Here is a 72,089-nt window from a genome sequence, read left to right as displayed (position 1 = left end):
GTTGTAATGGCTATTCCAAGCTGTCACATTGTGGGTCTTAGAAGAGTCAGTGGGTAGCTGAGGTAGATTCCCAGTTTCTTCAATATAATCATGAGTGGCACAGAAATTATGTGGGTAACTAATGTTCTTTTTTCAATTTATTTTTTAATTTATGGAATAAAACAAGCATTTCTATAATATAGTATAATAAAAAAGATGACTGTACATGAAACTGCAAATCCATTAGGTTCAACTTGTCATTCCTTTTAAATATATAATAAAGTTATCAAGTAAATTTCTTTCTTTTCTTTTCTTCTTTCCCCACCCTCGAGATGGCTACTATTAGACACAAATAGGTATATATATATATATATGTATATATGTAAAATTATTCTTCTATTTGTCAGTTCTTTCTCTAGATGCAGATAGTGTCTTTCTTTTTTAGGTCCTTTATAGTTAATTTGGGTATTTATAATAGTCAAAATGACATACAATCAAAGCTTTTTTTAAATCTTTTTTAATATTTTATTTTTTCCCAATTACATGTAAAAATAATATCAACATTCATTTTTTTTTAAATTTTGAGTTCCAAATTATCTCCCTCCCTCCCCTAACCCCCTCATTGAAAAGGCAAACACTTTGACATAGGTTATACATGTGTAGTCATGCAAAATACATTTCTATGTAAGTCATTCTGTGAAAAAAAAACGCAGATAAAACAAAAAAAAAATAAAGAAAAAGTAGCTTTGATCTGCATTCAGCCTTTACCAGTTCTTTCTTTGAAGATGGAAAGCACTTTTCATCATAAGTCCCACAAAATTGTCTTGGTTCAGTACTGCTGAGAATAGCCAAGTTATTTATAGTAGATCATCATACAATATTGCTATTACTATGTTCAGTGTTCTCCTGGTTCTGCTCATTTCACTTTGTATCAGTTCAAGTAAGTCTTTCCATGTTTTTCTGAGAGCATCCTGCTCATCTCTTCTTAAGGCACAATAGTATTCCATCGCAATCACATACAACAACTTATTCAGCCATTTCCCAATTGATAGACATCTCCTCAATTTCCAATTCTTTGCCACCACTAAAAGAGGTGCTATAAATATTTTTGTACACATAGGTCCTTTCCCTTTTTATCATCTTTTTGGGATACAGACCTAGTAGTGGTATTGGATGGCTAATTTTCAAGCTCTCTTGATTCTGCCATACTGACCTGACATTTAATAGAAGGATTAACATACTTTAATCAAGTCCTTTCCAAGAAAGTATTAGTGATCCAGTAGGACAAAATCAGCCACCTGCAGAGTGAACACTAAGCTTTAATTTTGATGTTCCTTGGTGACTAGATTAGGGAAGTATATGCATTATTCCTTTTACTTTACTTAGCCCATCCTTCCTTAACTTAACAGCTTTTAAGCAAGGCATTCATTTTCCTGACTTGAGGAGCAATTGTCAAGAATTGAGAATCATGGAAATTTAAACTGAGAAGAAGTCATCTAGTTCAACACATACCTAAGTGAGAATTCCTTCTACTCCATTCATTCACTCATTCATACAGCCGGCAACAAAAGCTCCTTCTATGTACCAGATATTTTGATAGTTGCCAGGGATGCTAAGACAAAACAAAAACAAAAACAAAAACAAAAACAAAACCAAGCAAAACAAATTACTTGCCCTTAAAATGTTTACTTTCTATTTTCCCCGACAAGTGAGGGATTCAATTTTCATTTTAAAATCTCAAAGAAGAAAGAATCTGCTGCCACTTATGTCTGAATGGTTGTAAATTATGGATTTTTTTCTTTTCACATTTGCTTCTCTGTAGGTTGTACTTTTTACTCCTAGTTCAGTCCTCTGAAACCAACCATAGCTAATCTAATTTGTCTTCCATGCAATAGCACTTTAAATGTTGTTGTTCAGTCATTTTTCAGTCATGTCTGACTCTTCTTGACTCTACTGGGGCTTTTCCTGGCAATGATACTGGAATGGTTTGCCATTTCCTTCTCTAGCTCATTTTACAGAGGATTAAAGAAACTAAGGCAAACAGGGCTAAGTGACTTACCAGGATCACACAGCTAGTAAGTGTCTGAAGTCAGATTTGAACTCAGAAATATGAGTCTTCTTGACTCAATTCAACAACCAGGCCTAGTGCTCTGTCCACTGCCATCTCACTGTCCCAACAGCCCTTCAAATACTTGAAGATATTCAGCATGATTTTTTGAAGTCTTTTTTTTTTTCTCTAAGTAAATCTTTAGTTCCTTCAGTTAATTCTTCTATGGCATGGTCTCAAGGCCCTACATTGTCCTGGTCCTTGCTAATATATGCCACTCAAAACTCTACACAATACTCTAGATATATTGTGTCCAGAGTAGAGGACAAAAGAAAAAGGTATGACCCTCTTAAATAGGATACCTTTAACACACTTTGTAGTCCTTTGTGAAGATGATCTTTATTTTAAAAAAAATAGTACAATTCAACAAGCATTTAAGAAGTTTTACACAGAGTACATATTGTTTTCTCATCACCTTCATTTCCTAATAGATCCCTAACTCCCCTGCTCCACTCTTAGAAGCTCATATCTTATAAAAAAGGAAAAGAAGGAAAGAAAAAACAGTTCAGCAAAACTATCCAATACGTCAACTAAGTTCAACATTGTGTGCAGGGTTTCACACCTATAGTCACCTATCTCTGCAAAGAAAGCAGAAAGTTCCATTTTCATATCTCTCCTTCAGGCCAACTTTCATCATAATTTTACAGCATTCAGTTTTGAATTGTTTGTTATTAATGCTCTTTCCAGTTGCCTTGTTTTAGTCATCGCATATATTATTTGTCTGATTCCACTTATTTTATTTTGCTCCAGATTAATATATCTCCCTGTGCTTCTGTATATTCTTCATACCCATAGTTGCCCAGCATCGTATGCCCTCATCAAAGAAGGTGCTGTGTTTTATGAGCAAAGCAGAATTGCAGCAGCTCAAAAGAAATCTTTAGATGCGCATATTTAGACAATCCACCCCAAATGTTGACATGGACTATTTGCGCCTGATCTGTGATAGAGCATTCTGAGCTCATATTGGTCTGATCAGCCACCATCAAACACACTATAACTTGACTCTAACATAGTGATGTCATTTTGTTCCTCTTCGAGAAGGAAGGGCAACAACCAACTACCAACCAATTTCTTTTTTTCAGTTTTTTTTTCAATTTCATTAATTTATTTATTTTTAGTTTTCAACATTCACTTCCACAAGATTTTGAGTTCCAAATTTTCTCCTTCCCCCCATCCCAAGATGGAGTGCATTCTGAATACCCCTTTTCCTAATCTGCCCTTCCTTCTATCCCCCCCCCTTCTCTTATCCCCTTCCCCTTCTATTTTCCTGTAGGGCAGGATAGATTTCTATACCTCATTGCCTGTATATCTTATTTCCCAGTTGCATGTGAAAACAATTTTTAACATTTGTTTTTAAAACTTTGGGTTCCAAATTTTCTCCTTTCCTCCCTCCCCATCCACCCTCATTGAGAAGACAAGCAACTCAATACAGGTTATACATGTGTAATTGTGAAAAACTAACTATATTTCCCTTCATCCTAAACTAACCCCTGTTTATTCTATTCTCTCTTTTGACCCAGTCCCTCATTAGAAGTATTTGTTTCTGATTATTTCTTCCCCCAATCTACCCTCCCCATCTATCCACCAACCAATTTCTTATAGCACATAAGAGGCAGCATGGTCTTTAGTGGATGATTTGACCAAGGAAAAACTGGTTTCACATCCTACCTATGACACACACACTGGTTCTGTGATCCTTCAAAAGTTACTTTAACATCTCAGTGATCATTGCCATTTTCCGCAACTGCTTAAAAGGCACTGACCTGCATTGGTAAAAAGATTTTACTCCCCCAGTTACATCTATGTACCACAATTTGTTCAGTCATTCCCCGAATGATGACATCTACTCTGTTTCTAATTCTTTCCTAATACAAAAAGGACTGCTGCAAGTAATTTGGTGCATAGAAGACTTTTCTATCTTTGACTTCCCTGACATGTAACCCTAGTAGTCAGATTTCTGGGTCAAAGGGTATGGACATTTTTGTTAATTAGCATAATTCCAAATTGCTTTCCAGAGTGGTTGGACCAATTTGTACCTTCACCAACAATTTATTTGTATGCCTGTCTTTACACAACCCCTCCAACACTGATTGCTCCCATCTTTTATTGTCTTTGTCAGCTCATTAGGTATGAATTAAAGAGATTATGAATTAAAAGCTTTGGTAACGAGCTTGGGTAAAAGTTGGGTAAAATTAAAAGCTGATTGTTTCAAAAAATAATTTATTAAGAACTTACTGTATATAGAGCACTATGCTAGGGCATTTTTTTACATGGTCACAGGAATAAAAACATTCTTCTTTAAGAGCATATCCTTAGGACATGTTTTGACTTAAGCATCTATTGAGTACTTACTATATTCAGGGGGCAGCTAGGTGGTGCAATGGATAGAGTGCTGGACCTGAAGTCAAGAAGACTCATCTTCCTGACTAGCCTCAGACACTAGCTGGGACCCTGCACAAGTCACTTAATCCTGATTTCCTCCATTTCTTTATCTGTAAAATGAGCTGGAGAAGGAAATGGCAAACCACTCCAGCGTCTCTGCCAAAAACCCACTAAAATGGGATGACAAAATACCATATGCAGAGTAACATGGTTAGGTGATAAGCATGATACTGATTGGCTGCTAATACACTTTCAAATTTTGCTTTGGTTCATAAAGATATCACTGCAGTTTAACTCATGTTCATTTTGGTTAGGACCATGCCTAGAATCATCAATCATGACCAGTCATTCAAAAAGAAACAAGTCCTTATGTCCCATTACAGTAGCCAGCCTTGTCCTTTATCTCAAGCATCTGCTGATGAAAATCAATAGGACATTGAATATGTAACAGCTTTTCTAACCCTTGAGGTATCACTTCTGGCAAGGTCAATGTTTCAGAACAGAATAGGGACAACCTGTTCTGGTTTATGCCACCCTTGGGTTTAAGTTTCCAGGGCTGCCAATCTTTCATCAACTCCGTACCCTCTTTGGGATTTACTCTGTGGCAGTCACACTTACATAGGTTTTAGTGAGGAAGAGTCTACAAATGTTTTAAAAAATAAAAATTAAGAAAGGATTAGAAAAATAAATGTGTTTGAAAATGTTATTTCTACTGTAGCAAAAGGAGTTAGCAATAACAATTATACATTTAGTGGGAACAACACTGCAGAGAAAAGCTTTGCTCCCCATATTTTATACTTGTGATGTAAAAGAGTCACACCTTGACAAGATGCAGCCAGCAAACAGTACTGACAAACTATTGATCCACTATGAAACTAAAGACCCTTTGGCTTAGTTTCTCTGGATCATTAGTTTCTTTCCAACTCCACACTCTGCCACCTAGAGGATACCACCTCACTTCCCTTCTAACTCTTCATTATGTATTATCTTCTCCCTTTAGAATAGTAGATAGAGCATTAGACTTGGAATCAGGAAGACTCATCTTCATGAGTTCAAATCTGGCCTCAGACACTTACTAGCTGCATGACCCTGGGCAAGTCACTTAACTCTATTTGCCTTGGTTCCTCATCTGTAAAATGAACTGCAGAAAGAAATGGACAACCACTCCAGTATCTCTGCCAAGGAAACCCCAAAATGGAGGCATAGAGTCAGAATGAATCAACTGAACAACTAACAAAACCTTGAGTGCAGTAACTGTCTTGGTTGCTTGTACCCCAAGTATTTAACACAGGGCCTTAGCCCTTTGGAACAGAAAGCACTTAGTAAAAGCTTTGTCAATCAACCTAAATACTTAGTTATTATTCAAAGGGATGCTTAGTCATGGGCGGTGGGGTAGAAAGACATTTCTAGCTTGTGTCTTAACATTTCTCTCTTCTTCTAGAAAAATATAAATTTACCAGAAAGCTGGGTTTCTTGTCACTCTAGCAAGATGTCAAAAGCTGGTGAAGGAAAAAAAAATACATGCTTATGGAAGGCTTTGAATATTGTCTCAACCTACCCTGAATTGGGTGTCATAATGGTAAGAGAAATGGACAAAAAGTCAGGAAATCTGGGTGGTAGTCCTAGCGTTTCCAATACCTGACTGTGTGACTTTAAGCAATAGAAATAACAGCTGCCATTCATAGGGCACCTTAGTGTTTACAAAGTGATTTATGTATATTATTTCATTTATTATTCACAATAACATCATGGATTAATAGGGTGTTACAGAAGTTATCCTTATTTTTCAGATGAAGAAACAGAGGGTCAGGCAGATTAAACAACTTTTCCATGGTCTCACAGCTGGTAAATGTTAAGAGGCAGTACATGAACCAAGGTGTAATTGTTAGAGGGTTCCCTAATATCAAACTAAAATTTACCCCATTGTAGCTGCAATATGTTTTGTTCCTATTTCTACCTTCTGGGTTCAAAGAAAACAAATATGAAGTTAGGCAGTCTTGTTTCTTAAGCAGTCATCTATTGCTATACTTTACAACTTAAAAAAAAAAAAAAAGCTTATCATTCCACTCCATTCATCCTAAAGATTTCTGTGTTTGTCTCTGTCCCAACCTCCTCCCAACCCACTATGGATCTGTGCGCATTAGTAGAGAAAACTTCCTCTACCAGTGATTTCACAAATACAGAGAGCTCCTATCAATGCAATGCCTGCTCTGTATCTCATTGTTGTTGTTGTTGAGTCATGTATCTTACAGTCTTAGGGTTTATCTAAGGCACCAAGAAGCGTGGTCAGTTGTTCTAGACAGCACAGTATCTATCAAGAGCAGATTTAAACTTCTATTTTCTTCACTCTAAGCTCCAGGTCTCTATTTATTACACATTACCTCTGGTTTGATTTTACTGTGTTTTTTTTTAAACACAACATTATTCAAGTAGTAGTTTTTTTAATCCTAGATTTTAAAATTTAGTTTATTTCTGATCCCTTCAGAGCTGGATGTTTGGTCTCTTTTCAGAGTCCCCTACCACATACACACACACACACGCGCGCGCGCACACACACACACACATACATATATAATCACATTTATAACACATAGGCACACATGTGTGCATATGTTTATGTATGTGCATATATGTCATACATGCATATATATAGAGATATATACATCTATAAATGTATTTATATATATCATTTCCCCTCTTATTGTATAATGTGGTATGTCTGTGTGTATAGATGCATATATATGCTCATATGCATGTATGACTATATGTTTATATGTATTGTATATGTAGTCTGTATATGTGCATGTATATATGTGTGTGCATATATATTATATACATACACACACATTTCCATGTGTGTACATACATATATCACAATGCATGTATATAGTCACAAAAGGAGAATTTGGAGACCCTCTCACTAAGAACTTAGAATGATCAAAGCAGACTGTAACGATCAGTCGACTTGCTCAATATGCTGTTTCATGCATGAGCCAGGTCTTTGTTCAAAGGCAGCCATATTAGCACAAGCATCAATTTTTTAGGATCTGAAGCTTCTAGGGTTTTTTGAAGATATCTGGAAAGTGTCAGTGAAGGAAAGCACACTTTTCAGAAACTGTGCACCTTGTGACAGGGCCTTCAGGAGTCAAGTAAATTGTCATCAAAAGCTTCAATTCTGCCTTATATAGTGAGGACCTTTCCCCTGAGAAGACCTGCTGTCTTAGGGCTTGCAAATGGAAACAATTAACCTGCTTTTAAGACAGCAAATTAACTCAATTTGCAGAAATTGATTTATTCACACATTTGTTATACAACTTTCTTTTTCCTTTGATGTCTTCCATACCAAAAGCATACATTTTAGATTTCACAACTGGGTAATTTTTTTCTTTCATGTGCTTTTTTCTTTCTTTCGTCTGCTTTGCTCTTATCTAAGTTAGGACTTAGGGACAATTAAGAAGTGAGAAAGGAACAAATTGTAAACTTGTTAAGACAGTGTGGTGTAAGGGAAAGAACACTGGACAGATTCGGGAGAGACTTAGGTTCAAATACTGTCTCTGATACTTACTAGCCATGTAATGAAGACTAGGTACCTATGCCCTCTCTTCCTCTAGGCAATATGGATATTGATGAGGTTTCAGACTAATTTGCATATTATAAATTGAGAAAAATTATTTTCTTATTATATTAATAACCAATGATATATACAGGACTCAAAGATCCCTTTCTTGCTTTCTTATTCAAAGCCCAGTCTGTCAAGGACATTTCTGACCTTCCCCAAAAATTTACCCCACCCAGACCATCTTATCTAGGTGGAATTCTTACTATAAACTCACCACCATTCAACTCAATTAGGACTGGATAGAGAATGGATTCTTTTGTATAGATTGCTGGAAGCAGAATAATCTAAGAATGCTGACATGATTAAATTCATGTCCCTAAGACCCTCATTAAAAAAAGCCCACCTCACGTTATAATATTCATTCTATCATTAGTCATTAACCAATCAATTTTCACCCTCAGGGACACCCCTTTTCCCAAAGGTTTTTAAACATTCCATGTTGTCCAAGGGGAAGTCTTTTCGTTATTGAGAGAACAATGACTATCAATTTATTAATTATATGCAAACCTAATTAATAAATTGATTATTAATTACCCAGAAACTCTGTTTTCACTTGTCATAAAATACACAATTACTCAATAACAGGACCAAAGAAGATGTTGGGTCAACTTGTGGTCCACCCTCCAATTTCAAAAGGAACCACTATTCAGTCAAATAAAAACTTAGCTTGATTTTGATCATTGAGCAAGTTGTTTTCCTGCCATTTAACTGATGAGGAAACTGAGGCCCAAGATATTTAAGTGACTTCCTCCATGGAAGAAAACATTGTAAATGCCTTCACTGAAATTCTAAATCTGTAAACATCATTATTATCATCTAGGAACATTGCCAAGAGTCTACTATCTGTAGGACACATTTTTGAGGCCTGGGAGATATGAACAAGTCTAATATCTGATCTTTTCCATCAAATAACTTGCCATTCACCTGGGAAATGGGATGGAAAAGAAAAAAAAGGTAAATAACAACTCAAAACTCCCCTCATTAAGTGACAAATAAATGAAACCGACATAAAGTACAATAGAAATTCAAAGATAGCAACAAGGGATAGATGGAGTAGTTGGAAAATTACTGCATAGGTTTTTTCATTGACTTTAGAGCTTGAAGGTACCTTAGGAGTCTGTTAATCCAATTTCTTTATTTTATTGGCAAAAAAATGCTGAGGCCCAAAAAGGTCAAGGGATTTGTCTAAACTCAGAGACAGTGAGAAGCAGAAGTAAGCAGAAATAAAAAGCAAAGAGAAAAGAAACTAGGGGCTCATTTCATTTTTAATAGCACTATTAAAATGGAAGATACAGTATAAATAAATTTCATCAAAACAATTTGCATTTGACAAAATCTCTTTCGCAACCTATGTGACCTTGGGCAGGTGATTTGAATGATTTGAATCACTCTTAGTCAAGTGACTAAGGGACTTGAGTCTCCAGGTGGGCCTCAGTTTCTTCATCTGTAAAATAAAGAAGTTGAACTAGATCAAGGACTCAACCTAGGATCTATGAAATAATTGTCTTTGTTTTTACTGTTTTGATAACAGTATTTTAATACAATTGGTTTCTTTTGTAATCCTATGTATTTTATTTTATACATTTTGAAGCATTATTCTTTGAAGAGGTCCATAGGTGTCACAAGACTGCCAAAGGGGACCATGACACACAAAAAGGTTGAGAGACACAGCACTAGGCAGGCTCTAAGGATCCTCCCAACTCTAGATCGATGATCCTCTCCTTGTGAATACAATGTAAAACTCATGCGGGCTAGAGGACAACATAGTTAAATGGGTTTATAATTAGATGAATGTCTAGATAAAAAAAGTATTCATTAATGGACTGATGTCAGCTTGACTTTCTGTCTCTAGTGGAGTGTCAGAGGGATCTGTTACTGGAGATATGCTGCTCAACAATTTTAACAGAAGAAAGGATGTGCTTGCTACTGTTGCTGAGAGCACAAAGATGAGAAAGACAGTTAAGTCTGTCATAGAATTTGTGACTAAAGAGTACTTCAGAGGTTATCTAGTCCAATCCACTCATTCTACAGACCTGTAGAGGTCGAGTGACTTGCCTAAGGACGTACAGGTTAGATGTTGAATGACAAAATACAAAAAGATCTTATTTGTGTATAAGTACTACCCCTCCATATCTCGCATATATACTATATAACATAAATTCATTGAAGGCAAGGACTGCATCATTTTTGTTTTGGTATTATTCCCATTACCTGACATAGTACATGGCACATAGTAGGTACTCCATCCTTCACGAAAGGAATTGAATAGAAACTTGACTTCTACTACAGTGAGGACTGACATGTAACAAAATTAAATTTAATAGGAATGATTAGAAAATTTTATAATGGGTTTAACAATCAATTGCCACATGGGAGACATGTCCAAAGAATAGTTTTGGTAAAAAAAAAAAAAAAGAAATGAGGTGTTTCAGTAGACTTTTTGATGTTGTTCAGTTGTCTCAATCGTGTCTGACTCTTCATGACCCTGTTTGGAGTTTTCTTCGCAAAGATAATGGAATGGTTTGGCATTTCCTTCTCCATACAGACAAGGAAACAGAGGCAAACAGGGTTCAGTGACTTGATGAGGGTCACACAGCTAGTAAGTACCTGAGGTCAACTTTGAACTCAGGTCTTCCTGACTCTAGATCCTGTACTGCACCACTTAGCTGCCCTTTTTAGTGGACTACAAGCTTGATATAAGTCAACAATATGACACAGCAGCCATAAAAGAATTTTTTTTAAAAAAGTTTGACCAACTGGATTGATTGCAGTTTAATTCTGCAAACACTTACTAAATAGCTACATTATGATAGGTAGTGGAAATACAAAGACAAAATTAAAACCAATCACTGACTTCATTCTCCTGAGCATGGAACAGGATCTGGAACAGTGATAGCTCCACTGTATTCAGTCCTCCTCAGAGGAAATCTGGAGAATTATGTCCTGTTTTGGGTACTTAATTTTAGGAAGGATATTGACAAGTGAGGTCCTCATAGGAACTAATTAATTTAAAAGTATTTCTTAAATAAAATATTATGGACCAATGACTCTGGCAAGCATGAGGATATGAATACACAAGTAAAGACAGTCCCTGCTCTCAAGGAGCTCATAGTCTAATACAGGAAGACAACAGACATAGAGAAGTGGTGGCCAGGGAGGTTCATTTTGATCCATGATGTTACAAGGATAGTAAGCAGGGCTGTAAGACTATAGATTGACATATCCTTCAAAGAGGCATTGCGGAATTCATTTGATCATGATTTCAGAACTGGAAGGGGTAGAGGTAAGTCATCAATCAGGATAGCCCCATGGCAGAATGCTTAAAACCACCCAGATGTGGTCTCTGTTCAAGGTGGCAAGATCGTTGGTGAGATATTTGGTGAGAAAATAATCAGGCACTTGGGGAACAAAATGAATCATGGCTGGAGCCTTCCTGAAATAGTGGGGCAGATGGAGAATAATGACCAATTAGGGTAGCAAATAAAGAAGATATGCAACATACGGATTGGTTGAAGGAATTGGGGATGTTTATTCTAGAGAAGAAAAGGCTTTGGTGAGGTATGGGACATACATAGCAGTATTCAAATATTTAAAGAACTGAATATTATGCAATGTTGTTGAAGAACAGGTACTAGTCAGTAGCTATATTAGATAACAGCTGCTATGTCATACTTAGAAATAATCCTATTCCAAGATCATGTGTCAAAAACAATACTTTTTTGAGAATGAGTTCCAATTTTTAAGCAGATTTCATTTCCTATGCATTCTTTGGTTAATTAGAACAATCTGTCTTTCATGTTTATCCTTTAAATGGTTGTCAAGATAGATCCTAGTACCTTTCCAGCTCTAGTTCACACTACTCCACTCTATGTACTTTATATTTCAACCAAAATGGTGTGACAGCTGTTTTCCATTTTCATCTTGCCCTCTCCCACCTCCATGTATTTGTACTAGTTTTTCTAGTCTCCCTGGAATACAATCTCTTTATATATCTTCATCTGTTGGAATCTCTCTTCCTTCAAGGCCAAGGTTTGGTGCCAAATTCTCCATGAAACCTTTCCAGATTACCCCCTCCCTCACTGAAAAGAATCCTCATACGGATTCCCTTTTCATATTTTTCTGGGCACTTTTGCTTTGCTCGCTTTGGCCTTTATTGAAGTCTTTCTGTATCCTACTCATAGGGGTACTTGTGTCTCCTATGTTAGACTGTAAGCTCTTTGTTGGAAGCTACAGGGCCATTTTCACCTTCGTATCTCTTAACACCTAACCTAATGTCGTGTATATATGCTAAATGTTTGTTGAACTAAATTATATATGCTATGTTCTCAGTTCTTTTGCCTCCTGGTTCAGAAATATATAGTCAACATGGCAACAAAAATGTCTCTTTAACTAATCACCAAGGTCCAAATGTGTGAGGAGAAAGGAGGGCCCCTGTGCCGTTAAAAATATTCCTCTTGTCAAAGAAGGCCTTTCCAGGGAAATATCAGCTTTCCCTCAGATACAGCAAAAGTCTGAACAGGATTCTGTTTTGGCTGTCATTCTATCTTTGGCTTTACAGATGGAACTAGAAACCAAACCTGCCAAAATGTCAATTTCCTGTTGGCTTACCTGCATGTTTTTCCCCCAACCTTCCACTGCATCCCAGTACCACTTTAGTTGTCAAGAGGTCTTCTATATGTTTAGTCAAATGTACAATTTCAGATAACAAAAAGTAAAACAGCCCTCTCAAAAAGAATACTCAGAGAACTGGCTCATTCCTTGATACTTACAATGATATGAAAAGTTTTCTGTTGTGTCACTCGTTAGGGATGTTTTTGTTGTTATCTATTTTTTTAATCATTTTGGTCCAAACCTGTGAATTCCGTCAGTCTTGCTGCTAGGCAAACTCTTTCCACTGGTATAGATTAAAGCTTCATCTTCTACTTAAAGTCTTAGAATTGTCTGGGACATTAAAAAGTTGACTAAAGATTGCCCAGAGTCACACATTTAATATGAGCCACAGTCAAGACTTGAACCCACATCTTCTGAACTGCTGTGGCAGCTCCTTTATCTACTTCACAATCCTATATCTCATAGGTATGATGAATGATCCTTAAGAAGAGGGCATCCAGACCTTATTGATGTTAATGTCTGTACCTGCCCCATCCGTTTTGTACATGTCTTTAGGTGTCTTCTAAATCAAATTTTTTTTATCTAAAGGATTTGGCAAGTACATCCCTTACACATCAAAAGTAAGTATATCCCAGTCATTCAGGTGCCATGGTAGCAGTTTGGTCTAACCAAACACCAGCTCCAATATTCAAGTACAAATCCAATTTATCTCAGTCTCTGGTGGCCAGTAGTCCCATAATTGAACATAATTTGTCACAATTGGCAGCCTTAGCTCAAGAGATTTAGGACTGAGCTCATAGAAGCATTTAAAGAGCTCCTTCCACACTCCAGCTAGAAAATATATAACAATGTAACAAAAACCTATTAAATGACAATGTTCTTTTTTCTACATTTCCTTATCCACCTTCAGCCTTGCCAAGATATTGGCATTTGAATAGAATTTTGATCCCTCACAGAGAGACTTGTTATTTCCTCCTGCCTTCTACAATGTCACACTCCTGAAACTCAGTATTTATTTATGCTGTACCTTTCACCTAAAGCAATTTTCCCCCAAAGGATTTGAAAACTTTCCAGTGTGTGCACAAGCTAAAAGAAATAAGTCATATCACCTGTTTTTGACAACAATCTTGCTTCTTACCCCAAAATGCCAGTTACTACATCCATTTCCTGATTGTGACATTATCCAATGTGACAAAGCAGCAAAAGTGGATGGATCAGAATAAGAGGACAGCTCTTGTAGACATACAATGTGACTTTCCTAACAATTAGAGAAGCAGGAACAGATGATGTCTATTAAAATGTCATCACAAATGGGGTCAAGAATAAGGATTCTATCCTATACAACAGTATTTAAATACTAAGAGACAATACAGCATGACAACTGCAAATTTACCAAGTTCTTGTTGACATAATCTGGTATTCCAAGTTAACCTATAATGGTCAAGTGGAAAGTGTACTGGATGTGAAGTCAGAAGATATAGGTTTGAATCCTGACTCTGCTAATGACTTTTGAGAAAGGAACAAACTCTTTAGGTCTCAGTTTCCTTGTCTGTAAAATGAAGGAAATCGCAAGAAAATAATTTACCCAAGAACACAAAAACATAAAGGAAAAAAAGGCTGACAGACATTATTAATATGATCAATGAAGTCACCAACTACAACTTCAGAGGACTAATAATGTAACATACTTCTCTCAGAAGAAGTAGTGGACTACAGGTACAGAATAAGGCATCCAATGGCAGGCATGACCAATGTGGTTTTTTTTTTTTTTACTATATTTCTGTGTTAAAATGGCAGAGGTCTATTGGGACAGGGGAAAGGGAAGAAATATTGGGAATTGACAGCAATGTAAAGAAAAGGATTACTAAGTATTTCTTTTTCTAAAAATGGGGAATTTAGACTGGATGACTTCCAGTATCCCTTCGAGCTCTAAATTGTGATCCTATGATACCATGAACTTTGCTCCACAAACAACTAATATTGAGACTTTAAGCAACCTACTAAAGGTTGAGGAATTATGTAGAATTATCCTATTATCTCATTACCTGTTACTTGCTGATCTTATTCCAGATACATAATTTCATCATGATATAAAAGTCCTTACATGGATGTGGATCGATAGCTTGTCTACTCAAATGAACAAACAAAAAAAGAGTAGGGAAACCTTTGAATTAAAAATACAAAAGAAGAAAAGCAAAAGCCAGTGAGTTTAATGTTTCATATTCCCCCATATCTAAAAATTACTTTTCTCCTCATAATGCAAACATCATGTTTGCCACATTTCTTGCCATCTTCTTCAATATATAAATTCTTATATCAATTCTTCATTAAGTCTGCCAGGAAAAAAAAAAGTTTGTTTTATTAATTTAGTGAATGAGCTTTCACCTAAGTGATTAAAGAATTATATCATTTTTGATTACAATAATATAATACTTCTAAGTAGTGCCTACCATAGCACTGTGCATGTGAAAGTTAATAATAAATATAATTCTAGATTTCATTGCATGATGAAGAAACTTAGTTATAACTCTACTGAAGGGTTGAAATAGGTGGTGTAGAAGACAAGGAGGTCAACAAATAGTTTTTAAAACAGTAACAACAAGATTGTTTTTGGGGGGATTTTTTTTTATTTTTTCATACATGGTAAGATTTTACACCAAGTAGTTAGATAGTACAAATTTACATTCATGAGGAATGTGCAAATTTTTTTAACTAAAAAAATCCCAAAACAAAAGCCTGATTTTTTCCTGTGACCCACAATCCTGACACTTTTACACAGAGGGGGTTAAAAAAAGCAAAACAAAACAAAACAAAAACCCAAGCCTCCCCAAATAGAACAATTTTGATTCACATTTTCTCTCTACACTAGACACAGTAGATTCCAATGGTGACAGTTACAATTCATCTTTTCTGCTTGGAATTTTTTTTCTTTGTTTCTTCTTCTTCTTCGGCATCCATGTCAACTTCTTCATCTTCTGGTTTTGAATCTGTTGATGTGTCTTCTATTGTGCCATCTTCCAAGACTTCTTCAGGCTCTTCTTCCACCTTTGCATCAGGATCAATGTTCAAATTTAAATGAAGCATCTTTTCAGTCCTGTCACCATATTTTTGGTGTTTGGTAGAAGGTATACTAATCTTACTCTTGCTGTAAAATGATTTTGTCATCTTCATCTTCTTTAACCTGTCTCAGCAGTCACTTGATCAGTGAATGTCTAGGATTATAATTTCAAGTGTTTTCTTCTGACTGGCATAGTAATTTGCATAAATATCCATGCCTGTCTGTTAAGCCTGAGCTTTCATGATTCTTCTCATGTTGCCAGACCACTCATCCTGGCTGCCCACAAGAGCACAAGGAGATTTTGTCAGATGCTGGGAAATCACAGACTTTTCAATCTTGGCCTTAAGAGCTTTGCCTTTCATCCACTCAGTCAGGGGTTCATACTCCTTCTCCACAGCAGCTTAGCTTTCCTTAGTTTTTTTTCAATATTGTTATTATAGCAATATTGTCTTAAGAACAACTTTGAGCAAATAAGTCATTTTGACTATTATAAATATGCAAATTAACTATAAAGGACATAAGAAGAAAGATGCTATTTGCATCCAGAGAAAGAATTGATAAATAGAAATATTTATAGAATAATTTTACTTATTTGTGTCTAATGGTAACCATCTCTAGGGTGGGGGTGGGAAGAAAAAAAAGTAATTTACATGATAACTTTATTACATATTCAAACGGAATAGCAAGTTGTATATAATAGATTTGCAGTTTCATATGCAACCATCTTTTTTTACTATAATATGTTATAGAAATGCTTGTTTTATTCCATAAATTATTTTTTCTTGAATAGTAAGATAAAGGAGATAGATTTAGCCCACTTTCTCTGATGTTTTCTGCCATTTTAGAATTCTCAAAATTTGTGTTTATATCAACAATATGGGGCATGGAAACCAGTGGTAAATGAGGCACACTTTGGGAAAATGTGACAAATACTTCCTTTAAAGAAACTGTGATTTTCATCTTTATTAGAAATTCAGCAGCACACAATGATACTCTTTTCACTTAGTTGTTGCTAACAACATCAGATTATCAGATTATCAGATGATGACTGCTACAATTACACATTTACTATATTGTTCTAGGTTCTTGATGTTTTCAAACCCCTTTTTGAAAAACTGTGGTTAAAATAATAGATTCAAGAAGAAAGAGTGGATAGAACACTGGATTAGGAGTCAGAGAAACTGGAATCAAATTCAGACTGCATTGCACTGTGCAAGGCACTTCAACTTCTCTGAACTTTCTTTCCATCTAATGAGTAAGTTGCGTAAAATGATTGTGAAGGTCCCTTCATGTTTTAAATCACTTATCTTTCAACAAACCCAAGAAATATGTACCTTGCTAGAAAATGGGTTGAAAGGACTTGAGATCTATTGGGGAAAGATAAAGGGAAGAATAAAAAATGGAACTTCTTTGGATCTCACTGAAGAAAATTCTTATTGGTTGCTAATATTCTGCTCTCAAACTATTTGAAAATGTTTTTCCAATGGGCTTATCACCATACAAGTTAGAGAGCTATAACACAAAAGTATTATAATTGTCATCTACATTTATGGAATCATAGATTTAGAGCTGGAAGAGGCCTTAGATGTCATCAAATCCAAGCCACTCTTTTTATAGATAAGGAAAGAGGCTGAGAGGTTAAGTGCCTAAATTAGGGTCACTAAGTCTTTGAGAAAAGGTCCCAACCCAGGTCTTCCTAACTCTGAGTCTAAGGAGGTATCCAGTTCTCCACACTAGTATCATTCTTCTAAAACCGCTACCAGGTAAATGCATATTTTAAACAAGAGCAGTTAGCTTTTTGTTGTTCAGTCCTGTCTGACTCTTTGTGACCCTATAGAACATAATAGCATGCCAAGGACTTCCAACTTCCTAATTTCAGAGAGGCTCATCGCCAGAGAATGGCAGTTTTGATTTTGTCTTTGTATCGCTAGAATCTAGCACAAACCCTGCAGTATAATAGGCATTTGAATTAGATAGAATTTATCACCATAGGATGATGTCTTGTGACAGGTTAAGAAAACCACCTATTAAGGATTTAAAGGGCCTGTTCCAGAATAACTCCTCCAATAAAAATCATAGCTATTTGGAAGTGCTGAAGTAAATCTATTTTGGGGGGTCTATTTTTAAGACTAAGAGGATTTTGACTTATTAAACACCTACTATGTGCCCAGGACAGTGCTAGATCTCAAGGATTCAGATACAAAAAGATAAAACAACACTTATTATATCAATGACCTTATACTCTAATAGGAAAGAAAATAAGTACATCAATGTGTACAAATAAAATGTAAAGAGAATAAGTACACAGTAGTTATACAGAAGGTAGTATCCAGAAGGTAGGAAAGTTATACCAAAGGCAATAACAGTTGAGGGAGAAGATTAGAAAAAAGTTTTATGTAGAAGCTGATACTTGAGTTGTGTCTTGTTGGGGGTTCTCTGAATTGGGGTTAAGGAAGGCTTCATTCTAGGCATGGCGGATAGCCACTGTAAAGGCACAGGCAAGGGGATGGAGCTCCATGTTCATGAAGAAATAAGAGGTCAATTTAACTAGATCAAAGAAAGAAAGAAAAACAATATACAATGAGGGTGAAAAAGTAGATTGGGTTGTGAAAGGCCTTATGATCTTTGAGGCAATAAAGAGCCAATGAAGTTAATTGAATGGATGAACAAGAGAGAGGGAATTATAATATCTGTGCATAAGGAAAATCACTAGGACACTGAGAGCAGCATAAAGGATGAACTGAAGTGCAGGAAGACTTGAGGCATGGACTCCAATCAGAAAGCCGATGAAATAGTCTAAGTTGAGATTTTGTGAGCATTTGGGTGAAGGTGGTAATTATAGTAGAGAAAAGAGGTTGGATATAAGGAGAGATGAAGGTAGAAATGCCATGGTTAAAAAAGAGTGAGTACTCAAGGATAACATCACCTGGAAGACTGGAATAATGGTAGTATCTTCAAAAAAAAATAGAGAAATTTAAAAGCGGGGTGGGAATGGGAGGGAAGATAATGAATTCTGTTTTGATCATGTGTTTCAAATGTGTCCATAATCTTGTTTAAAATGTCTAATAGTCAGTTGGTGATGTGGGACTACAGCTCTGGGAAGAGAATGGGGCTAGAGATAGATAGACAGACAGACAAACAGACACATACTATATATTCACATACATACATAAAGGCATGTCTTATATATGTTATATATGTACATATCCATCTATATGTATATATATATTTATGTGTATATATGTATGACTGTGTATATGAATCATTTGGATAGAGAAGATACTTAAATGCATGAGAGTTGATGAGGTCACCAATAGAGTAAAAAGTCAGAAGAGAAAGGGACATTAGAAAATCCTCACAATGATGGGGCATAATATGAATGATAATACAGAAAAGGAGATAGAATTAGACAAGCTGAAAGAAATAGACCTTTTTATTCAGTATTAAGGGAAAGCCACTCCAATTTCCTAGTCACCCAAATGAATGGGAGGCACCAACAACAAAAGACCAAGGCAGTGAACCTCCCATACTGGAGCTGGGACCTACATCTCTAAATTTAACAATGAGTTCTGAACCACCGTCTCCAAAGAAACAGTGGGATAGAGCAGGGAAGGGACATAAGCGTGGATATCACCAAGGATCTTCCAGATAGATGGTCTTCTGGCCACAGTAAGAAAAAATGATAATCTTACAAAAACATGGATAGACTTGCACAAAATAATTAAGAGTAGAATGAGTAAAACCAAGAGAGTGCTGTATATAGTAATAGCAATATTGTTTTAAGAACAAATTTGAGTGAATAAATCATTTTGACTATTATAAATGCCTAAATTAACTACAAGGGACATATGAAGGAAGATGCTATCTGAATCCAGGGAAAAATCTGATAAATAGAAGTATGTATAGAATGATTTTACATATTATATATATATATATATATTTGTATCTAATGGTAACTGTCTCTTGGGGGGAGAAAATAAAAGGAAAAAAAAGAAACTTAATATGATAACTTTATAAATTTATATATTTAAAAGGAATAGCAAGTTGTGCATAATAGATTTGCAGTTTCATGTGTAATCATCTTTTTTTATTACATTATGGAAATGCTTGTTTTATTCCATAAATTTTTAAAAAATTGAGAAAAGAGGTAAAACACAAAGGTCTATGACTTCAGGGGCTGTTTAAAACATCTCATGTGCTCCTAGGTCAGGACCCTTACTCAAGTGTCCTTGGGGTCATGGAAGCTCTGCAATAAGAGTAACTCAAGGGTTTTATGGGAAAGGGAGGAGTCACTGCTCAAGTAGGTCTGATTTGTTTCTCATCCATGAGTAACAAGGGGGGAGACATTATTCAGCTAGGAAATTAAAAGTACCTGTGCTAGAAGAAGACACTTAAGGCATCTAGATGGCACAATCAATACAGTCAACATAATGGCATAGTGTATATAGCATAGTGCTTAGTATATAATATAAGAAGCAGGGCAACATGAGTTCAAATCCTGCCTCAAACACTTATTAACTCTGTGACCCTGGGCAAGTTATTCAATGTCTCTCAGCCTCAGTGTCCTCATCTATATAATGAGGGAGGCGGACTTAAAGTCCTCTGATTTCCCTCACTGTTCTAAATATATGATTCTGTGAGAATATTCCAGGTGTGTGTGTGTGTGTGTGTGTGTGTGTGTGTGTTTGGGAGAGGGAGAGTGAAGAGTTTCTGGAGACAGGGTTAGGCAGAAAGGAGTACAAGGAGGAGAAAAGGGTATGACCAGGCAATAGACTGTCTGTTAGACAGAGACTAGATCAAAATACCAGGGGTTTTTCCAGACTACAAAAACATCTTTTCTAATAATTCTATTCTGTTTTTCTTATTTGAGAGATGAGGACTTTTATTTTTAGATCTTTATTTCTAGTCTTCTATTCAAATGCTTTACTGAGCTCTTTTCATCTAATTTCTAGTAGCATTTTCAATTCTGTTTTTCTAACATATATCACAACTTCTAAAGTATAACCAACTCCTTTAGTACCTAGCTACTTTTACTTCTGTTTTAAACTACTTCAGGTCATTTATGCTGCTTATTTCAATTAGAGTGACATGGAAGTTTCTCATTATGTATGTGCATTCTAATTTCTTACCCAATGTATTTTCATTTTCTTCTTCAATACTTGCAATCCAGTTTGGCATTGGGTAGACAAAGCCTTTTGGCAATTGACTGAATTTTCCACTTTTCATCTGAATGATTTGGCATCCCACAAACACAGCCCAATTTTTCTCAACTGGGAAGATCAAATCAAAAAGGTCTCTCTCTTGTTTGGTTTGTCTACCTTATTGACCTTCCAACTCTCCTCACATTCTGTCAGAACATTAACATTGACTTTCACCAACAATTATAGGAATACCATGTAATGAAAATGTGATGAATTGTGCATAGAAATCATACATGCAAAATATTTTTTTAAATGTAAAGGTAAGATGGTACTAACTGGTAGAAGAAATTCAGATTGTTTAGCATATGATTTCTCTCCTCTAAGCACAGAAAGCATTTCCATAAAAAATGGTATGCCTTAATCCAAGAAGTACAAGTAACTAAATGGAATATTGGAGTTATAATCCTAGTGCACTCATTTAATAGTTTGGTGCCTTTAAGAAATCATTAAATGCTCTGAGCTTTATTTTCTTTTCTCTGTGGAAAAATGGGAGAGTAATTGAAATTGATTTTATTGGTATATGTAGCTCTTGTGTTTCTTGGACCGTGTTTTTTTTTCAATATTCCTCATCATCATCTTTTCCTACTTTTGCATTGAATGCACTATCACATCATATGTTCATTTAATATAGAGTGTTATCAAGTTGTCCATAGAATTTCTTCATAAAATTTCTCTATCTTTTCATCCTCAGCAATCAATGTTGGTGCGTAAGTTACAATTATTTTCATGGTGGTCTTTTTGCAAATACTGAGCATAGGTTGATTGGTGATTGTCCTTCATTCTTGAAGAGGACCAAAATGACATCTCTATGATAACTATGTTAGATTCAAGTTATATTGTTTCCAACTGTGGCTGATCAGACCAATAAGAGCTCAGAATCCTCTACCACAGCTCAGTCACAAATTGTCCATGTAAACATATGAGGTGGATTCTCTAAATCTGTGCATCTCATGTTTATTTTGAGCTGCTGAAATTCTACTTTGCTCATAGAACACAGCACCTTCTTGGATGCAGGCACACAATGCTGGGCAGTCCTTTGCCAGAGTCTTCCATGCCAAGTAATCAACTCCAAAGTTCTTCAGAGAGACCTTCAAAGTGTGTTTGCGTTACTTCTTCTGACCACTATGTGAGTATCTCCCTTACATGAATTCTCCATGATTTTTTTTAGGCAAGCATACAATGGACATTTGAACGACATGGCCAGCCCATCAGGAAGACTCATATTCATGAATTCAAATCCAGCTTCAAAAACTTATTAGCTATGTGACCCTGGGCAAGTCATTGATCACAAGTACTGTAATAATTGGTGATCAAATATCCCATGGAGTAATATTTCTTCTTGTTTTTAAACATGCAAGAAAAATCTTTTATTTGCCTCTCTCAGGAGTAACTATGAGCCTGCCCTCTATATAGCTGCAATTTTCTTTTTTTTTCTGGTTTCTTTTATAACAAGGATGTAGCATTGATGTGACTCAGCTCCAACATTAATATGTCCACTTGTTGGTCACTGGACAAGGATCTTACATTGAGAGAGCCAATAGTCTAATTAAACTCATGCTTTGCTTTAAAAATATGTGATTTTTAGTGCCCCTTGCCCTCTTTATTGCCATCTGCCAGGATAAGAATGAAAATGGAGGAAGGGAGACACATAGGACAGATTTTTTTTCTAAATTTTTCTTTGTTTAATTGATTGCCATACCCCAAAAAAGAATTAAAAAATAAGTAGCCAGCCTACTATTTATGCACCTCTATGAGCATGATTAGGCTGTCCCTCAGAACACATATTTGGTGTACTTCCAGAGGGCACAGTCAAAGCTTTCCCAGAACGGCAGAACTTGTCAGAGCTTATGATCTATTGTAATAGGTTTCAAGAATACAAATCATTTTTAGACCATTAGAGGAATACTATGTGGAAATACAATCTGGTTCAGGAAGAAAAAATGAAGGGGCCAAACACTTAGAGATTTCAGTGAAGTTTCATGGCTTTGTGTCATGAAATATTCTTTAATAAATTATTTGTTGAATAATAAACAATAGAATCATTTGGTATTTTTTTTAATTAAGTAAATTCTATTTTAATGGATAGGAAAGGTACTGTAATTGATGTAGGAGTTTTTTTTTTCCTTGAATCAGTTATCTGTGTACAGTCAGGTAATGGACTCACCAAAGCTACAGCATTAGTAAAAAGCAATTAAAAAGAATAATAATTAGGAAAAATATATATGATGAACAAAAAAATAATCTGGAACTATTTAATTAATCAAAAATAAGAAATGGACAACAGCAATGACATTGATATATATGATAATATTGCATGAGAGTTTAACCAATGAAATTTAACTACCACACAAGGAGAATGAGCCCAGAAAGTTTCCTGGTCAGCAAATATCCAACTTGTTTGGCAAAAGTTAAGAGATGGCTACCAAAGCAACATTAATGGGTTAAAATACAAACTTGCTTGTACAATCTTTAGAGGAAGTATTGTAAAGAATTAAGTATAATTTCTTATAAAGCAGAGAGAAATGATGGTGGGTAAAACCAGTTTAAAGAAAGCTTGGTATGACACCAAAATGTAAGGGTCACCCCAAGAACATTTAAGGACAAAGATGAAATGAGCACAACAAACATAAGAAAAGAATGCAAAATATTTGTAGAAAATCATTATAGCAAACTATTTTCTCTATTAAGAATAGTAGGACCATCACACTTGGACTTTAACATTACAGACCTGCATGTGTTTAGATAAGAAGTTAGAAATAGCTCTAAAGAAAAAACAGGTAGGCAAAGAAGTCAGACAAGTTGTTTGTGTTAGTATTAATATAGTGAATAATAGTAAATAACCACTTAAACAGAGATTTAAGGTTTACAAAGTGTTTTATATGTTATTTAATGCTCAAAACAACCTTGTGAGGTAGGTGCCTTTACTATCTCCATTTTACAGAAATGTGGTTAAGTGACTTGCCCAGGGTCACACAGCTACTAAATGTCTGAGGCAGGATTTGAAGTTAAGTCATCTTGACTCCAAATCAAGCACTCCATCCACTGCATGACCTAGATGCCAAGGAGTTCTAAGATAGAGGTGACATAATTATAAGGGTATTGAGGGATCGATAAACAAGGTATCTGAAAGAGAGGGAGACAACGAGAGTCGGGGGGAAATCTCAGACTTTATTATTACCAATAAAAAGAGACAAAGAGAATATCAATAACTACTGACCTATATATCTGCTCTCCCATTAATACAAAATCTTTATGACAGTCATCTATATATGAATCAAGAGCGTCCTCTGTGAGGGAATTTGTAGGCCACTGACAGGTTTTCACAAGCAGTATTCAACAATCATCTAACTACCTGTTAGCAGTTCACAATTAACTAAAGACATAGAGAATATGATATTCCACTGCATTTCTTGTCTGTTGCTTATAAAAAGACAGTTGATTCAATAGAGTAAAAGTCAACTTTACAGCTCTTGTTCAACATTATGTATCCCAGACATGCATCAGAATCATTCAAAATTTCTTGAAAGATATTTTCTATGAGACAGTGCTGGTGTGGTAGATTAGACAGTTGCACGGGTTGAATGGGTTCTTAGCCATTGCTTGATTGCCTAAGATTCCATGTTCATAAATTCCAGGGCTAGTACTTCAAATGCAATGTTTTTTGGAGAAATTTGCCCTAGATATAAGAAAGAACACTTAGCTGGATGGCCTCTAATGTAACATATTGTTTCAAAACCTTTCAATCAGGATCCTTCAATCTTCTTTTCAATTGTCAAACTATCCCCTCTATATTTGAAATGTGCCCCTTAAGCTCAACATTTTAAAATGTCCTAAATTATAGCAAAATACAAGCAAATCAGTCTTTCTGTTGTACTTGTGGCATCATGTTATAGTGGATTGGGATCTGGTCTAAGAGTTAGGAAGACTTGAGCTCAAGTCCCACTTCTGAAGTGTAGTGTTTATGTGACCTTGGATAAATCATTTATCCTCTTGGTGTCCTGGACAAATTTCTCAGATTGTATTTTGCAGAGAAAGTGCAAACTTACATTGGTAGAGGAAGTTCCATATGGGAGTTAACTACAAGACCATTCAGGAAGAAAGGAGGCTATTTCAAATTAGCCCATTAGAAAAGCCTCTATGTGTTAGCAGTCTCAGCATGAGCAATTCTAATGGAAAAAAATCATACTTACCTCTTTATTTTTAGATTTCATTAAATTGGGAAACTATTATTCAACTATTAAAATATGGAATTTAATTCAAAACTGAAAAATATCACAATTTACCCAAATTATTTTAAAGTATTGTGCTTTTATTATTTTTGCATTTAAATATTTCACTGACAAAGATGATTTTCTCTTCAGTATACAATTCCCATTAATCTGTAAACACACATTTGTTTATAGTTCTAATGCTAAGCACCAAGTTCTATAAATCACATGAATGTCAGTGTGTGATCTTCTAAGCTTACTCCCTAAATGTTCCCAAAGCCAACATTTTTTCTACATTAAAACTGATAGGGTCAATTTTTAGCAATAATATTAATAACTGATACGTGCAAGGTTGCTAAATTCACTCTACAAAATATTTTCCCCAATTACAAGTAATGGTATAAATCAGGGTCAAAAGTAACAGTGCAGGAGAAATCATTACAACAAAATTCTGGTACCTCCTGGCCAATGTTGGACCATAAAAGATGGTCAAATTGACAAAATTACTGGGTAACAGGTGAAGCTCACAAGGTGCAGCGGATACTATAATATTAGACCAAAAGTACAAGTAGAGGTGCCATCTAATTACCTTGTTGAAGCCATTAGGTGGCACAATGGATAGAGCATTGGGCCTGGAGTCATAGAAACTTGATTTCAAATCCCACCATGGACCTGCGACCCTGTACAAATTACTTAACCTTTATCTGCTTTGATTTCCTCAATTGTAAAATGGGAGTAATAATATCACGTATTTCACATTTTTATGCAGTTGAAATGAGATACTATTTATAAAGTACTTGGCAAACCTTAAAGCTTATACCTATTAGCTACTATCATCATCTAATTTTATTATTGGATCCTAGCTCTACCACTTAGTACCTATGTGACCTTGGACAAGTCAGATAACCTCTATAGGGCTCAATTTCTTCTCTAAAATGAAAGGGTTGGAAGACATGAACCTAAGCTCCCTTTCAGCTTTGATTCTATTATTCCACGCATGTGTAACACTGATAACTAGATGAAAATTTTGTGTAGTATGTAGGATAGGGACTTGCATAGAGTAATGAGTAAATGAAATTTAGTTGATATCTAAAGTGCTAACTATAGCCATAGTATACGGTGTACCCTGTAGTAAGCTCATGGCATGAGAAAATTAGAGCATTAATTGTTAAGCAGTTGTTCAGTAGTGTCCACCTCTTCATAACTTTGTGGACCATGGCAGGCTACTACTGTCCATGGTGTTTTCTCAGCAAGGATACTTGAGTCGTTTGCCATTTCCTTCTCCAGTGTGTTAAGGCAAAAAGAGGTTAAGTGACTTGCCCAGGGTAACACAACTAATACATTCTGAAGCCAGATTTGAACTCAGATCTTCCTGAGTCCAGGCCCAGTGCTCTATCCACTGAGCCATCTAGCTGCTTCATTTTTTTTAAAAAGAATACTTCATTCATATTTAGAGTACATGGCTTTACATATATTATTTCCCTCACTTGTCTAAATTTTTTTTGCAGATATTTTAACTCTCAAAGAATCATAACATATTATGTAAGGGAAAGGGTTAGACTCAGCATAGGTTCCCAAAGTGGGTGATACCATCCCCTGGGGGCCACTGGAACAATGGGGGGATGGTAGTAGCCTCGATGTAACTGAGAAGGGTTGAATTTTAAAAAAAGAGGGCAGTGAAGCATAAGGAAAGAAGAGAAGATAAGAAAATTTTGAAAAACCATTCATACGTTTCATCTATTGTGTAACAGAGTTAAAATCATAGTGCTTATATTATTTTCCAAATAAAGACACAAAATGCGAGTTATAACCAATTAGTGGTCAAGTCCGCCAACAGGTCTTAACAAGCAAATATTGGTAGGCAAGTATGTCATGCATTGTCAGGAAGTCCAGGATGCATCTCCAGGAATATATGTGTGTAATAACTTGTTTGCAATATGATACTATAGAGTTATATGACACAATATTGTGTCAGCAAAATTTCAATGCAGGAAAAACCCACAAATTTACAATAAAATATTAAATTTAAGATGCATCATTTTAAAAATGTTTTATATTTTTTGAAATTATGCAAATTTTTAAAAACATTGTTAAAGGGTTAAGGAAAGTAGATTTCCAGGGGGGTGCTGAGTAATTTTTTTTGAAAAGGAGGCAACAGGCCAAATAAGTTTGGGAACTTCTGGGTGCCATTTAGGAAGATAGTAAGTATTATAATCCAGTAATCTAATATTTAAAATTTGTAAAGTCCTTAGCACATAGTAGATGTTATATAAGCACTTATTCCCTTCCCTACCCCAGTAATTGCAGCAGCAGCAGCATCAGTAGTAGAAGTAGTAGTAGTTGTTGTTGTTGTTTACACCGCACTCTAAGGTTTGAAAAGTACAATTTCAGAAATAAGTCTGGACTGAGGGTCAGCAGAACTTTGTTCTAGTTCTAATTCTTCCATTATCAGCTAGCCATATGACCTTGGGTAAGTCAAGTATCTGCTTTCAGTTTAATTTTACTCATCTACAAAAATCAAAGTTTGGTTTGAGTATATCTCTAAGTCACTACCGATTCTAAATCAAATATTATAAATGGGAAAGAGGGAAATTAAGAGTATAATTTTCACTTCAATATTTTATAGTCCAGAAAAAACAAAAGTATATGGACTGGCCATATTCTCCTCTTCTACCTGATGCCCCCACCCTCTAACTCTGTACTTTTCTCAAACCCATATATGGAAATTTAAATATGATTAGGAAAGTTTGGCAACTTTGCATACATGATTAGATGAAGTTTTATAAGCTGATTATTATCAGGTGAACTTTGCATTCCTTGTCTAAATGAAGTTGACTAAACCAGGATCAGCTACATAGGAACTTCCTCATAAATAGGCCAACCAATTAGTGGTCAAACATGTCACTTCTGTCAGCTAAGACCTAGCTATAAGCCAATTGCTAGCAATTGGGGTTGGGAGGAAGTGAGGAAAAAGAGCCCCATTGCCCAAAAAAGGAGAGTTTCCTGGGATCAGGACATGTTTGCCAATAGCAATTTCAAGTTCTATTCCCTACAGATTTCCTTTTAAATTTCAAAACTTCCCCTTGTCAGTGCTCAGAGCACTACAACATGGTAATGGTGCCCAATGGCATGCCCCTGGCACAGGCTCACTCAACTATAGAATGTTTCCAACTAGCTGAGGTTATCAAAGGCTTAGGCTGTTCATGTAGGGAGCAGCAAGCACTATATATAGTTCTATCAGTAAGCCTCTTGCTCCCTGGTTTGTCCTCAATATCCACTCACATCTGTTTGTGTAACTACTTTGACCAGCAAGCTTTTTAGGGTCACCTTGGCTTCTGGTTTTGACTGACCTCCTATTGGCTTTGCTGCTTCTTGGCACTATGGCTTGTACCTCACTTCTGAAAAACCTATGGGGACCACCCAGCTGGTGGTCACTAGCCAGGGCCCTCTTGTCTCACCTGTATTCTCAAGAGAAAGGACTTCATTGTGAAGTTTTATCCATTTGTGCCTGTATGTTGAGGGAGGAAGGAGAAGTTTTGAAAAACTCATTGAGTTGCTGAGTTCTTATTGGCTGAGCCAACTAGCATACATAACAAAGTTAACAATGTGAGCCAAACCTCATCAATAAACCAGTCAGAGATTTCTACCTACTGGCAAATTGGGCAATAGTAAGGGTGTTACATTCAGTAACTAGCCCAGTAGCCAGACCAAAGTTCAGGTTCAGAGTCTTAAAAGAAAATGAGAGAGAAAAGGAGTGAAAAAGCAATGAGAGAAGGGAAAGTATCTTCATGCTGACATTGGAAACAAGCTCATCGATTGTAAAACCTTTCACTGCTGTGGGCATAGGCTCATTAGTACTTAAAGTAAATTGGAGAAAAGCTGTATTGATAGAAGATGTAATTTGCTTTCTCTCCAAAACTGGGGTGGAGAGGTAAAATAATCTATAATATACAAATTGATTTATATAGGTCCTTTAACTTGGTCTTCACAATAATTATGTGTAGTATGTAGTAAACACATTATCAACTTCAATTTACAAATGAAAAATGTGAGGCTCAGAGAGATTAAGGGACTCAGCTAAATGTCGAAAATGAGCCTAGAACTCAGATGTTCTTCAGTGTTCTTTTTGCCCTACCACACTGCTGGGGATAAGTGATAGCGGAAGAGAGATGCGACATGAGTAAATATTGCAAACAAATTTTATATACATTTTGGTGGGATAAGACAGTGGTCTGAATGTTTGGACATAGATGGCAAGGGTATGACCAGGATCACTGATATTCAATGGATCTATTTTTATATCTTGTTAGATACCAAAAATACTGAGAATGAATTAATGAACTGTGCTTTCAAGAAAAGCATGATAATAACCATACTACCAAGGAATTCAAGTTTTACCAAGTAACAAATCAATACTTTCTCTGCTTGATTGACAATCCATCCTCACTTTTCTCTTGAAATTTCCTAGTCCCTCTATGCCCAAAATGCTAGACAACTGTGCATATCCTTCTTATTCCAACTTGATGTCAGGTGAACCCTTATTATTGGGGACTATTAGATACATAGGTATGGTGTAACAGAGTGCCTTCTTTCTATATTTCCAAAGGAATAACTAACCCATAAGTATGATAACATTCTTTTTCAGAAATCAAAACCTCTAGAAACATGTTCTCCCTTGAACTTCTGGGGTCTATTGAATACTTTTTGTCATAGGAGCCAAAAGTCTGACGCAGGTGCAACTTATAAACAGCCAACAATTCACAAATAAATGTCAGCTGTGGCATTTTACCTTAACAACTCACATTCCTCTGCAATCTAATAAAAGGAGTAGGAATTTGTAAAGTTATTGTGGGGGGTTGGTGCTACTATGTCCATATCCACATTATTGCAAACAGTCAGTCTTTGGGACAATGTTACCTAGGCTACACCTCACAGAGATGTTTGTCTTTTGTAGATCCAAAATGTGTCCGTGGTTTGGGGAGACTTCAGTTTCCAGCATGAGTTTCTGATCTCTAGGCTGCATGAGACGTAATGACTACAACTGCTTAATGAAAAGGCAACTCAGTCATTTACATATGGCGTTGCTGAATACTCAGAAAGTTTTCCCTCTCCTCACTACTATATTCAACTTTCAGAGCCTTGCAACATCCCAATAGGCTGCAAATTACCTAATACTTTAAAAGCTGCCAAGAGGAGGTAAATGATAATAATGCTCCCTGCATATCAAATGAGGCAGTCTCCAAGAGATGTAATATATGTTTGCATCTTTTTAAGGTCCATTTTCCAAGGAGGAGGAGGGAGAAGAGGGAATAGAGAGAAGTTCCAGGGTAAAATTATTTCCATACACAGGGCTACAAGGTTACTGAGTTTCATAGACAATAAAGTCACAAAGTCACCAGACGCAAACTCAAGTGCATTCCCTACTGACTATTTTCAGCTGATCTGACCATTCTGCTGAACTGTATCTTGGATGAGCCAAGCAAGAAAGAAACATAGGGCAGCATTATGTGGTGAGGTGAAGGGGAGAAAGGATGCCATCAATTCAGCATGCCATGTGTATTAAGACAGCAGTTGTCTGATGCAGCAACCCTTACCCTATAACAGTTTTCTCCTCAAACACAACCCTCACACAACTTTCTAGGGCCTCAGTTTCCCTAATGACTTCCCTGGTGAAATTTCTTCCCTTCAGAAAATCTAGTTGCACCCAGCTTCTCTGACCTAGATTCTTGGCCAATAGCCAATAAAAAGACCAAGCCATGTGGGTCTGGGGCCTTTCAGACTTGGTGGGTGCTGGAGACCTCATGAGTTGCTTTACCCTGATAACTGACATACCAGATTCATTTCCAGATGGAGGCCAGGGGTACACATCCAGAGAAGTTAAGTCTGTAACTTTGCTATTTATTCCGACTATATATCTTTACTATGTTTGGGTAAAGTAAAGCTCTTTTGTTAAATGTTCAAGGGCACATGATTGCCTCCTTTCATTCCAGCATCAAAATTGGACTGTGAGAGTATGTTAGCTTTAGAGCTGCTCAACACCTTGAATACTTGACCATACAAATCCAGAAAAGTCACCTGAAAATCCATAATTCAGCTATTGCAATTCAGTGATTAGCTGCTTGAGTTACCAAATGCAAGTTATTTATATTTATCCATTTATTTTTGTTTTGTTTTTTAACTTCCAAAGCAGTGACATTTATTTGAAATCATAAGGCCTTGTTGCATGTTCCAGTTCTGTCCCTTAGTAGTAGCAATGGCCTCAGACAAGTCAATTAATCTCTCAGAGCCTTGCTGTCTTCATCTATAAAATAGGAATTACACTCCTTGTCTTGCCTAGCTCACAGGACTGTTGTGGTCAATCAGTTGAGATAATGTCTGTGAAAGCCCCAGTGACTGCCAGAGGTGGTAGTTATATTTAGTTTCTAATCAAAGGAAGAAGGGTATCCTGATTCATCTACTACTAAGACTAACTGTGATGCCAGTTCTTCACAGGGATAGATTTTTCCAATACCTGTGATACTTTTAATTACTTTGAGTTTAGGGACCCTGGTCACCCCCGGTTTGGCCTCCTGAAGAGCCTTAAGTGATGGGCAGAGGTGTAGCACTTGGGAGAGATGCTACATTTCTTTACAAAAATTGATGGTGAAATTTTATAATAATAACAGCTCACATTTATGTATATGTGCATATATAAATGTATATTTGTAACATATAGATAAAGATTTGTAAAACATTTTACATACATTAACCTATCCTTCTAACAACATTGTAAGGTAGTTGCTAATATTATCCTCATTTAACTGATAAGGATACTGAGATTCACAGAGGCTGTCACTTGCTCAGAGTGGCACAGTTTATAAGTGTCTGAGATAAGATTTAAATCCAGGTCTTCCTGACTTTAAGTCCCACACACTATCCACTATACCATACTGCCTCAAAACCATGGACTTTGAGCTCAAAGGGACTTTACATGACTTCTAGTTCAAACCCAAAGGGCAGGTGGGTGGCACAGTGTATAGACCACTAGGTTTGGAATCAGAAAGACTCATCTTCAGCAGTTCAAATCTGGCCTTAGACATTTACTAGCTGTATGACCCTGGCAAGTCACTTAACCCTGTTTGTCTTAGTTTCCTAATCTGTAAAATGAGTTGGAGAAGGAAATGGCAGACCACTCCAGTATATTTGCCAAGAAAATCCCAAATGGTGTCATGAAGAGTCAGATACAACTAAAACAAAACAACAACAGTTCAAACACCTTATTTTATAGCTGAGGAAACTGAGGTCTAGAGAAGTAAAGTGATTTGCCCCAAGTCACAAAAGTAGTAACAGCCAGGATTTGAACCAAGATCCTCCAAAAATCCAAATGCTCATTCCATTCTACCACAATTTGTTTTGACATCACATATTCCAAAACCTCTTATTTCATACCCCTCCCTTATTTTCATATCATTCTTCATCTATATCATCTTCCCACTGCTTCTATATTCTTAATCCCCCAACCAAATCATTCCCCCTCCCCGATCTGTTAAACTCTAATGGTTAGCAAGTATTTGGTAATCCTTTAGAAAATGGTTTTCGGTGCTGTGGTCTTTAAATGGATCTCTGTAAAAAAATAACAATGAATATTCTCCATCAAATTCACACTACACTGTAGGGACACAACCATTATTAAACCACATAAAAATAGATGTAAAAGATTTATTATAATGATCCTTCCTGAAAGCAAGCATTTTATACCTCTTCTTCTCCTTCAACCACGCTTGCCTCTGATTCTGTTACATGCTCACAATTTGAAAATCAAATTCATTTTGTTCAGAACTGAAGCAAAAATTTGCCGAGAATGAAAAAGCCACCCAGAGTTAGACTGCTGACATAATTGGAGACATGGGGAATAATACCTACCCCCTCTGTTGCTTCCCTGGTCCAGTTCAAATGAAATGTGTCTTTTTAATCACATAGCATAGACAGAATAGCTTTTCAATGCTACTGCAGAGAAATCAGCAGAATAGGAACCCCTGCAGATGCCAATGTTTGATATAGCAAAGAGGCTGATATTAAAACACAGAAAAGCTGAATGAGGGAGGGGCTAATATACTAGAGATCTGAGGACTCTGACATCCTTGCCATTCTTCTTTGATATTAAATCAAAACTCGCTACAGTGCCTGATGATGGACTAAAAGTTTTTATGCAAGAAATATTTTCTGGGCCAGAATATGTGCATGTATACACTTATTTATGTGTATACACACACATTTTAAATGTACACATTCAAAATTGTTTCAAGCAGGCAAACTTATTTGGGGGCAATGATTATTTGAATCTATCAATATCTATAATCAATTAATCAGAGAATCATAGAACCTCTGAGTTCATAAAAAAGATCTCTGAAGTCATTTGGTCCAATCTATACCTGTAGAATATATAATAATAATCTCTCATTTATATAGAACTCTTCATTTTCTGGACAGACTTGTGATTTCATCAATATTTTTGCTGCTGTTGTTCAGTCATTTTTGGTTGTGTCCATCTCTTTTTGACCAAATCTGGTGTTTTCTTAGCAAAGATACTGCAGTAGTTTGCCACTTCCTTCTCCAACTCATTTTACAGATGAGGAAACTGAGACAAATAGGGTTAAATGACTTGCTCAGGGTCACAAAGCTAGTAAGTGTCTAAGGATGGATTTTAATTCAGGAAGTCTTCATGATTGTAAGCTTCCCAGTCTATCCACTGGGCCACCTAGCTGCCTTTATCAATTTAAGGAGTTCTCAAAGAGAAATTCTTGGAGGATTCTGGGAAGATGGTGGAGTAGATCAGAAAATCCCAGGCTCTCTAGATTTTTTCCCACAAAAGAGATAAAATAGTGCCTCTGGGCAAACATAGAGCTGTAAAATAACAGTAGGGGAAGAACAGTGGTCCTCTGAAGACAATTGCAGAATATCTGAAGAAAAATCCCAGGACCAGGTTTGATCCCTGTGAAGAGTAAACACCTCCAGGCTAGGTCCCCTTAAACAATAAGCAGCAAGCCCTGGGGTTAGCTGGGTTGTGTCCACCCTAGCCACAGGAACTTTTATACTAAGGACAGTGAGTGGAGTTGGGTGTCTGAGCTAGGGAAGATCGAGGGGACCTCTTCTGACTAGGAACACCAGACCAGTTATGTTGCATAGACATGGCTCTGGATGAGAAGGAACCAGCACATGCCTAGTGAGTGCAGAAGCACTGGGATGGGTTCACTGCTGGATGTGGACACTTTCAGGAAGCTGGAGGTCTTGGTTTCAGTTCCAAGCCTGATGAGAGAACTGAAGAAATACCTGAGGCCAGAGGCACCATCCCTCATACCCCAGGCCTAGAGGTGATCACAAAACCTAAGCTATTACATAGCATAGGCAAAGGAGAAAGAATCCAACCACAGAGAGTTACTTTGGAAATAGAGAAGACTGAGGTTCATCTTCAGAAGAGGATACTGAAGCAAAGAAACCCTCTTCTGCCCCAAAGAGTAAGGTCAAATGGTCACCTGCCCAAAAAGAATTCATAGAACTTTAAAAAGACTTTAAAAATCAAATGAGAGAGGTTGAGAAAAAAATAAGAACAGTCCAAGAAAAACAAGAAGATTATGAGAAAAAAAGTCAACCAATTAGAAAAGGAGATTCAGAATCTTAAGGAAGAAAATGACTCCTTTAAAATCAGAATTGTGAAAGGGGAAGCTAACAAAGTTATGAGAGATCAAGAAATAATAAAAAAATGTATAAAGAATAAAAAAATAGAAGAGAATGTGAAACATCTCATAAGAAAAACAACTGATCTGGAGAATAGATCAAGAAGAGAAAACATAAGAATAATCAGAGTACCTGAAAGCTATGATAACAAAAAGAATCTTGATACAATAATACAATAAATAATTAAAGAAAATTGTCCTGAAGCATTAGAATAAGAGGAGAAAGTAGAAATAGAAAAAATCCATGAATCACCACCTGAAAGAGTTCCTATGAGGAAAACCCACAGAAACATTATAGTCAAATTCCAAAACCCCCACTTCAAGGATAAACTATTACAGGCAATAAGAAAAAAAATTAAATATAGTAGTGCTACAATTAGAATCACACAAGACCTAGCTGTGGCAACATTAAAAGACCACAGGTCTTGGAACACTATATATCAAAGAGCAAAAGAACTGAGGTTCTGCCAAAAATATTTTACCCAGCAAAGCTAAGCATAATCCTGAATGAAAAAAACATGACATTTAATGAATTGTCAGACTTTCAAGACTTTGTTTAAAAAAAAAACTCTGAACTTTTAACAGAAGATTTGACGTACAAGAGCCAAGAGAAATATAAAATACATATCAAAGACTAATTACAAGGGACTTAATCTGGACAGACTGTTTACCTTTTATGTATGTAAAATGTAAAACGTATATCTGATTGTTATTAGCAATTGGGTAGATTGTAAGAAAGATTGGGGTAGACCTGAGAATGACAAAACTTTTAAAAGTAAAATCATTTAGGAACAGCTAAAAAGAGTAATTATCTTACATAAATGAGGTGGGAGAGGAAGAACTAACAGAGGAATTAGATGGGGGAGGAGGGCTAGTAGTTCTGGAAACCTACTTTCATTGGGAATGGGCTTAAGAGGGAACAATACATATATATCTAGAAGAATATAAAATTCTAAACTCAGAAAGAAATAAAACACTAAGGGGATAGGGAGGGGGGAGAGGATAAAGGAGGGATCTCTAGAGGGGAGTGATTGGTTAAAGGGGGTCATATAAGGGTGCCTAGATTAATAGGGATGGGAGGATAAGGGAGGGATCCTTGGCAGAAGTAGGTGGGTAGGTTAAGTAATAGCAGGGCAAGGTAACAGGTCAAAGTAAAGTAGAGGAGTTAGGAGGGAGAGGAAATAAGAGATATTCACAAACATAAAAAAACAAAGATCAGGAGTAGAATTTGTTAGGAAAAATATATGTCTATGTATGTATGTATCTATCTATCTATCTATCTGTCTATCTATGCATAAATATATCCACACTTAATTGTAGGCTTTGGGGGGAGGGGAAAAAAAGAACAAAGTAAATAGTGCACAGAAGAGAACAAAAGAAAACTTACAAGGAAACAAAGAAAAGAAGAACAGCTCTCAAAACAATACATAGTACTTATTATATGGGCTCTCTTGAAATGGAAATTTATTGCTACATATTTTGAATCCTCTCTTACATTCTGCTGTGCATGACATGCTTTTTAAAAAAATTTCTCATTGTGTATTTAAGTTTTAGTATTTAAGTCTAAAAGTTTTAAAAAATTAAAAAAAAGAAAAAATTCTGTAAATGTAATGTAAAAACAAAACATCAATAAAACTTAAAAAGAGAGAGAGAGAAATTCCCTCAACCAGAACAGATGGACACATTTTCTGCAACTGATAGTCCTAAATAATCACTAGGAGCACTGAAAGCTTAAGAAACTTGTCTGAGGTTTCACAGACAATAAGTGTCACATATAGAACCTTAAACCCAGATCTCCTGGTTCCAAGGCCAGGTCTCCATCCTCCAAACCACAGCTGTCTCTTACATAGCATTTTGAGGTTTGAAAAGTTCTTTGCCTTAGTTATCTCAATTGATCCTCACAACAGACCTGGGAGCCAAGAGCTATTATACTCCACTACACTGATGAGGAAATGGAGGCTCAGGGAGGTTAAGTGACATGCCCAGAGTAATGCAACTGGTGTCTGAAGCAGGATTAAAACCAGGGTCTTCCTGATTCTAAGTCCATTGCCTTCACCCCTAAATCACCTACACTGTTTCTCTCCAAAAGAAGACATGTGGCCTCAGATTGAAGATCTCAAATGATGGAGGCATCATCATTGCTTCCAAGGCATCCCATTCAAGTTTTGGAGAGCATTAATTGTTAGGAAGTATTTCCCCCCTTAATATTGAGCCAAAATTTGTTTCTGTGCAACTTCTGTCCATTGTTCCTAGTTCATCTTTTTTTTTTTTTCCCTTGTTCTTCTTTTGAAGACAAGCAGACAAAATCGAATTCCTCTTCCCTGTGAAAGTTCTTCAGGTACTTAAATAAAATCGTCATGATCACTCTTAGGTTTCTTCTCATTAAATGTATCCATTTCTTTCAACCAATCCCCAAATTATAAAGTCTACAATGCCCTCAACATTCTTTTTTTATTTTTTTAAATTTATTTACTTTTAGTTTTCAACATTCACTTCCACATGATTTTGAGTTCCAAATTTTCTTCCCATCTCTCTCTTCCCCCCACCCCAAGATGGCATTCATTCTGAATACCCCTTCCCCTAATCTGCCCTCTTTTCTATCACCCCCCCTTCTCTTATCCTCTTCCCCTTCTATTTTCCCATAGGGCAGGATAGATTTCTATACCCCATTGCCTATATATCTTATTTCCCGGTTACATGTAAAAACAATTTTCAACATTTGTTTTTAAAATTTTGTATTCCAAATTCTCTCCATTCCTCCCTGCCCACCCCCCCCCATTGAGAAGGCAAGCAACTCAATACAGGTTATACATATGTAGTCATGCAAAACACTTCCATAATAGCCATGTTGTGAAAAACTAACCATATTTCCCTTCATCCTATCCCATTCTAAATTTATTCTGTTCTCTCCTTTGACCCTGTCACTCCTCAACAGTTTTTTCTTCTGATTACTACCTCCCCCAATCTGCCTTCTTTTCTATTATCCTCCCTTTCTTATCTCCTTTCCCCCTATTTTCCTGTAGGGTAAGACAAATTTCCATACCCAACTGAGTGTGTATGTTATTCCCTCCTTAAGCCAAATCCAGTGAGAATAAGATTCATTTATTCCCTCTAACCTCACCCTTCTTCACCTCCATGGCAAAAGCTTTTTCCTCCTTCTTCTATGTGAGATAATTTACCCCATTCTACATCTCCCTTTCTCCTTCTCTCAGTACAATCCTCTCACCCTGTTTTTTTTTTTCAGATATCATCCCTTCATATTCAACTCATCCTGTGCCCTCTGTCTTTATATATTTCCTCCAATTACCCTAATACTAAGAAGGGCCTCATGAGTTACAAATATCATCTTTCCATGTAGGAATATAAACAATTCAACTTTAAAAAGTCCCTTATGATTTCTTTTTACTGTTTATTTTTTCTTGCTTCTCTTCAGTCTTGTATCTGAAAGTCAAATTTTCTATTTAGCTCTAGTCTTTTCATCAAGAATGCTTGAAAGCCCTCTATTTCACTGAATATCCATTTTTCCCCCTGAAGGATTATACTCAGTTTTGCTGGGTAGGTGATTCTTGGTTGTAAGCCTAGCTCCTTTGACCTCTGGAATATCATATTCCAAGCTCTCCAGTCCCTTAATGTAGAAGCTGCTAAATTTTGTGTTATCCTGATTGTGTTTCCACAATACCTGAATTGTTTCTTTCTGGATGCATGCAGTATTTTCTCCTTGACCTGGGAACTCTGGAATTTAGCCACAACATCCCTAGGAGTTTTCCTTTGGGGATCTCTTTCTGGAGGTGATTGGTGTATTCTTTCAATATCTATTTTAGCCTCTGGTTTTAGAATATCAAGGCAGTTTTCCTTGATAATTTCTTGGAAGATGATGTCTAGGCTCTTTTTTTGATCAGGCTTTCAAGTAGTCCAATAATTTAAAAATTCTCTCTCCTAGATCTATTTTTCAGGTTGATTGTTTTTCAAATGAGATATTTCACATTGTCTTCTATTGTTTTCATTCTTTTGGTTTTGTTTTACAATGTCTTGATTTCTCATAAAGTCAGTAGCTTTCATTTGCTCCATTCTAATTTTTGAGAAATTATTTTCTTCAGTGAGCTTTTGGACTTTCTTTTCCATTTGGCCAATTCTGCTTTTTAAGGCATTCTTCTCCTCATTGGCTTTTTGGACCTCTTTTGCCATTTGGGTTAGGCTATTTTTAAGGTGTTATTTTCTTCAGTATCTTTTTGGGTCCCCTTTAGCAAGCTGTTGACTTGTTTTTCATGTTTTTCTTCCATCAGTCTCATTTTTCTTCCCAGTTTTTTCACTACGTCTCTTCCTTACTTCTCAAAATCCTTTTTGAGCTCTTCCATGGCCTGGGACCAATTCGTATTTTTCTTGGAGGCTTGGATCCTTTTCTAGATCTTTGACTTTGTTGTCTTCTTCTGATTGTATGTTTTGATCTTCTTTGTCACCAAAGTAAGATTCTATGGTCTGACTTTTTGCACAGTTTGCTCGTATTCCTAGTCAATTACTTGAATTTTTAGCTCTTTGTTAAGGTAGTGCTGTGCTTCCAGTGCAGAAGGTGTACTGTCCCAAGCTTCAGGGGTTTTGTGCAGCTCTTTTCAAAGATACTTCTAGGAACCTATAAATTTTCAGTTCTTCCAAGGTGATATGATCAAAGGCAAGGTGTCTACTCTTTTCCTGGCCTGTGCTCTGGTCTATGAGTGACCACAAGCATTCTTTTCTGCCTTGGAACTGTGAGAAGGATTCCCTCTCTACCACCACCACAAACTCCACCATGCTTGTGCTCCTCCTCATCCCAGGTCCACCACCCAGGACTGCGACTCAGATCCAAGCAGGGCAAAGCAAGAGAATCCTGCCTCAGAACTAGCAAAGAGATCCCGGTAATCCCACTCTGATCAGCCACTCGCTCCCCTCTCCATCTGTGGACCAAGAGCTCTGGAAGCAGCTGCCAGCCCAGGGCTGCACCAGGACTGGGGCCAGACTGAGTTCCTTTCTCACTGAGGCCCAACAGACCTTTCCTACTAACCTTCTAAGTTGTCTTTGGCATTTGTGGGTTGAGAAGTCTGGAAACCACCACAGCTACCCAGGATTCAGTCCCCTGATGCCTGCTCCAGGTTATCTGAGGCCTGGTCTTTGTCTGTGTGGCCCACACTGAACTGTACTCCTTTCCCAGCCCAGCACAACAGACCTTTCCAATCAATCATCCTGGTTGTCTTGGACTGGAAATTTGTTTCACTCTGCCTTTTGGTGGGTTCTGCTGTTCTAAAATTTGTTTAGAGCCATTTTTTAACACATATTTGGAGAGGTTTGGGGGAGAGTTCAAGAAAGTCACTGCTTTTACTCCACCATCTTGGCTCTACCCCCTGAACTCAACATTCTTAATTCCCTCTTCTTGAACTCTAGCATGTTAATATTATTTTTAAAATATATTGCCCAGAATTGAATATACTACTCCAGATGTGATCCAATAAGAGCAGAGAGCAGGAACATATCCTCCTTCTTGCTAGACACCATGATTCTGTTAACAAATACTATGACTGGATTAGATTTTGGGGTTCCCACATCACACTATTGACTCATTGAGCTTCCAGTTCATTAAAATGCCATCCTTTTTATAAGATTTGCTTTCTAATCATTTGTCTCCCAACTTATTTGTTCAGTTAAATTTTTTTTAACACAAGTGTAGGATTTTATATTTGTCATTACATTTAAATGTATAATATTTAGATATTTTCAAGATTATTGATATGTTTTAATTCCCCATCTGTCACCCATCACATTAGTTATTTCTTCCAGTTTCATGTCACCCAAAATTGTTAAGCATTTCATTTGTGCCCTCAGCCAAGATTCTGAAAAATTATAAAGCAAAAAGTAGAGTAACACTCACTACTAACTTTCTCCACTAAAGACTTTCCATTTATCCACTCTTTGCACCAAGTTATAAAGTTATACCCAGTAATAAATCTACTGAAAAGTATATCTCTTCATCTTCTTAACAGGGATATTGTAAAAGTTATTGTCAAATGCTTTGCTGAAATCCAGATACTACAAAGTCTATGACATTCCCTTGATCTACTCATCTAATAACCTTGTCAAGAAAATAAATGAGACAAGTTATATGAGAATTATTTTTGGTGATCCCAAGGTGACCCATATTAATCACCACTTTCTTTTCTATATGTTCACAAACTACCCTTTTAACAATGCATTTTAGAATTTTTTGCAAGAATTGTTGTCAAGTTTATTTGTCTAGTTCAAGAGTTTCACTTTATTTACCACTTTGAATTAGAATAACCCTTCCTCACCTTCAGTCCTGTTACATGTCATTTCTCCCAAAATTTTCAGAGATCCAGTCCAATGGCTCAGCACTCATATCTGCAAATTTTATTACCCTAGGACATAATTCATCTGGACCTAATGATTAGAAATGAGAGCAACTAGTAGATCTTTTGACCCTGGCACATTGTAGGAACTTAACAAATGTTTATTGATTGCTTGATTGATTGGGTTTCAATTCTTTATTTTTGCTCTATTAGACTCAAACTCAGGTTCATTCTCCTTAAGAACACAAAAGCAAAATAAGAATTTGGTAATTCTGCCTATCCTTTATCACTTTCCCATTTGCCCCTTAATTAACAGCCCCATCTCTTCTTTGATTTCCTCCTACATGATTTTAAGTCTTTCATGTTTTCCTTAGCATTCATCATAAGGCTTAACTCATTCTGGATTTCAGTATGCATGATGTTATTTTTCCAGAATTACTCTTTCTTTTTATCCTCAGATATGCAGCTCAGCTTTCATTGTCCTTACCATTTAAAAATCTCTATTGGTCAATGAGTTCTCAGGATAGGAACATTAGTTTCTCTAGACATTTTCTATTTTTATTCCTAATCAGAATATACACATGTAGAAATACATGTATGCACATCTATGGATCCTAGTTATTTATTTTTTTTAGGCAATTGGGGTTAAGTGACTTGCCCAAGGTCACACGGCTAGTAAGCGTCAAGTGTTTAGTCTGAGGCCGAATTTGAACTCAGGTACTCCTGACTTCAGGGCTGCGGCTCTATCCACTGAGTCACCTAGCTGCCCTCTAGTTATTTTCCAAGCCACAAAAAAGCCAAATCTTTAATGTGAAGTAAATTGGCAAGAAAACAGTGGGGATGATTAGATCAAAACTCTTCACAAGCAAAGATGCCACAAGAGAAAAAATTCCCAGTTGTCATGATATTTGCAAAATGTCACCCAAACACCAAATCAGTGCAATGTGGATTCAATTCTACCACTACTTTTTAGTATGTATTAGTTATTAGATGCTTCTAGACATTAGACCTATCTTTTTCCAGAAGAGAAACTCACCATGACCACAGGCCTGTCCTCTGCTGGGGGAAGCACATGAAAAAGGAGAACCCTGAACATAATAGAAACTACAACTAATCTATTTTTAAAATGCAATAGATTTTGAAAAAGAATAGGATTACTGCAATATTTAAACCTGTATTAATAAGACCAAATATATCAAAAACAGCTCCTATTATCTCCACAGAATCTTGGGATGGAAGGACTTATGTTAAAAAGAAATAGTTTATAAGAAGCAGTGAAATACTCTTCCCAACTGAAACAAAAAAAAACTGAAAAATGGACATTTCTACAGTATCTATAAATAATATATTCACCAATTTTAAAATATTCTATTTGCTAGATAAAAATTGAGAGATAGTAAAAGCTACTTGACTGCCTCAAGAAACAGAAGCATTCCAGGCATACAAGACAACCAGAGAAAATGCCCATAGCTATAGGTGAAGTGTCTTGTTCATCAAAAAGCAAGGAGGCCATTTCCAAGGACTATCAAAAGTCATAGAGTCCAGACCTTTATTTTTGCAGATGGGAAAACTGAGGGCAAGGAAGTTTAAGTGGCTTGTCTAAGGTCATATACTTAGTAACCAAGTCTATTTCTAAAGTAGGTGAATAAACAGCCTGCCTGATGTTAATCTACACTTTCTGCCCAATTTCAGCCATTGCTTATCTAATCCATTTCAACATCATTATTCAGCCCAGCACAGCTCACAGGATAGAGGTCCCTGGCTTTGCCCACAAACTTTTAACATGGTTTGTCCTTCAGCTTCCTAATAGTACCTTATTTAGCTAGGTAGGCCTATTTTTAGTTATATACTAGATAGAATATATTACAGCTAGGCTAGTATGTTTGCCTAACTCCAGTTACAAAAACCACTTGAAAGTAATAAGCCTGAATGACCCTGTAGTCAGTCAGTCAAAATAATTTATTAAGCACCTACTACATTTCAGACACTGTCCTAAACAGTGGTGATAAAAGGAAGGAAAAATAACCCCTGCTTTTAAAAATTTCACAAACTAATGAGGGAAATAACATACAAATGAGATACAAATATATAGGAAAAATTGAACATAATCTCAGACAGAAAGCTCTAACATTAATGAGGTTTAAGAAAGGTTTCTTGCTGGAGGTGAGATTTCGGCTCAGACTAGAAGGAAACTATAAAAGCCAGGAGGAGGAGATGAAGGAGGGTAGAATTGAGAAAGGGGATAATTCCAAGCATGAGGAATAGCCAGTGAAACAAATGCACAGATGATGTGGCAGGAGATGGAACGTCTTCTTCTTGGAATGGTAAGGAAGCCAGTATCAGTAGATCATAGAGAGTATGTAGGTGTCAGTAAGGTAAAAGAAGATTGGTAAGTAGAAGAAGGCCAGACTACAAATGGCTTTAATAGACAAATAGAGCATTTTATATTTGATCCTGGAAGACCGTTTTGAGTTTATAGAATGGGGATGCAATGGTCAAATCATGAGAAGTTTGACAACCAAGTGAAGGATGGACTGAGATAAAAAGAGACTTGAAGCAAAGACCAATGAGAAAGCTACTGCAATAATTCAGGCTTGAGTTTATGAGGATCTATACAAGTGTGATTGCAGTGCCAAAGAAGAAAGGGAAACATAAACAAGAGACGCAACAGAAGTAGAATTGAAAGGGACTTAACAACTAGTTAGATATGGGGGATGCAAGAGAATGAAGAATCAAAGATGAGACATAGAGTGCAAGCCTAGGGGATTTTGAGGATTGTAACAGAGGTGAATCCACAGTAATATGGAAGTTGTGAAGAGGGAAGGGTTTGGCATGGGCAAAGATGATGAAGTCAGTTTTAGGCTTTTTGAGTTTAAAGTGTTATAGAACATCCAATTTGAGATGCTCAATAGGCAGGGAGATGGAAGAGGATACATCATTAGGGTTGGATAAATAGACATAAAAATAATTTGCATAAAGATGGTAATTGAAACTATGGGAGTTGATGAGATTACCAAGTGAAATAGTATAGATGGAGATGAGAAGAGGTGGACAAGAAAGCCTTGAGGGACACCCATTGTTAGTGGACAGGTCCTGGAATGAAAACTGGCACGAGAAACAAAGGCAGAAGGAAAACCAGGGAAAAGCACTGGGGTGAGGGTGGGGAAACTAGTGCAAAGGAGATCAAGGAGAAAAAGATAATTGACAGTGTCAAAAGCTAAAGAGAGGTCAAGCAGATTAGAATTCGAGAAAATGCCACTAGATTTTTATTCTATAGTACCGTTTATTTCACAATTCAGATTTTTACTAATTCATACTAACTTCCCTCCAGGAATAAATAGGTGTCATTCTTTTCAGAAAAGGTTTGTCTGAATGGATGAGGAGATGTTCATAATAATCTATTACCTTCAGATTTCCGATAGAAAAGCACCAAAGCTCAAGGTTGAAAAATACCTCAAAGGGCTCTAGATCAACCTACAACTGAACAGGAAGGAGTCTCTGTCAAAGAAGACATCCAGTCTCCTCTGAAAGAATATTAATGACAGAAAAACTCATCACTTACTATGCAGCTCAATCTACTTTTCCCCCACAGCTACTGAAATCCTTTTTCTCTAACTAACTTCATCTGTTTTTCATTTCCTTTGTATTTATTCTGTAAATGCTACTATATGTAACTTCTTAATGGGTAGGGATTGTTCAATTCTTTGTATTTTATCCCTAGTTCTTAGTACTTATTGCTGTTGAGTCATTTCAGTCATGCCCAACTCTTCCTAATGGGGTTCTTAGCAAAGACACTGAAGTAGTTTGCCATTTCCTTCTCCAGCTCATTTTACGGATGAGAAAACTGAAGCAAACAAGGTTAAATGACTTGACCAGGATCACACAGCTAGTAAGTCTCAGAGGCTGAATTTGAATTCAGGTCTTCCTGACTCCAAACCCAGCTCTCTATCCACTGTGTCACCTTGTTGTCTCAGCTCTTAGTACAGTCCTTGATAAATAGTAAGTGCAATGCCTATTGATTGATTGGTGGTCAGTTCCAAATAATAAGAAGTTCTTCCTAACCATATTGTAGAAGAAAAATTTAAATTTGATACTGGTTCATGTACATTTCAGAAGTCTTATTTCCAGTCCTTCCAGAACACAATTTAGCTAAAATTTCACTCCTCCCAGATGTTCTGTCATCACCCTACAGTGACACTTTTTTGCCATTAATAACTTTTTTCTGCCTATTTGTTGTTGAGGATACTGAAATAAGATGGATCATTGATATGATTAGTGGAAGTGATTCCTGAGGAAATCATCCTGTTTTTCAAACTCTTGAAAATATTCATTTTTTTTGTGAAATATATTTGCTTCACATTCAAAAGGTCTCCCTGAAAAAGCAAAAATAAAGTGGCATGATTTTTTTTAAAAAAACTGATTTATTGCACAGACCTGAAGATTTTTATGCAAATTCCTCATTCCATTCTCAATGATGGATGGAATCTGACAGTCCCGATTTAGGGGCTTTCTGCAATTGCTGATCAAAGTGGAAAGTCAGAGCAGCAGGAAAGCTGTTTATTAAAACAGAAGAAAAACCTTCAGTACTTTATAATATTTATTTCAGAGTTACCCATCACTTGAGTACCTCAGTTCACAGACTAAGATAATCAAAAGAAAAAAAATTAAGAGTTGCATCGCTCTTGTCTTCACTATGCTTGTACTAAGTTCTGTTTTGTTGATGAGATTGAATGGGATAATCTAGTCATGAAAGGTCACAGAAAAGAACTTCAGTAAATCTTAAAGGCAGCAAGGATAGGACACTGGACTTGGGAGTATAGAAGAACTGGGTTAGAGTCCTCTGTCACACACCTGCTAACTGAGCTAGTTTTGTGACCTGAGTACACAGTGCTCATTTGTAAGACGAGGGGGCTGGACTAGATGACCATATAGCAACCTATAGCACTGAGGCCAAATGATTTATTCACTCAAGATCATAGTCTCTATGTGTCAGGAGTGGGTCTTGAACCCAGGTCACTGCCTCCCATCTGGAAGCTATGACTCGTTTAATGTAGCCCAAGGTCACATTAGCTTTTTTTGCCTTCTACTTCAATTGCAGACTCATGTTCAGCTGTCAGTTCCCTAAAATCCCCAGACATTTTTCAGATTAAGTGCTGCCTAATCATGCCTCTCCCCATCTGGTACTTATGAAATGGATTTTTTTAAAGCCAAGTGTGAGACTTTAGATTTTGCCCTATTGAATCTCAGCATTATAGATGAGGTCCAATTCTTCCACCTATTCAAGATCACTTTTTATCCTAATTCTGAAACCTGCTGTGTGTCCCTTCCAGCTTTGTGTCAGTTGTAAATTTGATCAGTATGCCATCTGTGATTCTATTCAAGTTATTGATTAAAAATATCACATGTGGTCCAACCACAGGACTTAAAGTATTCATAGGATCATAGGTTTAGAGCTGGAAGGGAACTCAGAAGCTATCATGTCCAACCTCTTGTTTTAAAGATAGGGAAACTGAGGCCCAAATAAGCCAAGTGACTCACCAGGGTCACACAATTAGTAAGTGCCCTCTTCTTCTCTAATTGCTCTATGCATCATCCCTCACACACAGCCCTGCTGAAGCTGTGTGTTTGGTTAATGAGAGTGACCTTCCTGGGTAGAGACATGAAGTTCTTTGGTCAAGGGTACAAGAAAAGTTGGGTTCCACATCTCAGATCTCTCCCAACAACAATCCATTCTCCATTCAAATGTCAAACTGATTTTCCTAAAATAGAAGTCTGACTATATCACGCACACCATCACTAATAAAGCAACCAATAAACTTAAGTGACTCTCTATCACCCTGGGAACAAATAAAAAATCCTTTGTTCTGCATTGAAAGCCTTTCATAAACTGACCCTTTTTATATCTTCCTTTCTTATGCCTTACTACTCTCCACATACCCTGTGACTACTTACTGTTCCTCACATAACACTCCATCTCCTGGTTCTGAGCCCCTTTTTTTAAATTTATGGAATAAAACAAGCATTTCCATGACATAGTATAATAAAAAGATGATTGTATGTGAAACTGTAAATCTATTATGTACAACTTGCTATTCCTTTTAAATATGTAATAAAGTTATCATGTAATTTCCCCTTTTTTTCTTCCCTTCCGCCTAAGATGGTTACCATTAGACACAAATATATACACACACATACTTACATATATACACATGTATACATATATATACATATATACACATATATTTACATATATACATACATATATACACATATATACATATATACACATACACATATATACATAAAATTATTCTATACATACTTCTATTTATTAGTTCTTTCTCTGGATGCAAGAGCTTCTTTCTTCATATGTCCTTCATAGTTAATTTGGGTATTTACAATAGTCAAAATTACTTACTCACTCAAAGTCATTCTTAAAATAATATTGCTCTGGGCCTTTTCATTAGCTATTCCCAGACTGGAATTTTCTCCGTCCTCATCTTTGCCTTCTGGCTTCCTTTGCTTCCTTCAGGTCCCAAGTAACCTCACAATCTACAAGAAGACTTTCTGTATATGCCTGAATGTTAGCAGAGTTTCTAGTAGACCCTTTTGGTCCCACTAATCTCTACTGGCATGGAGTCCAAAGGAACACTAATGCTCAAAGACTTAACATATGCCCACACACTTTCCTGAGCTCTCTGACTAGTCCTTGAGCAAAAAGGTGAGATGTGGGTTATGATTTGTTTTTTCTTATTCCCCTGGAAAATAGGCTTGCTAGCATTTCACAATGTTTTTTTTTTGTTTTGTTTTGTTTTAGGCAATTGGGGTTAAGTGACTTGCCCAGGATCACACAGCTAGTAAGTGTCAAGTGTTTGGTCTGAGACCAGATTTGAACTCAGGTACTCCTGACTTCAAGGCCGGGGCTCTATCCACTGTGCCGCCTAGCTGCCCCAACATTTCACAACTTGACGGCATTGCAGATTGGATTGAACCTCCTATTACCTTTAATTGATTAACTCTTGATTTTGATTCAGATCTTATATGTGCATTGTGCCCCTGGTCATTAAAAATAAAAATGATTCTTCAGTGATGTAATCATCTGTCTTCTCTAAATTTATTGTCCTTTTGCATTTCATCCAGGAATATGTAGAACAAAAAAAGTCCAAGTATCTTGAGTCTTTGGATCCTAGATCAGATAACACAGTGCCATGAAAGGAGTCCTGGACCTGGTGTCACAGAATCTGGGTTCAGATTTCAGTTCTGACACTACTGGGTGGCCTTGGTCAGTTACCTGTGTGAGCTGCAAGCTCCTCACTTTTAAAATGAGGAGTCTGGACCAGATGAGCTCTGGGGTCTCTTTCAGGTCTAAATCCATGATCCTCCTAGAGAGATACTAAACATCATATTCAATTAATCAATACCTACTATGTGCTAGGCAATGTACTAAGTGCTAGGGATAAAAAGAAGAGGTATAAGACATTTCCTATCCTCACAGAGCTCACAATCTAATGGTGGGAAAAACAAGCAACCATTGGAAAAGTTTAGGTACACAAGACACAGTAGTCAATGACTATAGTAATCTACTGTTTGATAAACCCAAGACCCCAGCTTCTGGGATAAGAGCTCACTATTTGACAAAAACTGCTGGGAAAACTGGAAAAGAGTATGGCAGAAACTAGGCGTAAACCAAAATCTTACACCATATAGCAAAATAAAGTCAAAATGGGTACATGATTTAGATATAAAGACTGATACTGTAAGCAAACTGGGAGAGCAAGGAACAGCTTACCTATCAGATTTATGGAGAATGGAAGAATTCATAACCAAACAAGAGATAGAGAACATTATGAAATGTAAAACGTATAATTTTGATTGCATTAAATTGAAAAGTTTTTGCACAAATAAAGTCATTGCAACCAAGATTAGGAGGCAAGCAGAAAACTAGAAAATAATTTTTACAATCAGCGTCTCTGATAAGGGCCTCATTTCTAAAATATGTAGAGAACTGAGTCAAATTTATAAGAATACAAGTCGTTCTCCAATTGATAAATGATCAAAGGATATGAACAGGCAATTTTGAGAGGAAGAAATTAAAGCTATCTATAATCATATGAAAAAATGTTCTAAATCACTATTGATTAGAGAAATGCAAATCAAAACAACTCTGAGGTACCACATCACACCTAGCAGATTGGCTAACATGACAAAACAGGAAAATGATAAATGTTGGAGAGGTGGGAAAATTGGAACATTAGTGCATTGTTGGTGGAGTTGTGAACTGATCCAACTATTCTGGAGAGCAATTTAGAACTATGCCCAAAGGGCTATAAAAATGTGCATACCCTTTGACCCAGCAATACTACTTTTAGGACTGTATCTCAAAGAGATCATAAGAATGGGAAAAGGACCCACATGTACAAAAATATTCATAGCAGCTCTTTCTATGGTGGTAAAGAATTGGAAATTGAGGGGATGCCTATCAACTGGGGAATGGCTGAACAAGCTATGATATATGAATGTAATGGAATACTATTGTGCTATAAGAAATGATGAGCAGGCAGACTTCAGAAAAACCTGGAAAGACTTGTATAGACTGATGCTGAGTGAAATAAGCAGAACCAGGACAACGTTGTACACAGTAACAGTCACATTCTGTGATGACTAACTTTGATAGGCTTAGCTCTTCTCAGCAATGCAAGGATCTAAGACATCTCCAAAAGTCTCATGATGGAAAATGCTGTCCACATCCAGAGAAAGAACCATGGAGTTTGAATGCAGATTGAAGCATACTATTTGCTCTTTTTTTTCTTCTGTTTCATTTTGTTTCTTCTTTCTTATGACTCCTCCTTATGACTTGGTTCTAATTTTTCTTTACATCATGACTAATGTGAAAATATGTTTAATAGGAATGTATATGTAAAGCCTGTATCAGATTGTATGTTGTCTTGGGAAGGGAGATGGGGAGGGAGGGGGAGAAAATTTAAAACTCAAAAGCTTATGGAAGTGATTGTTGAAAACTAAAAATAAATTAATAAAATTTAAAAAAAAAAAGCAACCAAACATGTACAAACTATATAGAAGGTATATATAGGACATAATTAACAAAGGGAAGGTATTAGAATTAAGAGGTATTGAGAAGGTCTTCCTTGTAGAAGGTGGGATCTTAGCTGGAACTTCAAGGAAGACAAGGAAGCCAGAAGGCAGAGATGATAAAGGAGAGCATTCCAGGAATGGGGGAGAGACAGAGAAAATGCTTAGAAGTAAGAGCTGGAGTTTCTTATTTGTAAAACAGCAAAGAGGCCAGTGACGTTAGATGAAAGAGTACATGACAGAAGGAAAGGTGTAAGAAGACTGGAAAGTTAGAAGGGGACTAGATTACAAAGGGCTTTGAATGCCAGAATATTTTTTATTTGATCCTGGAAGCGACAGGGAGCAATAAGGTCTCTGAATTTAGGTATAAGAAAAAAAAGTTGTGACCTCATATAATACCAAAAGGTATTACAAATTTTACCTATTCTTTCTATGCATTAAATTTATAGATTAAAGTTTGAATCAGAAAACAAAAAATTTAACCTGCTTAAACAGCTTCTCAAACTATTATATGAGCTCAAAATATTTTAACAATTAAGATATCTTCCCATAAAGGAAGTCATTGGATTAAAATTAATCCAAGATCATTAGATTATATTAGGACAAAGAGATTTTGATTTGGAAAGTGCCTAGAGATTATCTAGCCCAATCTTTTACAAATGCACACACACACACACACACACACACACACACTTTACAAATGAATAAACTGAGACCATGAGAGGTTAAAAGAACTTGCTTACGTGTGGCTCCCTACTCTGAGGTCCCTTCCGCTTCTAATGTTCTATAAATCTTCAGTCCTGTGGAATTTACTGTCACAGAAATGCCATCATCTTACTCGGTGTCTACAGTTATTTCTTTTTCTAGTAGACCCCATGAGTCATCAGATGTAGCCTACATCCTGTCTCAGCAGCTATGTCTAGGAGTCTGTACTTTTACAACAACTTTACTCTTCATAACTGGCTGCACTTTATAATTCAAAACAAATCAGCAGAAAATGTAGATCTATTTTATAACCAAAGTCTATAGTTCTGATGGATTATTGGTACTAAATTCATTGACGTTGAAATCTAAGAGTTAGGTATAGTGCCTTTTCTCAAAGTTGATGAAAGATTCAGTTACCCCAAAGGGAGGAAGATGGAATAAAGGCAAGTATTTCACATAGTGTCATTTGGCGTTTGACTTACACAGCCCCTGGATTTTCAAATGGAAACCTGGAAAGTAGCCAGATTTTACCCTGGTGCCCCAAAAGCAAGCACCCAGCATGCTTTTAGAAACATTTACATTTCATCTCCCTGTAAAGAGGAAATTGTCTGCATTTATATCATGAGCTCAAGGCCAGAAAGGATTGTTACTAGTCACTTTTACATGTGAAAGGTAAGAATGTGAGCCAATGTGTGGAGGGGAGCAGGGTATAGGGAGCCGAGGCAAGGCAGAACTATTAGCCTACTCTCTTAGTTTATTTTTATGTTTTCTCACATTCATTTGTATGCCAATTCTGTGAGGATCCTGGGAATAAAGTAGACTAAGAGACTAATAGCTTTAGTCCCAGTTACACACAGGTTTTATATGGGTTCCTTTGGCAGAATTCCTTAAATTGGGGGGCAAGGGGTAAGACACAGCAGCCCAATAAGGGATTAAGTCACAAGAAATTTCTAGTCCTATGTCAGATAATTGTCTTGGGCAATGGCTTATGATTCAGTCCCAAGTGTAAGATATTAAGACAATATTAGTCCATCAGTACTCTTCCTGTCTTTTATTTCATTAATACTTAATAGGACTTACTGGGTCATATCCTTTGCTACCACAGAATTGCTGGAAACCCACCCTCAGAAGGAAGAGGTTTTCAGGTCAGTCAACAAACACTAATTAATCACTAACTATATACCAGGCACTGTGTAAAGTGTTAGGAACATAGAAAAATGCTAAAATAAAGTCCCTGTCCTCTAAGAACTAATTCTAATAAGTGGGCCTGTTGTAGTCTAGGGGTGCTGGGAACCTTGAAATACAAGGGTACAGGGCACAGGTCTGCCTCAAAAGAATTCAGCCACTCAAGCCTTCTGGTCCAAGCAACAAGTTTATTTGTGCTGCTAATGTAAGCAGGCCAGACTCCTAGTGAGTTTGCACATTTGGTAGGGACAAGACTAATATTTTTATATGGAAAAAAATTGTGGGAATATTTGGATGGGATTAAAGGGTGGCAAATAGCCTGTGGTGTCCAGAAGTAACAGAGAATGAAGGGTTGGGCCGGGGCCACAATGGAAGGACTGTTGAAAGGATTATACTGGGATAAGCCTAATGCCTCAAGTGAAGGCCAGGGATCTGGGTTCAGGCGCTGGGTTCCTGAAATTTGAGGGAAAGTTCAAAGTCGGGAGGTCCAGATCCCATACCCCATCAGGACAATGTGAAAAAAAGTACAGAAAAGATATGTACAGTTTAAATGAAAGGTAATCTCAAAAAAATAAATAAATAAAAACAAACTATAGGGGGGGCAATTGACTGGGAAAGGCCTCATGCAGAAGGTAGAATTTGAGCTAATTCTTGTTCATATCAACCAATCAACAAGCATTTATTAAGCACCTACTACATGCTATGTATCAAGACAAAAAACAACCATAAGAGGAGACATAAAGTTTATATAAAAATATATACAAAATAAATACAATGTAAATTGGGGAGGGGTGATAGCAGCTGGGGTGGCCAGGGTACAGAAAAGCCATCATGTAGAATGTGGTGTTTGTGGGGAGCTTATAAAAATAAAAACAATGGCTTTTTAGGGAGGTGAGAAGACTAGCTTTCCAGGCAAGAAGGATGACCTCCTACAGAAGTTGGAGGGAGATGTATCCAATGTAAGGAAGTGGTGGGAGGGGCGGGGGAGAGAATAAATTTGGCTAGACTATAGTGTGAGGGAAGTAAGATAATGTATAAAATTGGAAGGAAAAGGTTAGGTCCAGGTTATAAAGAATTTTACAAGCCAAAGAGAAGAACCTATATTTAATCCTGGGGGCAATGGAAAGCCATTGGAGTTTATTAAGTAGGAAAATAACATGGTCATAGATATACTTCAAAAAATATATAGATATGTATATACATATACATGCAAGTAGAAAGTAATACAGCACACTATATCCTAAAAAAAAAGATTGATATTTGTGATTTTTAAAGGCCATATAACATTTACAAGTTCCTTACTATGTTTATTATTATTATTTTAATTAAAATTAGGTCCCAATTCATTCAAATAGTGAATATCTTGAAGTAGTTGCATATATTCAATTTTGCACTATTTGAAGTTATAATTATATAAAATATGGAAACCAGTTCTAGCCCAATAGAAATATATAGTATGAATTCAAATAATGCTACCACTTCAGGGGATTCATTACTGTCATCTAATCAGAACCAAGCTGAATTCATTATCATAAAGGGGCGGGGTGGAGGGTAGGGCGCTCTATACCTAATTCTTAACAATGAGAACAACTGGTTGACAATTCAGAAGGAACAGCAACCTTGGGAAAAATTTGCTATTTGGTTACTTGCTAACTGTGTGACCATGGGCAAGTCACCTAACCCTGTTTGCCTAAGTTTCCTCATCTGCAAAAATGAGCTGAAAAAGGCATCGACAAACCACTCTAGTATCTTTGCCAAGTAAACCCCAAATTGGGGCTGACATGATTGAAAACAGTGGAACAAGAAGATATTTGTTCTATTGTTATTGTTAGTTTATTTAATTAGCAATTCTATGACAAGAGCAAAAATATTTGTATACAGTCTGCAAGTATATATGTCAGCTTCAGTGGAAAGCCATATCAATTATGCCAAGATCACATGATTAGGATTCACTGAAATGTAACCAGTTCAAGAAACAGGTAAGGTTTCACCAACAGGGGTTTGGAGCTAAATTCTCAGAGATTCAAAGAATCATCAATCTAAAGCTCAGAAAAACTCAGAAGCCAGCCATTATAACCCCATCATTTCATAAATTAGGGAACTAAGATTCAGTGAGGTTATGTGATTTGTCTAAGACCAGAGAGGTAAATGTCAGAGGCAGGATTTGAACCTAGGTCCTCTGACTATAGGGTGCTGTTTCCACTGTTTCAGGTTTTTTGCTGTTCTAGTGTTTCTTCCTCAGAGTTGCCAAAAGAATTTCTTCAAAGCCCAGGTCTCATCATGTCACCTCCCTACCTACTCAATAAAATCCAATAACTACCTTTTGACTCTAGCATCAAATATAAACTCCTATTTGGCATTTTAAACCCTCATGCCCTGGTCCCAATTTACCTTTGCAGCCTTATTCTCCTTCCTTCCAAATGCAGTCCGGCCAAATTGGCCTTTTTGTTATTTTTCACACATATAAAAATGCAAAGCTCCAGACATGAATAGAAAATTAAGGAATGAAACCATGCATTAAATAGAACCATGGAATCATGTGAAGAAATAAAAATGGATTTATATTGAAAACCTTCTGCTGAGTTGAAATCAAAGAGAATCTGCTTTTGTTTGTTTATTTTATACTGAACACATTTATATTTATACAGAAATGACTCCTGCTGAAAAGCTGTTCTGGCCACTAACTGCCCTTACTTATTATTTGATCACTGTATTACACATTTTTGAGTTTAAAAATGCAGATATAAAAAGACCAAATTCATCTGCTTGGCAAGCTGCATTAATCAATTTAACTGGATTATAAACTACTAACAAATTATCATTATTTATAAGTCATCCCTATGCCTCAAGTCATATACAAGGATTGGGAGGGCGCGAGGAAGGACACTGAAGCCTTGGCTATCACTAAAGATATTTTGTTAATAATAATATTAAACTACCCTTTGACCCAGTAATGCTATTACTGGGTCTATTTCCAAAGATGATTAGGGAAAAGAAAAAAAAAACCTATTATGTTCTAAAATGTTTATAGCAGCTCTCTTTGTGGTGGCAAAGAACTGGAAATTACAGGAATGCCCATCAATTGGAGAATGGCTGAACAAACTGTGGTACATGACTGTGATATATATGTGATTGTAGTGGAATACTACTGTGCTTTAAGAAATGATGAGCTTAATGATCTTAGAAAAACATGGAAAGAATTGCATGAAATAATGAAAATCAATATGAGTACAACCAAGAGAACACTGTTTACAGTAACAGCAATATTGCTTTAAGAACGACTTTGAGTGAATAAATTATTTTGACTATTTCAAATACCCAGGTTAACTACAAAGGACATATGAAGAAAGATGCTATTTACATCCAGAGAAAGATCTGATAAATAGAAATATGTATAGAATAATTTACATATGTGTGTGTATTTATATATGTATGTATGTATATATATGTGTGTATACACACACACATCTATTTGTGTCTAATGATAGCCATCTTTAGGATAGTATGGGAGGAAGATAGAAAAAAAAAAGAAGAAAAAAAGAAATTTACATGGCAATTTTGTTGTATATATTTTAAAGGAATAGCAAGTTGTGCTTAGTAGATTGCAGTTTCATGTACAATCATCTTTTTTATTGTACTATGTTATGGAAATGCTTGTTTTATTCCACAAAAATATATTAATATAAAAAAGGGAAGAAAAATAATATTTTAATGATAACCAAAAAAGAGTTTTGTTAAATAAAAATATAAAATTCTGTTTATTTCATCTTTATTTCATTCTTTTTCATTTTTGTATATGTTTCATAATATCACTATTAGTGCAGTATGTATATATAATACATGTGTATAGCCATGGATATAAGTAGGCTGTACTGTATTACTCATGGTGACTTGTATGCAAGCAATTTAGATGGCTAAAAGGCATCTTAGATATGTGTGACCTGAAAAGGTGGTGAGCTGACCTGGTCATATATAGTAAGAAAGTAACCTAATGTGGCTGCTCCTAATGCTACATTGGCTCTCTCTGATTTATAAGAATTAGAGGAAGTACTCAAGAATTTTCAATGGGTCATGGAATAAGAATCATAGATGGATAAAAACTGCATACGATGAGAAGAGGTGGAAAGTTTGGAGGGGTTTTGACCCACACTGCTAGAGGGAGTTTCCACACAGATCTATTCAACTACCTGAGTAAGTAGGTATGTGTCCTATGACAATTGTTTTAAGAGAGCACAGTTTTCTGTACTCCAACAAATGATCTCACATTTGTAAAGTAAAAGTCTCACAAGTAGATATGCTAGACAGGGACTGCTGCTTTTAATCAGGATAGTAGAATTAGCTGAGAAAGTAGTGTTGGTCTTTAGTTAGGTAGTTAGGTGTCATGGTGGATAGAGTACTGGACTTAGTGTTAAGAAGTTAAAAAAAATGAGTTCACATCTTGGCTGTGTGACCTTCAGGAAGTCACTTAAAATCTGTCAGCCCTCAGTTTCCTCATCTGTAAAACAGAAATAATAACAACTACTACTTTGCAGGGGGTTTGTGAGAACCAAATGAAATTGCATACACAAAGTGATCTGCAAACATTAAAATGCTATATAAATGCTAGCTATTATTAGTTTAGTTTCAAATTCCCATTTCCAGTCTTCTCAATCTTTTTCTCTCATTGCATTTTTCCTTTTTTTCAGTATCATTTCTCTACTGCCTACCTTGATATTCTCCTTTTTTTCCTTACCTCTGTACAATCAACTCCAGTCTTTCCACTTCACCTTCCTGAACATTTAGCAATTGTACCACTATATTTAGCTATGAGGCAGCCAGGCGGCTCAGTGGATAGAGCACTGGGGTTGGAGTCAGGAAAATTTGAGTTCAAATCTGGCCTCAGACATTTACTAACTGTGTGACCCTTGGCAAATCACTTAATCTCTGTTTGCCTTAATCCACTGGAGAAGGAAATGGCAACCCACTCCAATATCTTTGCCAAGAAAACCCCATGGAAAGTATTGGTGTCTTATGGTCCAAGGCAGGGGTGGGAAACCTGTGGCCTCGAGGACACATGTAGCCCTCTAGGTCCTCAAGTTCTTTGAAGTTTGGATTTAGTCAAAGGACTTGAGGACTTAGAGAGCCACATGTGTCCTCAAGGCCACAGGTTCCCCATCCCTGCAAGGGGTCAGGAAGAGTTGTACATGACTGAACACTATGCCCAGAGTTGAACTGAGACAAGATTGTGAACTTAGTAAAGCTTGTTTGGGAGAGGAGGATTGTCACATCTCCCTTTTCCCCCCTCTACCACCTCATGTCATCTTCTTTCATCCTGTGCTCAGGAACGCCTGGTACAGCATTTCAGCTCCTTCTTTCTCCAGAGTAGCCACCCTCTGGTAGTAAGATCATGCTCCAAAATGATTTCCCAACCTTATTCCCTTAGTGAAGTGAATCACTACATGGGGTATTATAGGTGATGTGCCAGGCTGGTGGGGAATGTTTCAGATGGCAACTTTCTGGAATTCTTCAACTCATACTCCATAGCTGCCTACTAACCACCATCATCGACATCATCATCATCATCATCATCATCATCATCACCACAGCATTTATATTGTTCTTTAAGATTTTTAAAGCACTTAACATACATTAACTGATTTGCTCTTCACAACAATTCTGTGACGTAGGTGCTATTACTATCCTCATTTTACCTATGGGAAAACTAAGGCACAGAGAAGTTAAGTAACTTGCCCAGGGTCATATAATAAGTGTTTGAGGCAAGACTCAAACTCAGGTCATCCTGACTCCTAGTCTAATGTTTTACCTGCTGCATCACCTAGCTGCCTACTAAAGAAGGAAGAAGACCATATTTAGAATCCACCACCAGAGCACCAGTATGGCCTGCATGACCCTAGCCAAGCTCTGGATTTGCTGCTAACTTTAGACAAGCCAATGAACCTCTCTGGGCCTCTGTTTACTCTTATGGTCTGGACTAGGTGACCTCTACCATTGCTTCCAGATCTAAATCTATAATCATTTGAGTCACCCAGCTCTAAATACTAAGATGATGTAATTTAAACTTTCGAGGCCTCAGTTTGTTTATCAGCAAAATGAGAGTAAGTGCCCTACAAATTCACTACCAGCTCTGAATCCTGTGCACCCACGATGGATCCAATTCTGCATGTAGAAAAGAAGATTTGGAGAATGGAGAAGAGTTGGGAGCCTGGACATGTGTCTTTATTCATTTTACCTTCTATCCTGGCAAAACTACAGTGAATGGCATGTAAAAGATGGAGCACATAAAAATAACTCTCAAATTTCATGTCATAGGACAAAATTGAGATTTTACTATGACTGGCACCATCACACTCCAAATTAACAATCATTATCTTATCAGTGAAAGCAAGGTGGCTTATGATTGAAGTGCTGCCTAAGGGCTTGAAATGCTATTTCCAGCACTGCCACCAAGCACTGCATGTTCCTTCACCTCCTTATCCCATTTTTCTAATTTGAGGAATGAGTGCAATGCAAATCTTCCCAGAGGGAGTGCGATGTAAAAATCAGGGAAGTTCCCTCAGGAACATGTTAAGAGGTCCTCAGAGGAAAACAACTAGGATTTGTTACCATTAAAGCAATAAATTTTTAAAGTACATTGTCATCCTTAGCAATCATAGTATAAGACATTTAACAAATGTTTCTGCATGATGATACTAAATTGACATTTATATGGCACTTTAAAGCCTGCAAAATGCTTTATATACATTATTTTGTGTAAGCTTCATAGTAACTATGAGAGGTAGTTATTAGTAGTAACTAGTATGATTATCTCCATTTTACAAATGTAGAAGCTGAGGCTCATAGAGATTCAGTGACTTGCCTATAGTCACAATTAAGTTTTAAACCCAGGTCTTCCTAAATCAGTCTATACTTTATCTTCTATAACATAAACCCTCTCAATCAGAGAATAAGAGATTTAGAGTCATAAGGGACTTTAGAGGTCACCAAATCCAGTTCTTTAATTTTATAAGTAAGGCCTCACAGACTTAAATATCTTTCCCAAGGTCACTCAAGTAATAACTGGAAATACAATAATAAAATAACTCACCCTGTTCAGGTATGTAATTTAATTTAGGAATGTTGTACTTTTTAAATAATATTAAAAGGTACTTTTCCTCAAGTATATAAACTAAAGCACAGCTTTGTATTTACTCAAATACGGCAATGTTTATTCTACCACAAAAACACAGCTGCACAAATTCCCTTGTCTATTTTCCCTATTCTTCACATCAGTAAATATGTCTTGGCCATATCAAAAACCTCTACTATAAAAGAACCATGTTCTAATGCTTTTTGTCAAGTGTTCTTTTCAAATATGTTTTTAAAAGGAAGGCTGACCATCAAGTAGCCTATTGAAAAAGTTTCCGAATGTCTTAGAAAGAAGTTTATTTGTCAGTCCTAAGATTGATGGATAGAAACAAGTCTGAGAGGTTTTGCAAATGAAGAGCAAGAAGCTTTGGTCTTCCAAAACATGTCATCATGTATCACAAGAATCAAGTTCACAAACTGTCAGGCACAAAAGTCTTCTGAACACTTGAATAGGAAGCGATACTGAGTTATATTAAGGCTTACTGACAAAAGAAACCCACAGACATGGAAAAGGAGAAGATCATTTGAAGTGAATTGATATAGTATGGGCATCATGGGGTAGTGGATAGATGCCAGTCTTAGAGTCAAGAAGGATTCAGACCCTGCCTCATACCAGTGAGTATGGGCAGGTCAATGCAGCTCTCTAAAACTATACCTTCCTGATGAATCACTGATCTGCATTGTTGGAGGTACTTGGAGGCAAAAAGATCTGTTTTTGAATCCCACATCAGACACTTACTAGCTGTGTAATCTGGAAAAGTTTAATAGCTCTGAACTCCAATTTCTTCACCTGTAAAAATGAGTGTGCTGGACTCAGTTACCTCTAAGTTCCCTCCCAGCTTTATATAATCCTGCTGTTCTGTGCTTTTATGGTGATATAGGCAACTGGGAGTTGCCTCCAACAGGGAAATCAGAAATCCAGATAAATATTGGATGAATAGACTAGCTGAGTGTCTATTCAATGAATGAATAGATGATAGGTATAATAATAAGGACAAATATAATACTTTGAGGTTTATAAAGTGCTTAACATATGTTATCTCATTTGATACACTGAACAGCTCTGTGAGATAAATGCAATTACTACCCCTATTTTACAGAAGAATTAATTTGAAGCATGAAAATGTAAAGTGATTTGTCCAAGGTCACACAGCTAGCAAACATCTGAGGCAGGATTCAAACTCAGGTCTTTCTGATTACATGTCCAGCATTTTATTCACTATACCAACTAATTTTCAAAAATTCTTAGAAATAATTATCTACAAAGATGACCTTCAACTTAGTAAAAGAAGTCAAAACCATGGATTTGACCATTATGCAAAGCAGCTAATGTCATTCAATTTCATGATTAGACTATCATCTTGTAAACTCAAAATCTGACAATGTAGTATATAGGGATGAGCATTGAATTTAATGTTGGAGTATCAAAGTTCAAATCTCAGCTCTGCGACATTTGCTTGTGTGACCTTGGGCTCTTAGGACTTCTATTATTATCTATGTGACTTTGGGCAAGTCAATCAGTCAAAAAACATTTACTGAAAGCCTACTATTTGCCAGGCACTGTGCTAAGTGCTGGGCATACCAAAAAAGGGCAAACGACAGTCCCTGTCTGCCCTCAAGGAGTTCACAACCCAGAGTTACCTCTCTGATCTTTAATGTTCTCCTTGGTAAATATTAAAGGAGTTGCATAACATGACCTCTAAAGTCTCCTCCAGCTCATTGATTCTATCATTCTAAATATTCTTACTAGTCATCTTGACAATGCATGCAGGCCACTGATGACAAGATAAGAAAGAACAGAAGGATCAACAGAAATGTGTCAATGCTAGGATGGAAAGAAGCTCAAGCAAGCTCCTAACTGTGTTAATGATCAATTAGCATCAGCCATAATCTGTAGCATCTTATTATTATATAAAGGGCATGATGCTACTATAACATTGAATGTTAGAATGTTTTTGGCAAAATGACCCTCCTGCTAACTCTAATAGTAGCATATTTAAGGATAGCTAGATGGTGCAGTGCTAGTGCCAGGCCTGCAGTCAGTGAGATTCATCTTCTTGAGTTCAAATCTGGACTTAGACATTTACTAGTTGTGTGACCCTGGGCAAATCACTTAACCTTGTTTGCCTCAGTTTACTCATCTATAAAATAAGCTGGCGAAGGAAATAGGAAACCACTCCAGTATCTTTGCCAGGAAAACCCTAAATGAGATCACAAAGAGTTGGACTTGACTGAAACAACTGAACAACAACAACAAAACTGTGCTTAAATGATGTTCTTCCTTAAATAATATTTGGCATCTTTAGTCCCTCTCCTCCCCCCATTTTAGTAGACTATATTCTCTCCAATTGTGTTCATGTCTCTAATATCAGTGAGTTGATGTCACAAAACAGTATTTTGGAGTAGAGGCTAAACAATGTACGTAGTACAGCCCTGCCTGAGTATCTGCCAGGCTCGCTAATCATATATTCAGTAAAAAAAAGAAAAAAATATTATTATTAAGTATCTACTATATGCACTGCATTGTAAAGTGCTAGAGAACATACCTGAAGTTTAAACAATTCTATCCCTGATAAAGCTTCCACTTTCGAGTATGATACAGACATGGAAGACTCCAATATTAAGGTAGAAAAACACTGTGGCCTTTGAATCAAGAATACAGACATTTACTAGCTGGTAAAGACACTGGACTCAGTGACCTCTCAGTTCCCTCCCAATTCTAAATCTAGAATCCTATAAACAACTGAAAATTTGGTATAACTGTAATTTTTTAAGTGCAATGATCTAAAGTAAAGGTTCTCAACCTAGAGACTACAGGCTGTCACAACATTCATGTCTAGATTTTAAGGTGTCTGTGAACTTCAGTGAGAAAAAAAATACTTTTATTTTCACTGACCTCTAGCTGAAAGTCAATCTTTCTTCCAATTATTAAAGACATTATTTTGAAATGAGTTCCATAGGGTTCACCAGAAAGAACTGTTAATAACTCATCGTCAAGGCCGTTTGTGTGCACCAAATGATTGGCAAATGAATTAAATATGGATGTATATGTGTTGCCATTGTTAGATCCTGCCACGTACAGTTCAGATGAAAAATGTATTTTTGTACTCTGTTCGAGACCCATGCACAGCAAGTCATCATAATCTAAAGAATACACTGCTTCTGACTTACATAAGAGGCATCGCCACAGTAATCAATTTCCAACTGACAGAAGATAATAGTCCAAGTCCAAGTGGGGTTTGAGAACATTTGCACTCAGTGGACCTGGACATCATACTGTAGATCATACTGCTTGAAAGCTGACCTTGTTGCAACTGTAATCCTTTACCATAGCTTACCACTATTTGGCATTTTATATAATGCAGTCCCCAAACCCCAAACCTTATTCATTCAGCACAATGAATTTCAATTTTGAAATGGAATCTCAGAGATCACACGCAAGAGTGACAACTGCCCCCACTCCAAATTGACAGCAAGTGAAATCTAAGTATTGGCTAATCATCAACTAATTCTCTCAACAAAGTTGTCATCTAATGACTCCATGTGACATAAAGCTGACCCTGGGATTTTGAAGGCTGTGCCCACAGAGTGCAATCTGTGGCCTATACTACCACAGTGGAATGGCTTTGTTTACAATTTGGTCAATGGTCTCTGAATCTTTTTTCCAGGGATAAACCTGGCTAAATCCAGAAAGGTGCATCACCAAAACACTGGCCTGCCTGTAATGACTTTTTAGGGGGGGTAGGAGGAGGGTCCTGGAAATTCACTTTAAAAAAATTACATGAATCAAGGGAGAGAGCACCCATGCAAGCCTATGAAATCAAAGATATTGTGAAACATCTATTAAGGTCTTAGAAAGGGAGTGTTACATAGTGGCTGGATAACTGCCCTTAGAGTCATGAAGCTGGTGGTCAGTCGCGTTCTGATCCAAGCAGGTTGTGTGATCTTTGATAAGTCACTTAACCTTTCAGTGCCCACTGGCAAGTAGGTAGTGTTGTGGAAAAAATATATCCTCTCTGAGCTAAATTGTGTCCATTGCCTTCTCAACCAGTTCCCAGAATTACTGGGAATAGTGGTTTATATTCAGGGTGAGTATTTCATAATATTTTTCCACTCTAACTCTACAGAAGTTTGGTCTCTTGGGTTACTTCACTGATCCAGACCAAAGTGGGTGCTCATCAATTATTTCAATTACCATTATGGCAGCACAGATTATTGAATACTCTCCCTGGACTAGAACTGATTCCATAAATATCACAGAAGAGCCCATGTCAATCATAGCTAGGATCTGCTGTATTCCTGGGTCTTAGATAAATCTTAGATGTCAGAAACAAATAGGCTATAGTATAAAACATGAGGTTTGGTGGGTTTGCATTAGTTTGGAAGTACTCTTTGCCGTATATCTGGCAATGGTGGCGAGCAGGTCTGTTCATGGGTGGCTTCCTACCTGGATGGAACTCTCTTCCTGGGTGGTAGGTGCATGATGGACCCAATACTTTTTAGACTACATTTGCTCCTTCTTCCCTACTATTCAACAGGTTCTTAGCAGATTCCACTATAATGTTGGCCTGAGCAATGACAAGAAAACATGTACACATTGCCGCAATAGTATAGGAAGATTGAGAACCACATTCAACTGGGTTAGTTCATGGTGGATGAATGAGACTATTTCATCCAAAAATTTTGTCCACCAGGACAAGGCTATTCTATACCAAATCCTGATGTAGGATCCTCTATAAACTCCAGTGAAAATGTCAAATCCATTTCCTGACCACCTTGGATCTGAGGAAGATGATAAGCATTTCTTTGGGCTCCTAAAAATCTCTTTACAGATTTCCAATTGGAGCCATTTTCTATCAACATCCAATGTAAGGATAGCCTGTCAAACTTGGAGGGATATAGCAAAGGCCACCTTGACCCAGGCCATCTGAAATCCCCAAGAGTAGAAGTCCATGAATAATTAGTACTGAGCCAGAAAACCTCGAGGCTCTCTACTCAGCTGCTGAAAGAATCCAGAGGTTCATAATGCTACTAGGGGGTATGATCTCCCCAGGGACGGTGAAGTGCTTTTGCAGTAACTCTGAGGTCTTTGGAGCCCTCTGCTGGGGATGAAGGTGATTTATAGGTTAGCAAATAATTTCCCCGTGGTCTAAACCATAGGCTTAGGGGAAGGAGTTTACATATCCATTAGATAATACTTATTTTTTTCCCCAGTCCACCCTTCAGGAGATTAGAGCAATCAACTGGCCGAAGGAAAAGCTTAGGCAGGAACTTATCTTATGTTTTATAAGTGCTTTTAGGTTTTATATATTTTACACATGAATTGAAATTGAATTAGCTCTAAAACTATGATCTTATGAATACCTGATTTCATCCATGTGGATTGCCCCCTCCTTCCAGCCCCATGCCCCTCACTTATATAGATCACCCACAGGAACTGTTTCAGGAGCTGATCTTCTTGAATGGTTATGGCTAAAAAAAATATCATCCCCTGATGGCCAACTTTCTGGGAATGAAACTCTCCAAATTTAGAGAGGCATGTCCTTAGGTAGCAGTCAGTCTCTAGGCCTAGGCTCAAAGCATCTCCAAGTTGCTGAGACCTACCAACATTTAAGTTGTACTAGCCTGCCTTTTGAGATTCTAAAATTATGTCCACTCCACAATTGGAGAATGGTAGAACTAGAAGAGACCTTAAGCATCTTTTTGGAACAGGATATTTAGCCTTTTTAGACTTATAGACCCTTTAGCACTCTAGAGAAGCCTGTGAACCCGTTCTCTGAACAACAACAACAACAAAAAAATAAGATTATGAAGAAAACTAATTATAATGAAATATAGTTAACAAAATATTTTTAAACAGGTTAGTCAGCCCCCAAATTAAGAAACCCTGATCTAATCCAACCCTCTCATTTCATGGATAAAGAAATTAAAGCACAGATATAGTGATTTGTCTAATGTTACAAAGAAAGTAAATGATAGAATTAGAACTCAAACCCAGGATTTCTGACTCTAACACCACGATTTCCATTCTGCCACTGTTTTTCTTAATGCAGATTTGGAGGAAAAATTTAGTAAAGTGATTTTTATACATAGAAGATACAAAATTAATATACATTGACTGACTTCTAGTTAAATAGACATGTGAAAGTTTTTACAAAAACACTGATTTCCCACATAAACTCCAGGAAATATCAGGAAACTAACACAAAAAGACAAACAACAATGGAAATGGAAAACAAAAATGGACAATGAAAAAGAAATATAGTCCCAAACTGAACAAATAGAGAGGCAGAAGCCAGCAGAGATGGAAAGAGGAATTGAGACAGGGGATCCAGCTCAAATGCAGGTCAATTCAGAAACAAAAGGAGACAGAGAATAGAGTCACACCAGGGAATAAGTATGAATGCCAGAAAACCAGCCTGGAGAAGGTGGAGGCAGTGAAAGAGACTATATCACAAAAGCCAGTATGAGTACAAATAAATGGGCTAGAAGTCAACAGAAGTGAGGAGAGGAACTGCACCCAGGAAGCCAGTGTGAACTCCCATAAATGGACATGAAGCCAATTAGTGCTCTGAACATGGGGGGATGCAAAGCATCCTGAAATCCAGTAAACAGTAACCTAAAGTCACATGCCAACCCTGGGTTATCAGAACAAAAGTGAGAACAAATGCAACCCCTCCTGACTAAAGCCAACCATACACTTCTCATAGCACTGAGAGACACAGCTGGAGACAGGAGCAACTGAAAACCAGGCCATCAGTGGTTGGTGAAGCACACAAGAGTCCTAGGACCAGCATGTTCTCTAATATGCTACTTCAAGAGCAACAAGTAATTGATGAAGCCTTTTTGCCAGATAACATGGCACAGTCTTTCACTCTCACCACAGTTGCACTTAAATTCAACCATTTTACAGAAGAATCTGTGGGTAGGCACTGTGGTTCCAGTGTGCAATTACATAAGACTTCATATTTTGCTACTGAACACAAAAAAGGAGCTTAAATAAAGGATAAAGAAGGAAAGTTTTGACTTTTCTCACTTCTGGTCTGCTTTGTGTTCCCTAAACATAGGGAATGGGGAATAGGTGAATATAGGAAAGTAGGGAATGGGGAAGGGGTGAAAATACTGCCATTGCAATAATGTGGAAAAAGTATGTCAGAGAAAGTAGGACATTCTAGGATGCTATGTTCCCTAAGGTGTTCATATCATTCAGGTATTACATCCTAGAGTAACTGGTAAGTCCTGCAGAGTGGTTTTAGGTGGGCTTTTCTGAATGCCAGTGCAATCATTCCCTTGCCTTAAAATACAGAATCTGTATTTTTCAAAGGTAACTAAGGATCTAATATATAAAACAGAGTGAGAATGGAACACTGGACATTGAATCATAGTGAAAGGGTTTACTCTGAAAGGGAACACTTCTCTACTGGAGTTCGAAGAACTTCTTTATAGCTTCACAATTAGATTCACAATGATTTACAGCTTCATAAATAGAGCCCTGACTTGTATCCAGGACAAAGGAATAAAAACAAGAAAGATTCTCATCAGCGGCATGACCTGAAGCAATTTATGAGGACCGAGTACGCTTTGACAATCCATAGAAAAAAAGGAATCACCTCCCAGAATTTTTCTCTAGAAGATCTTGAGATCTCATGATACAGTAGAAATAACACTGTCTCTATAATCAGAAGACTTCATTTCAAGTCTTACCTCAATCCTCAGTTTCCTCATCTGTAAAATGAGAGAGTTGGACTAAATGGCCTCTGGGGAACATAAGCAAGGGGAAAAAAAACATTTATTATGTGCCTAGTATGTGCCAGACACTACTAAGTACTTTAAAACTATTGCCCATTTCATCCTCACAACAATCCTGGGACATAAGTGTTATTATTATCTCTGTTTTATAGTTGATGAAACTGAGGCAGATAGAGGTTAAGTGATTTGCCCAGTCTCAGACAGCTAAGAATACTGAAGGCCAGATCTGAATTCAGCTCTTTCTGTCTCTATTCACTGCACGACCAATTGAGGTTCCTTTCAGCTCTAAATATATGACCCTATGATATGGGATTGAATACACTTGCAATGCAAGAAAGAGATATCTCACCTGCTTTACCCTCAAAGGCCTCATGTAGTTAGAATGACAGGGTCTTAGAAATGGAAGTCTTAGAGACTAGATAATTACTGTACAAGTAGATTAACTAGTAGACCCATTTGAATAATTAAATACTGAAATGTATCTATGATCTATGGGAATATCCCCTCCAACATTATATACACATCTCAGATTGTCCAAGCCTTCCATCTGGTGTGACTCTTGTCCATGTCCTTACATAAGTTCATCCCAGGAGTACACTTAATATGTTCAGGGCCATCCTTGCTTTCTCTTGTAACTACAAGGATGCCAGTGGAGCATACAGGCAACCATCACCTACCTTTTGCTCTCACTGTGTGACCTGCCCATCTTTTTTGTTTTTTATATTTCTTGAATGGCATCCTTTACTATGGTTCTTATTCAGAATCTCTTAATTTTTACGTGTTGTAACCTATTCACACCCATCATGAATTTTTTCGTCGTATTCTCAATGATCCTCATTTTAAATTCAGCACAATTGGGGCCCTGTGAATTACAGACTGGTAGAATATTGGTGCAATGGATAAAGTGCTGGACCTGGAGTCAGGAAGACCTGAGTTCAAATCTAGTCTCACAGACTTACTAACAGTGTGACCCTGGACAAATAACTTAACCCTGTTTGCCTCTGTTTCCTCATCTGGAGGAGGAAATGGAGAAGGAAATGACAAATCACTCCAATATCTTTGCCAACAAAACCTCAAGAGGAGTCATGAAGAGTTGAACATGACCGAAAATTACTAAACAGCAACAAGAATATTTGGTAATGGGGGAGGGGGAGAGAAGGGAAAAAAAAACAAGCACTTATTAAGTGCTTACTGTGTGCCAGGCACTGTGGTAAGCACTTTATAAATATTATCTCCTTTGATCTTCACAGCAGCCTTGGGAGTTAGATGCTACTAGGATTCCCATCTTACAACTGAGGAAACTGAAGTAGACAGAAGTTAAGTGACTTGCCTAAGCCCACACAGCTAGAAAGTATCTGACACTCATTTGAACTTAGGTCTTCCTGACTCCAGGCCTACCTCTCTCCATGATCTATTAAAAAAAGGTTATCTTTGTTTCAAAGACAGGTTTGAGATTAAAAGAATTTTGGGATTTCCCATCTACTCATTTTACTATGGAGAAAATTATAGAATAGATTACTCAAGGGGCTTGTCTAAGGTTCCACAGTCAGTTGGTGGCAATCAGACCTGAAAGCCACGTCTCCCAGATCCTAAGCCAGAGCTCATTCTCTTGCATGATGCTGCTTATATTGCAGCTTCATGCTTCCTGATGACAATGCTATGATTAGATTTAAAATTTTTCTGGATTTTATGTGATCAGAAAGCTCTGAATAAATTGCCACTTCAGGTATTGTTACATTTTTTCCTCCTTTCTCCCAAGACTTTTTTAAGGTCTTATCCAGTGTTTAGACTAGCTCTACTCATGTCTTATTATAGAGTATAGCCCTGCACAGGCAAAGCAGGAGATTTATGGTGATATGTTGAAAGCTAAATGAACAGATCTCTACATTGGCACAATATCTACTGAGATTCTAATCTATATCTACCCCTAGGGATTGCTTGTCATTTCAGGATTACATCTTGCTTCTTAGAATCACAAAATCAAAGAAAAGGAAGTCCAAAAGCTCACTGAAGAAAATATTTCCTTAAAAATTAGAATGGAGCAATTGGAAGCTAGTGACTTTATGAGAAATCAAGACATTGTAAAACAAAACCAAAAAAATGAAAAAAATAGAAGACAATGTGAAATATCTCATTGGAAAAACAACTGACCTGGAAAATAGATCCAGGAGAGATAATTTAAAAATTATTGGACTATCTGAAAGCCATGATGAAAAAAAGAGCCTAGACATCATCTTCCAAGAAATTACCAAGGAAAACTGCCCTGGTATTCTAGAACCAGAGGGTAAAATACAAATTAAAAGAATCCACCAATCACCTCTTGAAAGAGATCCCCAAAAGAAGACTTCTAGGGATATTGTAGCCAAATTCCAGAGTTCCCAGGTCAAGGAGAAAATATTGCAAACAGTCAGAAAGAAACAATTCAAGTATTGTGGAAACACAATCAGGATAACACAGGATTTAGGAGCTTCTACATTAAGGGACCAGAGAGCTTGGAATATGAGAGTCCAGAGGCAAAGAAGATAGGATTACAACCAAGAATCACCTACCCAGAAAAACTGAGTATACTCCTTCAGGGGAAAAAAAATGGATATTCAGTGAAATAGAGGACTTTCAAGCATTTTTGATGAAAAGACCAGAGCTGAATAGAAAATTTGACTTTGAAATACAGGACTCAAAAGAAGCATGAAGAGGTAAACAGGAAAGAGAAATCATAGGGGACTTATTAAGGTTGAACTGTTTACATTCCTACATAGAAAGATGATATTTTTAACTCACGAGACCTTTGTCAGTATTAGGATAGTTGGAGGGAAAAAAATTATATGTATAGATAGATTGATAGATAGAGGGCACAGGGTGAGCTGAAGATGAATGAGTGATATTTGGAGAATACAATTCAGAGGTGAGAGAGGATTATATTGGGAGGAGAAAGGAAGAGGTAGAATGAGGTCAACTGTCTCACATAAAAAAGACAAGAAAAGGCTCTTACTGTGGAGGGGAAGTGGGGGAAGGTGAGAGGGAATGAGTGAATCTTATTCTCATTGAATTTGGCTTAAGGAGGGAATAACATACACATTTAATTGGGTATGGAAAGCTATCTTACCCTACAGGAAAATAGGAGGTAAGGGGATAAGAGGAGGGGGATGATAGAGGGGAAGTAGATTGGGGGAAGGGGTAATCAGAAACAAACACTTCTGAGGAGGGACAGGGACACAAGAGAGAATAGAATAAATGGGAAGCAGGATAGGATGAAGGGAAATATAGTTAGTTTTCCACAGCATGACTACTATGGAAGTGTTTTGCATAACTGCATAAGTATAACCTGTATCAAGTTGCTTATCTTCTCAGTGAGGATGGGTGGGGAGGGAGGAAGGAGAGAATTTGGAACCCAAAGTTTTAAAAACAAATGTTAAAAAAATCATTTTCACATGCAAATGGTAAATAAGATATACAGGCAATGGGGTATAGAAATCTATCCTGCCCTACAGGAAAATAGAAGAGGAAGGGGATAAGAGAAGTGGGGGCATGGGATAGAAGGGAGGGCAGACTAGGGGAAAGGGTATTCAGAATGCATGCTGTCTTGGGGTTGGGGAAGGGACGAGATGGAGAGAAAATTTGGAACTCCAAATCTTGTGGAAGTGAATGTTGAAAACTAAAAATAAATAAATTAATGAATCTTTAAAAAAAAAAAAGAATCACAAAATCATAGATTTAGAGCTGGAAGTGGTCCCGGCAGTCACTATTTTGCTGGGAATGAAACCAAATCCAGAGACACTTGATCAGGGTCACAGAGAATAAGAACCAGATTCACATCCAGGTTTGAATTCTGATTTCAGACCCAACATTTGTCTCTTAACAAACAATTTTGGATTAAACCTCAATGCTCCCACATTGCAACTGCATAGCATCATACAATCATAAGATTTAGCACTAAAAAGGACCTTAGAAAAAATTTGGATTAAGCATGAGGCCCCAAAGAAGAGAGAGAAAAGCATGTCCTGCCCCTCTTCCTCTACCAAGTTTGAAGTCTATAGTTATGGAACATTATATATAATATCAGACTTTTTCAGCACGTTGATTGATTTTATGGATTATTTTTCTTTTTCTCCTCTTTTATTTAAAGACATTCATAAAGAATGAATCTCTGGAAGGGCTGGGGAGATGGATACAGAGGAAAGCCTGGATAATCTAAGATCAAAGTATATTTATTTTAAAAAAATATATCATAAGTGAAATCATCTGGATCATCTCTTTTATTTTATGGATGTAGAAACTGAGGCTCAGAGAGTAAATGGCCTGCCCAAAGTAACATTGGTTATAAGTAGCAAAAGCATGATTCAAACTAGTTCTCCTGGCTTCAAATTCCATTCTTTTTTCACTACACCTTTTCTTCCCTCAGTCCCTTGAATAAATCTCCTTAACAAAGGTTCACTGCTTAGAATCCAACCACACCCCACACTCTGGCTGCCCAACTGAGTCACAACACCTTGATTCTGTAGTTATTACAATGTGCTTGATTTCAAAGATGATTTCAGAGTAATTGCTACTTGAAACACTCCCTGCTCCACTTCTTGCCAAACATAGCTGACTTGGCAAGTTGATCAAATATTTTATTCCTACACTTCAATCATTATATTGCTTTTAAATCTTAGTCATGCAAATTGGCAAATAGCCAATCTCCACTGAACACCACCCAGGCAAGAAAGCTGCCAATTCAAATTTTCAATTGAATATGTTGGTGCTGTAATTAGCAATTAGCACCTCATTATATTTTAGATGTTTGGAGGGAGTATCATAAAGAAGGCAGTGTCATCAAACCCAGCCACTCAGCCTCTGCCAGAGATGTCTGAGAGAGAGGGTCATGAGAGGGCAGGGTAATTAGGTAAGGACAATCTAACTTTGCTTTTGAAGACTGGACAGGCTTTCTGACTTTTAGTCCTTGTATATACATATGCACCAAGATCAAATGGTCTGAGTGAGTAAAGAGTTTAGAATAGGAAAGCTAAAGTTTCCCTTTCTTGACTT

Source organism: Vombatus ursinus, unplaced genomic scaffold (genome assembly GCF_900497805.2).
Source record: "Vombatus ursinus unplaced genomic scaffold, bare-nosed wombat genome assembly UNPS02009835.1, whole genome shotgun sequence".
NCBI lineage: Eukaryota > Metazoa > Chordata > Mammalia > Diprotodontia > Vombatidae > Vombatus > Vombatus ursinus.
This window is presented reverse-complemented; position numbering follows the sequence as displayed.